Below are 72,089 nucleotides of genomic sequence, written 5' to 3' on the forward strand. Positions count from 1 at the left end.
CCACCGAGCCTCTGGGGCTCGCCCGGCCGCTCCTCGCGCTCCCAGCCGCCTGTGACGCCTGTTGGGGCCAAGCTGCTGCGGTTCCCTCCGCAGACAGACGCGCCGCGCCAGCCTCACGAGCCCTGCACCAACTTCTGCCCGACAAGCCCAACTTCTGCGCCGGGTTCGGACTTGCGGAGCCGGAACGGCGCACCGCGCGCAGCCCGGGCGGCGGCCAGGGCGGATCAGCCTCGCCGAGATGTCCTCGCGACTGTGGCTCTGGTGCTTCCGCGCCTGGGCGGTTGCCGGCTGGCCGCCAGGAAGCGCCCTACAGCTCCGGCTGGGCATGTAAGTGGCGCCCGCGCGCTCCGGAACGCTTGGAGAGAGCAGACAACAGTGTGCCCCGCCCCACCTCGGACCTGGTGCGGACACCTCGGCCCGAGCCCGGGAAGGGATGGGGGGCAGGAGGTGGGGACAGACACCTGCGGGGGCTGCGGGCTGTCCCGGGCGGAGCGCGGCGGAACGCAGTCCCCAACGAGTCCTTGGGGAGCGCCAGCCCGGGAGCGGAGACCGCGACCGGGGCGCGTGTGCTCTCCACCCGGTACTTCCTCAGCGCCTGACAGATTTTTGTCCCCCGCCCCCAGGTTTGGGTGTGTGCGCGCGTGGTATGTGTGTGTTTTCGTTAATTTTCTGTTTTAAGAGTAATTGGCTAATGACTACCAGTTTGTGACAGGGTTGTGAATGAAATCCTGTCGAACACCGAGTTTGACATTTTTTTCTTTGTAGAGACCAATGAGTTCGTGCACATGTATTCTTTCTTTTTTTGGGGGAAGTATCGCCGAGTCGGACGGAGTGGTTTATTCCACAGGTTTGACCAGAGGCAAATCCTGGCTCGTCTGCCGAAGTGAGGAGCTGGGGAGATGAGTATGTGAAGGATTGAGTGCTCGGCCACTTAGCTGCTAGTCCCCTTATTAGAGAACTGAAGAGTTAGTAGGAAGGTGACTCAAACGCATCGTCTCAGGATGGGCATGGTTTCGTTACGGATTAGAAATCATGAAAGCTAGGAGATAATTCTTGTCACCGTGTCAACCATTAGCGAGGAGCTCACGGGAAGTCTAAGTCTTTACAGATTGCCTAGTCCTCTTGACTGGCTGGAGAAGTTTCACCTGAATTCTGTAGCCTCAGCGGAATCATCATCGAACCACCTGAGAGAGAAACCAGATCGAATTCTGCTTTTCGATTTCTGCTCCTGGGCGGTTATGAATAGACAGCAGAATATTTTGAACATGTAAACATTTTTGCCATTTTGCTTCTACTCTGCTTCACCTTTGCCTTTCTGAAATGTGAATACTTTATTATAGAAAAATGGCTTAGATAAGTACACAAAGCCATCCATAGATCTCTGGGGCTTTACTTTTTCCTGTAAGAAAAATTCGATTTCAGGGTTCAAATTACATTTCCATATTTCATTTCTTTCATGTGAGATTCAATCTTGACACATGGCCAGGGTGTCAGTGGCATCTCAGAACTTCTTGCCTACATAGTTTGTAGATATGTATTTGGCAAAAATGCCACGTTTCTGGGTATGTGATTTCTCTTGAATTGATGTGTCTTGTTTATTTTGAAGAGAAGGTTGATTTAGACTTTTCTTCTTCAGTTTATCTCAGAAAACACATCCGACTTTGGATAGCTTGTGCATGCATAAGCCTGCACTTCTTAGAAACTGTCTTTTAGAAAGCTTGCAGAGTAGCCATGCTCTTACCTTTACAAGTGCCTTTATTTAAGTGGATCCTAGGTTGGCTAATTAGCCACGAAATCACCCATGCACACTGAGACAGAACAGTCCCTTTGGAGAGGAACTGAGAAATAACAGAAATACCTACATCACTTTTGACCTTGTTTGGCCGTTTTACCTCAGGTTTCAATATTGACTCTTTTGTTGAAAAGGCTGGAGGGATGACACTGCATTTTTTTTTTCTTTTAAGGATACTGCTACTGCAGCTCATTTATTTATCAAGTGAGATGAGATCAGATATTAAAAAATATATAAATTCTTAAGTGTTTAATACAGATGCTTTTTCCAGGATGTTATTGAGGATGTTTTCCAGGATGTTCTTTCTGAAATCTTGATGGGAAAAATCCAAATTTTGTAGTTCTCCTTGGTATTAGACATAATGGTGGTTTCTTCAGCAGGAATCGTGTTGGGATTTAGTGCTAGGTTTCTTCAGATGCCTTTGCAATTGTTGTAGGCATGTGAAATGTAGCCACATATAGATAGCACTTGGCTTCCGCATGCCTGCCTATCTATTAAATTAAAGAGAATTCTTCCTGAGATTTGTATTGACCTCTGATGTCCATTATCAGTGAGAGCAGGCTTCTAATGAGGTGAAGACCGCTAATGAGAATGCATCATCTTACTGACTGGCACTTATAGGTCATTAACACAGGTAAAAGTTTGATGTAGCTAAACTTGTACTTGAGAAAATTTTGGAGCTGGGGTGACAAGTGAAAATAAGAAACAACTGTGCAGCTAACCAACAGTCATTGTGTTTATGGTGTATTCCTCTGAAGGTAAGCTCATTTTCAAAGAAATTTTTTTTAAGGAAGCAAAAGATGAAATATGAATATTCCAACTCTAATGATAATTGATCTGTCTGATGACCTTGTCTTATCACATTTAGGAAATCTTGAATAACTAATATTAGGCAGATTCATAAAATCAGTATTTGGAAGAGTGCCTAAGTACCTATTATGTACAGAGGCATTAGAAATCACAGGCAGCAATTAATCCGTGTGAATTCTTACATGCCAGGCAAATTTCTAGCTAGTTTACATGTATTATTTCATTTAATCCTGGAAATGCCCTATGAGGTAGGCACATTATCATACCATTTTATGACAAAGAAAGAGACACAGTAAGGTTAAGTTACATTCCAGAAATTCAGAAGATCTGGGCCTAGGCAGTTGGATTCCAGAGCTGAAGTTCTTAACACATGTAGTCCATTTAAGAACGCTCAGGCCCAGCCTCTGTTTTTAAGAAGTTCTTTTTAATCACTTCAATGCGTTTTCAGTGGGAGTAGAGCTGGTACCTTCTACCTAGTGGTTGAGATACCTGTGCCACCTTTTTTGATTGTTGCCATAGTTATATGGTTCTGTTGGCATTCTGTGGTGGGTATGGAGAGAGGTTGGCATGCTAATTGTGCTGCTATGGGTAGGATAGTTCCTCACAAGGAAGATCTGATTTATCTCCTCCTTATTGAGACTCTTCATAGGAAATTATCCTCCTCTCTCATGGCTGTAAGTACTTGAGTATTAAAATGAGGGGGTAGGTTTAAACTGGATATTATACAGTGGGAGTAGTTATCTGAGGCAAGTGCATTAAAAATTAGAGAGTTGTAACTGGTAACGGCATTTTGATAAAGGGATATTGAAGAGTTTACTTATGTTAATGGTATTCTGCAAATGTTTTCTGAAGGATTAAATAGGAGGAAATAAACTCTACTCTGGATCTTTGAGACATCAAAGGAAAATGATTGGCTGTAATGCACTCTATTAAAATTTATCTTTTGTAATGTACTCTTGTAAACACTTGCATAATTATTTTATGCATCCTAATGAAAAGTAGTAAACATGGGAGTGTTGCAGATATCATAGCAGGCATAAATGAATAAAGGAAGATGAAGTAGCTTAAGCTCCTGGGACATGTGATACTTGGATTTCTCTGATATCTGGTGGGAATTTTTAAACAACATGGCCACTTTGTGACTCAGCAGTAGTCTAAACTGTGTAGGACATTTCACTTCCATCCCCTAAGATAGTACAGGCAGTTTTGACATACAGATCCCAAGTATGGCTGATATGAAACTGTCTACCCCTCTCCCATGACACACATACATAGAACTATGTTTCACCTCTTAGTTACAGGCTTAATACAGGCTTCTGTAGTTAATGTGGAAACTTAGGGTCAGTCAGAGAGAGAGTGACAGTGACTTACATTTTATGAAGAACCAATGGATTTGGAAATAGAGCCAGTCAATAATCTATGATAATAATTTGGAATAGTGAAGGAGAGATGACACAGTTGTCTGTTGTCCCCCACACATGCTGGAATTTGTTTATTTTTATTATTATTATTTAAACTTTTGATATTATACAGCCTGAAATTGAGCTGTCTTAGTTCGTTCGGGCTGGTGTAACAAAATACCATAAACTAGGTGGGTTTTAAACAACAAACATTTATTTCTTATGGTTCTGGTGATTGAGAAATCCAAGATTTCTCAGAATCTTGGATTTTCGTAGATCTGATGTCTTGTAGAGCCTGTTTACTGGTTCACAGATATAGGTTTGTCCTCACGTGGTGCAAGGGGTAAAGGAGCTCCCTTGGGCATACATTAATTTCAGTCATGAGGGCTCTACCCTCGTGATTTAATCACTTCTCAAAGGCCACATTTCCTAATACCATCACATTGGGAGTTAGGGTTTCAGCACAGGAATTTCAGGAGGAAACACACATTCAGACCATATCATGAGTGAACTAGAGATATGTGGGGCTAATAATAATCCCTTATTTATTTACTTACTTACTTAGTTGTTTTTGAAACAGAGTCTCACTCTGTCAGCCAGGTTGGAGTACAGTGGTGTGATCTGGGCTCACAGCAACCTCTGCCTCCTGGGTTCAAGCGATTCTCATGCCTCAGCCTCTTGAGTAGCTGAGACTACAGGCACATGCCAACCACATTCAGCTATTTTTTGTATTTTTAGTAGAGACAGGGTTTACATGTTGGTCAGGCTGGTCTTGAATTCCTGACCTCAAGTGATCCGCCCACCTCAGCCTCCCAAAGTGCTGGGATTACAGGCATGAGCCACCACACCAGGCCAATAATCCCCTTAAACTTAGAAATAATTTAAACATAGTCTGGGTTTACTCATTAATTTAAATTAATTGGAAAAGAGTTTTTTTCTTTTGAGGTCAGACACATTAAATGAGCAGAAAATGAATTTGAGAAGAGAAGGCTGTGTGCATTCTCTATGGGTAAAACATTTTTTAGCAGTTTGTATATTAATATCTTCAATCCTAACAACAATCATATGAGGTAGATAACACCATCATCTTTTTCAGATGAGGTCACTGAGGCACAGAGAGGTGTATTAGTCCATTTTCACACTACTGTAGAGAACTACCTGAGACTGGGTAATGTATAAAGGAAAGAGGTTTAATTGACTCAAAGTTCTGCATGGCTGGGGTGACCTCAGGAAACTTACAATCATGGCAGAAGGTGAAGGGGAAGAAAGGCATGTCTTACATGGTGTCGGGAGAGAGAGAGAGAGAGAACAAGGCGGGAACTGCCAAACACTTAAATTATCAGATCTCATGAGAACTCACTCACTATCATGAGAACAGCATGGAGGAAACTGCTCCCATGATCTAATCACGTCCCACCAGGTCCATCCCTCAACACATGGGGATGACAATTTGAGTTGAGATTTGGGTGGGGACATAAAGCCAAACTGTATAATTCTGCCCCTGTTCCCTCACAAATCTCATGTCCTTCTTACATATCAAAACATAATCTTGCTTTCCCAACAGTCCCTCAAAATCTAAACTCACTCCAACATTAATTCAGAAGTCCAAGTTTAAAGTCTCACCTGACACAAGGCAGTTCCTTCCACATATGAGCCTGTAAAGTCAAAGGCAAGTTAGTTACTTCCAAGATACAGTGGGGGTGTAGGCATTGGGTAAATGTTCCCATTTCAAATGGGAGAAGTTGGCCAAAACAAAGGATTACAGGCCTCATGCATATCCAAAACCCAAAAAAGCAGTTGTTAAATTTTAAAGCTCCGAAATCATCTCCTTTAACTCCATGTCTCATATCCAGAGCATGCTGATACAAGAGATGGGCTCCCAAGGCCTTGGGCAGCTCTGCCTCTGTGGCTCTGCAGGGTACAGCCCCTGTGGCTGCTTTCATGGGCTGGTGTGAGTGCCTGCAGTCTTTCCAGGTGCATGGTGCATGCTGTTGGTGATGCACCATTCTAGGGTCTGGAGGACAGTGGCCCTCTTCTCAAAGCTCCACTAGGCAGTGCCCCAGTAGGGACTCTGTGTGGGGGCACCAACCCCACATTTTCCCTCTTGACTCCCCTAATGGAGGTTCTCCATGAGGGCTGTGCCCCTGTAGCAGACTTCTGCCTGGACATCCAAGTGTTTCCATACATCCTCTGAAATCCAGGCAGAGGTTCCCAAACATCAACTCTTCTGTGCACCCTCAGGCCCAACACCATGTGGAAGCTTCCAAGGCTTGGGGCTTGCATTCTCTAAAACCATGGCACAAGCGGTACCTTGGTCCCTTTTACCCATGGCTGGAGCAGGAGTGGCTGGGACTCAGAGCTCTGTGTCTCAAGGATGCACAGAGCAGCAGGGCCCTGGTCCTGGCCCAGGAAACCATTCTTCCCTCCTTGACCTCTGGGCCTGTGATAGGAGGGGCTGCCATAAACATCTCTGCAATGCCCTGGAGACATTTTCTGCTTCACTTTACTTATGCAAATTTCTGCAGCCACAGCTTGAATTTCTCCCTAGAAAATGGGTTTCTCTGTTCTACTCGTGGTTGGTCTGCAAATTTTCCAAACTTATATGCTGTGGTTCCCTTTTAAACATAAGTTCTGATTTCAGATCATCTCTTTGTGAATGCATATGACTGTAAGCTTTTAGAAAAAGCCAGGTTATATCTTGAACACTTTGCTGCTTAGAAATTTCTTCTGCCAGATACCTTAAATCATCTCTCTCGAGTTCAAAGTTCCACAGATATCTAGGGCAAGGGCAAAATGCCCCAGAGATTTGAGCATTTTTGCTAAAGCATAGCAAGCTAAAGCATAGCAAGAGTGACCTGTGCTCCAGTTCCCAATAAGTTCCTCATCTCCATCTGAGACCACCTCAGCCTGGACTTCATTGTCCATATCACTATCAGCATTTTGGATAAGACCATTCAACAAGTCTCTAGGAAGTTTCAAACTTTCCCAGATTTTCCTGTCTTCTTCTGAGCCCTCCAAACTATTCTAAGCTCTGCCTGTTACTCAGTTCCAAAGTTGCTTCCGCATTTTCAGGCTATCTTTATAGCAGTACCCCACTATGCTGGTACCAGTTTTCTGTATTCGTCTGTTTTCACATTGCTGTAAAGAATGACCTGAGACTGGGTGATTTATAAAGGAGAGAGGTTTAATTGACTCACAGTTCTGTATGGCTGGGGAGACCTCAGGAAACTTACAATCATGGCAGAAAGTGAAGGGGAACCAAGGCATATCTTACATGGTGGCAGGAGAGAGAGAGCAAGTAGAAAACTGTCAAACACTTTAAAACCATCAGATCTCATGAGAACTCTCACTGTCATGAGAACAGCATGGAGGAACAACCCTCATGATCTAGTCACCTCCCACCAAGTCCCTCTCTCGACACATGTGGATTACAATTTGAGATGAGATTTGGGTGGAGACACACAGCCAAACCATATCAAGAGGTTAGGCAACTATCATGAAGTTTCATAGCTGAGAAGTGGTAGAATGGGGTATAGACCCATCCTGTCTAGCTCCAGAGCTCTGTTCATAATCACCATACTCCGTGCTGTTCCCTTTACCTTTGGCTTTTCCTTCATATGCTCTCAAACTATGAGACTCTGATCTTTTTACTCAGTCTGGATCTGTTTACCTAAATTCAGCAGTAGCTGCTCTTGCTCCTATTCTCCCCAAGTAGATTCAAACCTTTGCCCTTTAGTTTTAGTAGTCAATTCCAGTTCAAACTTTATTGATGATATTGACATTTTATTATATGGATTTTCTCAGTGTCCCTGTCCTCAGTTTTAATATTATTTACATATGTTTACTTTTCTTCTTTCTTCTGTGTTTCATAGGAATACATTTACCACTCTTGTTTCAAGGTAATCCCTCCCTGTATGTTCCAGATCCCATTTAAAAAATATTTTCTCTGTCATTTCTTTTTTTATCATTCATTCCCATCTCTTTCCATTCTACTGTTTTTTCTCTTTTTCCAATAATATTCAAGTCTTGCATTCTACATCTGTCTCTATTGTATGTCTATAAGATGTTTTGTCTATATACAGGTCTGTGTTGACTTTGCTTCTTCTCTCCTTCACCTTCCATTGCTGAAAAACAGCTCATTAATGCTGCTTCCTTTGTTTTTTTCTAATCATCAGTCATTTAACCCATTGCACTGTGGCCTCCTCTGCTGAATGTCCTTTTCAGAGGCTACCCTCTTTTCAGAATTTGCCTAACCCTTATTTTTCTGTAGCATGTGACATTACTAATTCCTATTTTCTACTTTTTTTACATCTCGTACTTTTCCTTTGTACATGTAGTATCATCTGTAGTTCTCCTCCTCCATTGGTGCCTGCATTCTCCCCTTCTATCTTTATTTCTCTTTCCATTCTTTATACATTAACTGGTTTATCTCTTCCCACTGGCTTCCATCATATGTGCTATTTTTATGAGACCCAGATCTGTACATCCAGCCCCAGTCTCTTTGGAGCTATAGACTTGCATTTTCAACTATAGATTTATCATCTCCATGGATTTCAGACTCAAAATGTTCTTAGATCATCTCTTGTCATTATTGTCTCCTTCTATATCTTCTTCTCAGGTACTTTGTCTGTCTTCTCCTTTGTCTTATTTGAATTTTTTTTAAATCTCTGTTACTTGTCTCCCAGTTTACATTGTTGTTTTATTATGAGCTTTAGGTAAGATGGTTGTGAAAAGGCTTTTGTTTATGGCAATTCGATAAATATAAGTTAATATTTATATTCCTATCAGTTGCCAAATTCTGTCAACACCTACAACAAAATATCTGTTGAATTAGTTCCTATTCCTGATGCCAACATTTAAGCCTGTTACGCTATTTTTATTCCTAGACTACTACAGTTACCTCTTTGTTGATCTTCTCTTTCATATCCTCTCAATCCTCTTTTATTTTATTATATATACTACTTAGTTTTTATCAAGATTGGTTTTTAAAGCAAAGATCTAGTGACATCATTTCCTTTCTTAAGAACTCTGATTATCCATGAAATCAGCTCAGGGATTCATAATATTGTTCTTAAATAGCACTTATTACGTGCCAGGAATAATTTAAGTACTTTGCATATTTTAACTCATTTAATTCTTACAGCAACCCTATCAGAAGGTAATGTTTGTATCAACATTTATGATGAAGAAATTGAAGTCCAGGGAAGTTAAGGTTTTCTGGAGAAACTACATATAACAGTATGAAGCTCAGGGGAGAGGTCATGTAATTAATAAGTAATAAAGCTAGGGTATAAACCCAGGCTGTCTGACTCTAGAATCTGAGTACTTAATTACCACACTGTATTCAAGGCCTTATCTTTTTGGCATTATTTCATTTTATAAACATTTATTGAGTACATAGTTATTTTTATTTATTATTTATTTATTTTTTGCTTTTTGTTTTTTTAAATTTGCCTATAGTCCCCTTCTGCTACTCAAGATCTGTGATGCATCTAAGATTTTACTCTACCTTCAAGATAATGAGTTAGTCTGCCACAGTTCATAGTTGCTGCTAGAAGACATGAGATTCCTGGGCAAAGACAAATGACTTTATTAGTTCCTTAGTCTGTAGCAGGCAGCATGAGCTTCATGTTTGCATCAGTTATCTTGCCCTTGCCTCCTTGCTAAGTTCCATGAAGGCAATGAGGAGTGGCTCCAATGGATACTGTGCATACCATGAGTTTGTGTCACAGATAGGGAACCTGGAGCTTAGACAACCTTCAGTCTTCTAAGGGGACTGCTAGCAAACCTGCCAACCCTTGCCCTTAGAGGGAGAATGAACTTTATTATCTTGCTCAGGAAGCAACTCTGCCCTCAGTTCTGGCAGAAGACACTCTCTTCATCTTCCAAGATTGTTTTTTATAGAAACATCCTTCCAGAAAAAAGCTGTCAAGGCTTTTTCACAAGCAGAAATGCAAGAGACCTTGAAGAATAGTCTCCCAACATCCCTAACATGTTGCTTTCCCATTTTAGTAGCATAGGTTTTGCTATGGCTTAAATCTAGTATTTTTTCTCTTTTGTTGAATCCAGTGCTTGATTTTCCCATTCTTTTAAAATAGATAGGAACATGTTAAAACTAGATGAACACAAAGGTTTAATGAGCTTACTTAAGGGGCTGTGTTCAAATTCCAAGCACTTGTCTTTTCTCCACTGATGCTGAAATCAAATTACTAACCCAGTTGCTGAATATGTAGTTGATTTCTTTTCTTTTTATTTCCATTTAGCAAAGATTTATTCATTGTCAAGTACTTTGCTAGGCATTGGGGATACAGAAGGAAGTAAGGTGATTCCTTTCTTTAAGCAACTCATAGATCAGGAGGGAGATCAGCACACAGACTAGAGCCTACCAATACAAAATTGGCAGAGATGGTACATGTAACCCAACTATAAGAAGAAAGAATACAGGACCTCAGGGTAGGTTTTCAAGAGTTAATTTTTATTGACTCTGAGTAGAGGTTGGATGAGTGGTAAAGATGGTGATGGTGGTGGTCGTTTCCAGTTGGTGAAAAGAATATGTGCAAGAAGGCAGCAAGATCTCCCCATTAGGAAAACCATAAATCATGTTCTTAACAGTATGACTGGGGAGAATAATCTGTATGAGGCTACAGTAAAAGATAAGTTTAGGGCTGTTGAGTCCAGAGAGAAGCGGTGTGAGTCTAATAACCAAAAGAAATAGTGGTGGTAATAAAACAAGGGAACAGATCTGAAAGATAAATAGCAATAGGAGTTGATGAATGCATGGAGGTAAGAGAGAAAGACAGAGTTGATGGGGCCTCTGGGTAATGGAGAATATCAGAAACACAAGAGAAAGGAGCCTTATGGGAGAAGAAGATGATGAATTCAGCAGTGACTGACTATGTGGGCATTTCTGTGTCTGTGGGATCTCAGCTGGAGACGTTCTAGAGAAATCCACTAAAGGGGCCTGAGGCTCAGGAAGGTGATCTGGGCTGGAGCTATATTTGGCTGTTGAAGTGGTAGGAAACAAGTGTATATAAAAAAGTGAGGAGAAAAGATTATTGAGGAAGGAAACCTGGATATTTTAATATACAAACAGAGGACAGATGAAAAAGGGCCTAAGGAGGAAGTTAAGAAACTGCCTGAGAGGAAGGAAAGAAAGAGTGGTATATGCTATGGAAGGCCTCAGGGAAGTTAAATAAAGTAGAAACTTGTATAGTTAAAAGTGTCACTACTAAAAAATGATTGACTTAGAGCTACATAAATAGAACATCATTGGAAGAACATCATTCTAGTTGAGAACTTCACTGTCATAGCCATCACTTTTGGTCATGATGACAAGAAGTGGAAACTCCTATGGAGTGCTCTTATATTGACAGGCTGTGTTTTTGCCTGGCTAAACATTTACTCTGTATCTGCCATCATTCTGAGCTCATTATTACCATGGCCAGAAATGACTGTAGAAAGAAAGTCCTGCTACTCCAGCAGAATTAATTACAGATGGGGCACAATTCAGGATCAATTCACAATCATCAAGGCATTTTTCTAGGTTCTTCTGTAGAGGTGGGTAAGATAGAGTCTCCACCCCCAGGGAGCTTATAAGCAAGTATTATGTTCTTTGTTGATAGGATAGTCAAGTACCTTAAAGGAGTTAAAACTCAAGTAGTACTTTAAGAAAGGAGAAAATAAATTCGTGAGAGGAAATCATGGGAAGCTTTCTGGAAGTGGTGGTGTTTGTAGGCAAGGTAGGATTGGGGTCAGAAGTGCATTCATTGTAGGAAGAGAGCAGAGCGTGCAAGGCCTTGGAGGTTGTTGGAAGGGCAGTGTCTCCTGGGGCCAATATACACTGTGGCATCTTTTGTCACCATCATTGGCTCCATGCATTTGCAGCTCTTTCCTCTCCAAATACCTAGCGTCCCCAAATGCCCTTCACATTTTTCTGCCATGGTGCCTTTCCTCTCAGCAAACTCCCCGCCTTCTCTTCTCTTCCAGGCCAATCTCTAAGGCCCAGCACAAAAGTCACCTATTTCACAAATACTTCCAGGTCCCTCAGATAGGATTAATTACATGTTTGTCTGTTTCAGCAATCTTAACTGATATTTTTGTCTGACATAGGTATCTGGAGATCTATAGTTTCTTTTAAAAAATCTATTTGTGATAACCGTGTGATAACGGCGAGGACGTGTTTGGAATTAGTAAAGGCACTTCCAGCCGATTCTGTTAAATCAACTCCTTGTAGTATATAAATTATGTGGCTTGTCAACTGATGATCTGGAAAATGTTTTCTGTCATTCTTCAGTGGACAGTTTTCAGTGGTGTTTAATGTTCCTCCTCACTGATATGGTTAATTAAGAATTGACAGTAATTCTGAGCTTTAGTGAGTTTTACTCTTGAGAGAAGAAGCAATCCCAGGAGACTTGAGGTTTTGTTTCTCTGCATTATTATGAAAACTATTTTCATGAGTGAATGTAGTGGATGCCAAGCAAGAGAAAGTAACTGAATTTTGAATAGTTTTTCCTTTCTGAAGGGCAAAATACTAATATTAAGTTGCCAAACCTGCAGATTTTTGTTATGCTGTGAAGGCTTTTGTTATAAACAAAAGTATATGTGGGGATCTAATGTACGGCATAGTCTGTAGTTAGCAATACTGTATTGTGTACTTGAAATTTGCTAAGAGAGATCTTAAATGTTCTCACCATGGGGGAAGAGAGGTAACTAGGTGAGATGATAGATGTGCCAACTAACTTGATTGTGGTAATCATTTGACAATACAGTGTACATGTAGATCAGATCATCATGTTATACACCTTAAATTTGTGCAGTTTTATTTGTCAATCATACCTCAATAAAGCTGGAGAAAAGAACATGATAATAAAATAAGTCAAATTATATTGCTTATTTATTATGAAGTTTAAATAAAATTTGCTGTTCCAGCTTACAAAGTCCAAAAGATAAGAAAAAAATTCTCAGCATGAATAAACTGGGAATGTATCTTCACATCAAAAATTCATTTTTCAATGCATTTAATGGTTTACTCATGCTGAGAACTACTTCTTATCTTTTGAACTTTTGAACCCTGTATGTATGGAGATGAGCAAAAATGTATATGAGTTTCTTTTAAATGTACTGGAATACCACATGTAAAACAAAACAAGTAGAAAACTCAAGACCCAGCAATACACATTGATCAATTATGTGATAACATAATAATATTTGTACTGGGCTTTAGGCATGTTATATGCAATACTGAAATGAATTTTGCTATAAGAAATATCATAGGCATCAGCCATTGAAAGGTATGCCTAACATCTTTTGTAAAGCAAATCTTGCTTGAATTTAACTAACAGTCACAAGTCTTGGCCAGTAAGCAACACAGTCAGTGTCCCCCCCACCCTTCATAAATCTATTTGCAGTAGAAATCTCATTAACATTTTAATTGTTTTGTATCTAAAGTTGCTCTCAGTGCCACATTTAAAGGGCTCAGGCTCATTAAAATTTAAGGACCAGAGAGCTCATAGTCTACTCTAATGACCTAGTGATGGTTGTAAAGGCTCTAAATATTTTTTGGTTCTTTGAATAACTGAGGAATTTGTTGTAGTGGCTAAGTATGCCTGAAGATAGGTTGTTGCATTGCCCAATTTCAATCCCATCAGAAAGCTCTCTCCCTCTTTTCCCTCATCTAAATCCTAGGGTCTCTTAAAGTCCCTTTCAACATTTTCTGTCAACTTTTATTTCATTGCCCACATTATTTCTTTAGCTAGATTCTAATTTAATTGAGGGAAAAGAATTAAAATTTGTCACTGAGAATCTACCTTCAGTTTGTGTTTCTCCACTCCCCACACTGCCCCCCGTCCCATTAAAAAACCATCTACCCCAAACTTAAATTAATTATAAGCATTAGAAGTTCTTATTCTGGCTGTGCTACACATTAGCTAATGAGACTACAACACACCTTCTGGACTCAGTGTTCTCATTTGTCTGTTAAAACTTTGGTATATGTTTCATGACATTGTTTTTGTTCTAAAATACATGTCTTCAAGGATTAATTAGCCTTACTTACAGTCTGTTTCCAATACTACTGTTATATACAGTTATTAACATTTATCATTCAAATGTAGAGGATTGTCAACCCAACATAACAGTCTTTTGTTTTGCTCCAGTTTTGGTTAAGCCCGTCCTGGTAAGAGGTGATTAAATAATATTCTTTCTTTGAAGACTATTTCTGGTTGATTATAATGACACCCTATCATTATACCCAAATATTATCAAGAAAATATTTAATTTTCTATGAGAAAACAGAGAAAGAAGTAAAAACTAACATCAAATTGATCTGAAGGTTTATACCATCAAAGTGTATTGAAAACCAGAAAGACCCAAGATTATTGCACTAGAAATTGTTATGGGGAGAGGGTAAATGATCTACTTTTAATCCTGGGATGTGACAGTGATAATAGGATGCAGATTATACAAAAACAGTAATAACTGGGAGTATGCATTCACTTACCCTTTTTAAAATCATGTGTTTTCTATACACTTATAAACATGCAGCATGAGGTAAAATATGTTTCTATGGTTGTCAGTTTCTGGAAATGCCTCTTATGGGTTTTGCCCATAATGTATGTTCCGTTTAAAGGCTCTACTTTGCCTTAAAAAATGCGGCTTTGGCTGGGCACGGTGACTCATGCCTGTAATCCCAGCACTTTGGGAGGCCGAGGGGGTGCAGATCACCTGAGGTTGGGAGTTTGAGACCAGCCTGACCAACATGGAGAAACCCCATCTCTACTAAAAATACAAAAAATTAGCTGGGCATGGTGACGCATGCCTGTAATCCCAGCTACTTGGGAAGCTGAGGTAGGAGAATCGCTTGAATCTGGGAGGCAGAGGTTTCAGTGAGCGAGATTGCGCCAGTGTACTCCAGCCTGGGCAACAAGAGCAAAACTCTGTCTGGAAAGAAAAAAAAAAAAGTGGCTTTGGCCTCATGGCCAGAAGGTTTTGGATGGGGATAGAAAATAATCAGAGCAGATTTGAAGGTACCTTACACCAAGACAGTCATTTTACAGGCTACATCTGCCCTAGAGGCCCCTGAAATCCTTTTTGTTTTAGGGGACACATGCTTCAGTTTCACCATCTTTAATTTTTTTAATTGTATAAAAAAAGACATAAAATTTACCATTGTAACCGCTGAAAAATGTACAGTTCATTAGTGTTAACTATTTGTATTGGTGTGTAGCAGATCTTGAGAACTTTTTCATCTTGCAAAACTGAAACTCTATAGCCCTTGAGCAACTCCCTATTTTTCCCTCTCCCAGCCCCTTGCAACCACCATTCTAGTTTCTAACTATCTGAGTTTAACTATTTTAGATACCACATCTTAGTGGAATCATATAGATTTGTCTTTATTATTACTGGCTTATTTCACTTAGCATAATGTCCACAAGGTTCATCATTGTTGTTTCATGTGGTAAGATTTCCTTATTTTTTGAATTTTTTTCAACGTTTAGGTTCAGGGGTACATGTGCAGGTTTGTTATAAAGGTATACTGTGTGTCATGGGGGTTTGGTATACAGATAATTTTGTCCCCTGGGTCCTTCTTTTTTAAGGCTGGATAATATTTCATTGAATGTAAATACTACATTTTCTGTATCTATTCATTCACTGATGGACATTTGGGTTGCTTACTACTCTTGGCTATTGGTGTGCAAATATCTCTTCCAGATCCTATACTTTAAATTTTTTTTTAATTCCTCTGGATATATACCCAGAAGTTGGATTATGGGATCATATGGTAGTTCTATTTTTAATTTAAAGGAACTTCCATACTGTTTACCATAGTAGCTATACCATTTTATATTCTCACAACAATGCACAAAGGTTCCAATTACTCCACATCCTTGCAAACACTTGTTATTTCTAAATTTTTTTAATTGATGAATAAAAATTGTATATATCTATGGTGTATAACATGATATTTTGAAATATGTACACATTGTGGAAAAGCTAAATCAAGCCAATTAACATTTGCATTATCTTAAATACTTATCAGTTTTTTGTTCACCAGATTTTTGTCTTTCGGTTTTCATAAAAGTTATTTCTATTTCCAATGATGTTTTATCTACGTGACATCAGCATACAAGCTACACTTTTTCTTTCTTAGATTATTTTATTCTACTTAAATTTATATAGTAGACTGATTTACCTGACAGTGTGTGTTCAAATAAAAAATAGTTTCATAATCCCTTATCCATAATTTTGAAATCCAAAAGCTCCAAACACTGGCAGGTACTTTTTATTGTTATTTGTCGCACAAACTAATTTGGTTGCAAAATCTACAGTGATCTGGTATGAGTTTAATTGTAGACCTTATTTATATTTAATATGAAAATTGTTAGGATTCCCTGAAAAAATATTAATGAGTTTGATTAGCATGTGACTCTCCAGACACTTCTGGACATATATGTACCATATTGCCTCTCTAAGATCTGAAAAATTCTGAATGCCAAACAATTTGGCCCCAGGGATTTAGATAATTCTAATCTGTGTTTGTCAATATAATATTTGAATAATATACTGCTCTTTAAACAGTAATTTAGATTTTTAAGAGTTTGCTACTTTGAACAGAATTCTTTTATAAAATGAGAAATCACTTTTTTTTGAGACAGGGTCTTGCTCTGTCACCCAGACTGGAGTGCAGTGGCACAATCACGGCTCACTGAAGCCTTGATGTCCTGGGCTCAAGCAATCCTCCCACCTCAGCCTTCCGAATAGCTGGGACCACAGGCGCACACTACCATGCCCGGCTAATTTTTGTATTTATTTTGTAGAGACAGAGTTTTGCCATGCTGCCCAGGCTGGTCTTGAACTCCTGCGCTCAAGCGATCTGCCTGCCTTGGCCTCCCTAAGTGCTGGGATTGCAGGTGTGAGCCACTGCGCCTGGCAGATAAACTAGTTTTAAGCAAAGAAGCACCTACCTGTTTTTGTTTGTTTAAATTCTGGATGTTGATTGGTATAAAGCAAGGGAGGTTCAGCTTTATGTGTTCTTAAAAAAAAAAGAGATTTATCATAATATTGATGAATGTCTTTGAAATTTCAATATTTTATAACATACCTTGTCAAAAGCAATAATTAAAAGAAAAATAAATTGTCTTTTATCATTAAAAGATGTTAACATCTTACAATAAAAGTCAGGATGGCTTTTATTACAAAGTTTAAAAGCAACAGGTGATGGCAAGGATGTGGAAAAAAGAGAACACATACAACAATTTACATTGTTGGTGAGAATGTAAATTAGTACAACCTTTATGTAAAACAATATAGAGATGTCTTAAAAGAACTAAAAATAAAACTACCATTCAATCTAGCAGTCTGGCTACTGGGTATATACACAAAGAGAAATCATTATAAAATACCACCTGCCCTTTTATGATTATCACAGCACTATTCATGATAGCAAAGTAATAGAACCAACAGAAGTGTCCATCAATGGATACTTGAGTAAAATGTGATTGAAATATATATATATATTTATTATATACACACATATATATGTATGTGTACACTGTGGAATACTACTCAGCCATAAAAAAGAATCAAAATCATGTCTGTTGCAGGAGCATGGATGGAATAACTCAGAAACAGAAATTGAAACACCACATGTTTTCACTTACAAGTGGGAGCTAAACAAAAGGTAAACATTGACATAGAACTGGAGGCCATTATCCTAAGTGAATAACTCAGAAACAGAAATTGAAATACCACATGTTTTCACTTGTAAGTGGGAGCTAAACAAAAGGTAAACATTGACATAGAGAGTAGAATAATAGACACTGGAGACTACAAAAGGTGAGAAGGTGGGTGGTGGGTGAGAGTTGAAAAATTATCTGTTGGGTACAATGTTCACTCTTCCAGTGATGGATACACTGACAGCCCCGTCTCCACCACTATTTAAATATATGCATGTAAGAAATCTGTACTTGTCTCCCCCTAAGTCAATAAAAAGAAAAATAAAGTTCATATTTTAATGATAAGAAAATAAAAATTAGATGATTCATTAAGTGTAATGCATAAAAACAAGTTCTGTTGTCATTCTATTAAGCCCTGTATAAAAGCCCTGTATAAGCTTCTGTATAAAATAAACAGAGCCAGTTGACATCTATTGGATCTCAATGCCAGGCAGCATTACAAGGACTGTCTATATTATTGCATTTATTTTATCTGAACAACAAAGACTGTGCAATTGTACTATGCCTCTGATATTGAAATGTTATTATTTAGGGATAGAGATAAAGCAAAAAATACCATGTGCTTTAATTTAGATATTTATTTAATCCAATTGCATTTTATTTGCAGTGGGAATAAGCCTTTATTAGTCCCACTCTTCGTTACTTCTTATGATGTCTACCTCCAGAGAGTGTGCTAATCTTTTGAAGTGTAAAATGGTCTGATTATGGTTAGTCAGCTGGAGAGTGAAGTCTCTTTTTTTTTTTTTGAAACAGAGTCTCCCTCTGTCACCCAGGCTGGAGTGCAATGGCACGATCTTGGCTCACTGCAACCTCCACCTCTCAGGTTCAAGCAATTCTACTACCTCAGCCTCCTGAGTAGCTGGGATTATAGGCATGCACCACCATGCCTGGCTAATTTTTTGTATTTTTAGTAGAGATGGGGTTTCACCATGTTAGCCAGGATGGTCTCGAACTCCTGACCTCATGATCTGCCCGCCTCAGCCTCCCAAAGTGCTGGGATTACAGGCGTGAGCCACCGTGCCTGGCCGAGAGTGAAGTCTTTCACTCTCTTCTGCTTCACAAACTTTCCTATTTTATTTTTTCGATAAATTTTATTCTATTTTTCTTTTGAAGTCCCTATTTTGACCCTAATAAGCTGTTATACTTTTACTTTAGATTGCATTTGTGATAGCTCTATATATATTTAGATTGATAAATTATTAGGTTCCAAGAAAAGTCAACTGAAATGCCTAGCTCACTCTGCTTTAGTTTTTGTATTTCATATTAAATATGCTTATAATATTCTCTTTTGTATGTGAAATCTGCATGATCACACATTGCATTATTAATAGCCTCGCCGAGGCTTTGCTTCTTGCTGTTACTACTTCAATTATCTCAATGTTTAAGCTCTTCATCTAATGACATAGGTGGAACATTTATGTTTCTCTCATGACTTTCTAGTGTAGAGAAAGAGGACTATTCTGAAGGAAATAGAGCCCTTCTTACGGTGGGGTGGAGTCCTTTGATAGGGAGTTTTGGTCCCTGTGGAGACAGATACTTCAAGAGTCCTAAGGGACTGGGAATAAAAGTTAATTCTAAAGAACCCCAGAAACTCAGGTAAGGCATCTTTGCATCTCACAGACTGGCCAATAATTGAACTGGAAGAAGAGGTAAATATTCTCACAAAGGAGAAGGATTACACATGGGGAGGATTGTAACTGAGTCTCCCTGCCTCTATTCAGTCTGGCAACAAGAGATAGTAGGGCTTTTGACCTACAGACAAATTAAATGCCACCTGTCAAAAAAGTGAGCTTTATGGCTCAGTCTTTGCAATTGTGTGAGATGGAAAACACATTTGTGAGGAAGCAGCTAGGAATGGAAAGCCTGAATTAAAATGAATTATTGCTTGAAGGAAAGATAAATGCCTGTTCTGATTGAACCTGAGGCTAGCAGTGAATCCATTGCACCAACGTATCATCACTGTCTGTTTCACTGAGTACATCATTTGCCTACGAAATAAACTTGTTTTGTTTTGAAAAACATCTTTAAAATTTCTGTGTGTGAGCAACAACAACAACAAAATTTGGACATAGCCTAAATATTCAAGAATGAGGAAACATCTAGGTAAATTATGGTATAGCCTTACAATGGAACATTTATGCAGCTTTTTAAAACGATGCTTACGAAGAATTTTAATGCCCTATAAAATGCTTATATTATAATAAGTCAAAAAAGAGGCAGGATACAAATGCCTATAACAGCATGATTTTATATATAAATGTATAAATATAAAGACAATAAGCACAAAAGGAAGGAAATGTATCAAAATATCTTAATAGTGTTTATCTCCTGGTGGTGAGTTATGTATAATTTTTATTCTCTCATCTACAGTTATGTTTTTGCTAACTTTTCTGTAATGAACATCTATTACTTTTTTCTTAGAAAAAATACTTTGAAAAAAGTTGTTAACCTGTAATGTGTTATTGACAAATGCCACTTGAAGACAACTTTGTAAGACCTCTTTTGAGCCACCAGTGCAACTAAGCTTTATTTCCCCTAAGAACCATTGTGGTTCATTTGTATTTCAGTAAAATGTTTCATTGTATACTTCTATCCGGGCCACTATTATTTAGTATTCCAGTGATGGTGAAATAAAAGATAAAACATTTCGTATGTTTAAAGATTTTTGATCAGATAAGAAGACCTCTTTCTACCACGTGGTTTCCAATCTTGTAACCTTGCTCCAAATGAACAGACATAAGCATATTCAAAACAAGTAGATCATAAGCATGGCTTCTTCAGATTTATAGTTAGTGGTTCAGAGCTGTAGTCTTATGTCATGTTTCTCCTTGTATATGTAGCATCCACTCAAAATTATTTTCTCAGATAATTTACTGGGTATTAGTTGAACTGTAAATTGCTAAAAACTTTAACACATTTATCATCTGGTTTTTCTACTCCTAAGGGTAAGATTATCCTGACTTGGCTTTCTAGGTGACTCTTCTGTAACCAGTTGCTTACATATAAAAATACTTTGCTTACCTAGAACTCAGTTATCTGACAACCTTTATACAGTTGGCTCTTTGTATCTGTGGACTCTACATCCCATGAATACAACCAACCGCAGATGAGAAATAATCAGAAAGGAAACCCAATAAAAAATAACAATAAAATTTAAAAACTACAGAATAACAACTGTTTACATAGCATTTACATTGTTTTATGTATTATAAGTAATCTAAAGATGATTTAGAGTACACAGGAGGATGTACCTATGTTGTATGCAAATATTGCACCATTTTGTATAGGGGACTGAAACATTTGCAGATTTCGGTATCCATGGGGGTCATGGAACCAGTTCCCTGGGATGCCAAGGGATGACTATGTCTGAGAAATAACTGAGAAGCAATAAGTAAACCATAATAACAACATAAGTAACAACAGCTACCACTTACTGGGTACTTGCTATGTTTTTTTAATTCTGAGTACTGTCCTCATTATCTCATTTAATCATTATAACCCTCTGCAATGGTTATTGCTCTCCTTATTTATAGAGGAGAAAACTGAGGCTTATAAAAATTGAATCACTTGTCCAAGGTCACAGTGCTCATTATTGTGAAGCTGGGAGCTGAACCATATTCCAAAGTCCAAATATACTCATAACTATTACCATAAATAAAAATTGAAAACAGATGTCACAGTGTCTGTATTCTACAAATGCTTAACATTACACTTCAAGATCCCAAGAAAGGATCACTCTATTTTACAAAATGAATTCAGCAAATTTACAAATACAATATTTGAAAAAGAGAAAAGAGGGCTTCTAGAAGTAGGAATTGATAATGAAAAAGAAGGTATGGCTGTAAACTGATAGAGGGGCTTAGAGAATATATTCCCAAGAAATCTGAAAGCATAATATTCTGGATTGGTTCACTAAAAACATCTTTTACACTGTATAGTTTCTAACTTTATCAATATAATAAATATGGAGCTTCATCATGGTAGATTTATCTTGTCAATAAAATATTAAAATGAATATAGTCTTAATTTTAAAAACATTTTTATAACAATTTATACATTTTATTATAGAATGATTAGAGAATATAGGTCAGATAAAATAACAAAATAAAAAAACTCATAATTTTACAGCCAGAGATATTAACTGTTAACATTTTAGAAGAACTACATAATATAAATACAAATGTAAACATAAATGTATACGTTTATGTTTTAACAAAATAGGGCCATGGTTTACTTTTAAAAAATTACCTTCAGTTACAATCTGTGTGCACATTTAAAAAGATCATTTGATTATCAAGGTAGAGAAGTATATAACATACTTAAGACTGATTTTCTTCCAGTAAGTATAACAACATGCATACACATTTATCTGCTGCTTTAAGGAAAAATACATATTAATCCAGAAAATTATTTTATGTAAATCAGCTCATTGATGCTACATCAATGAGGCACTACTGTACTTTGGCTATCTTTATGCCATATAACTCTCATTATTCTTCTCTATACATTTGAAAGAAAACTTGATTTTTTAAAGGAGAAAGAATCGATAATGAGCGGGAAAATTTAAGGGTGTTTTGAAAGGAAAAGTGTACCTATACTCTATATTCCCTGGCTGGAGCTGATGTGATTTAAAGCCATCTGTTTCTTTCACTTGAAATGCAGTTAGCTTTGTATTCGTCAGCCTACTTAATTCAGGAGAAAGGGAGGGCCAACTTCCAAAAGCTGTGTTTTTATTTGCTATGTCATTTTACAAAGATTTATTGAGCACCTTTTTGTGTGGGTCTTGTATTAGATAGTTATTTAATGCAAAGACGTGTAAGATGTGCCCTCTGTACTCAAAAAAAGTCCAGTGAATTGATCTAAAAAATATAAATAGTTAATTACAATTCAGCATGGTGGGTACAAAGAGTGAAGTGAGATTTAGGGGCTATAGGAGCACATGGGAAGTAAGAAAAGCTATCTGGCTGTAGAGATTCCAAAGTGGACATGTAGAGAGAAAGTGGGTGGCTAAGGAAAGGGGGGTGATGCAGTATGTTTCAGATAGAGGAGCTGCATGTACAAAGGTTCAGGGGTTAGACAATGAGCATGCTGTGTTTAGTGTCATGGAGATTAGGGTAGGAAGGGGAAAAAGGGTTGACAAGCAAGTATTCAGGGCCTATCAAGGAGGCATCCTGTGTCATGCTGAGGAATTGGGATTTTATCCTTAAGCAAAGATGAGTCATTCATTGGAAATACTGTCAGAGAAGCCATGAATAGAGTAGCTATGGTTCAGAGAAATCAGTCTAGTGCTATGTGAAGAGGCCCTAAGTTGTAATGAGACAAGATCAGGATCTGAACTAAAGTATTAAAGAGGAAGAAGTTGATCTGATGAACTTGCTGATTGTTGGATGTGGGAGGTAAGAGAGTGGGTGAGGAAACATGACATCATTATCTCTGGATTAGGTTACTGGGTGCATGGTAATGTCTTCTGCAAATGAAGAAGTTTCCAAAGAAAAGAAGATTGAGAGGATATTTCAAAGATGATGAATTTATTCTGTATGTGTTCAGTTGGATATGTAGAACTTGAGCTTAACGAAAGCAGTGACTAGAGCAATAGATTTGGGAGGTGTCTGAATATACAAGTATGAAAACCAGAGAAGGGAGTAAGATCACCCAGGTAATATCTGTGGATTCAGAGGGACCCTTGAGGACCACCATCATTTTAAGACTCAGTATAGAATAGTAGTGAAGCAATGGGCTCTGCTCTCTGGATTCAAATCCTAGTTATACCTCTTATTAGGGCATGCTATTAATTCTCTCTGTCCTTCAGTTTCCTCATCTGTAACGTGGAGATGACACATATTTTAGTCATAGGCTAGTTGTGAACCAAATGAGTTAATATCTTAAAGTATATATTATAGGACTGGCCTGTAGTAAAAGTTAAACAGATTTAGCTTAGCTTTACTGTATTATTTAAACGATTATGGTAAATTTGGCCAAATAAATAAATAAACAGTGAAGAATACAGAATAAGTGTTGTCAAAGGGTTAGAGGAGGACAACTATGAGGAGCGTCAAAAAAGCCAAGTCAGAATTTGGAAAGTGAGCTGTATTGAATGTTGAAGGAAGGGAAAGACAAGCAAGAGATAAAATGTATCTTTTCTTTTTTTGTTAAGAGAGTTTGCTGGTCACCTTGGTAGGATGGGTCCAGGGTCCGGATACAGTGGTCTGATAATTGGTGGTTATAAAGTATGAGTGAATCCGAAGTATTTTATGTAAGTGAGGAAAGAACCAGCACAGGGAAGGGAACCAGGCAATGAATTGAAAGAACCCTTCATGTATGCATCAAATATCCTCAGTATATCCTGTCTGACAGTGGACCATGAACTGAATAAACTCTCCAGGAACTATACTCTGAGACTGTATACAGAGAAAGGTGGCCATTACTCTTCCATCCTTTTGTTCTGGCTGACCTTGAAAAGAAGGTAGGAGAGGAACCCTGCTTCTTTGTGCCTGAGATCCTCTGAGAAGTGTATTGGTCTGTGTTAAAGTCGGTAGGATCCGTGGGTGAGAGACAAAACATGATGTTGACATGAAGTATCTGAAGTCATCTCAGTCCACTTCTACAGCAGGTCAGACCACAGTTCAGGGACCCTTCTGAGTAAGGGAAACCCCCTACAGGTAGGCTCTTACCCTGCAGTCATGCTGACCGAGCTATTCTCTGTGCTGCTTCTGGCAACAACTTTCATTTGGATGCTTTCTCTTTCAAAGGCAGAATAGTATATTGGAAGGATTATGAAGCTAGATCACGGAAAATTTGTTTCAGTTTCCTTCATTCATTTTTCAAAAATATGCTTTGAGCACCTACTATGTACAAGACAATATGCCACTGGCTGAAGTTGGAATTATAGTGGGGTCAGGACAGGTAGGGCAGTTGTCAGAAAGAGCTTGCATGACAGTGAGAGAGATTAGCAATTTTAAAAAAAAGCAACCATTCTCTGAAAGGGAGAATACAGGTCTACAACTTTGTCCAGTGAGGTCAGAGCATCTTCCTGGGGGCAAAAGTGGTGGCAAAGCTGAGAACTGGAAGGTAGGTTGAGATTGGCCATGTGCAGGGGACAGGGGAGAAGAGTTCTCTAAGGAGAGGAAACAGCATGGGTGAAGGCTTTGGGGTTATGAAAGAACCTGGTACTTTCTAGGACCTAAAAGAAATTTGAATGGGCTGGAATATCCGGGTGCTGTCCTTTTGGCTGGCTAAATGATACTGGGCATCAATGAATTTGATATTCTGTCTCATTCTCCTTAAGGCCAGAAGTGGGCAGAAGGATTCCCTTGTTGTAGGCTGTTGTTCTTAGAATGCAGAGTTAGAAGAAAGATATGAAAGAAATCACTCTGAGGACCAGAAGTAGGGTGGATTGGGGCTCAGGGAAGGCAAGAGAGAAACTAGAATCAAGGAGATATGTTGAAATGCTACCAGTTGATGAGATCGCAGTGCTGGAAATGGGAACAGAGAAAGGAGTTGGCTGGAAGAAGAAACAATTTTGGTAAAGAACAGGAGGTGCTGGCATGCACAATTACTGGTAATTCCTGGAAGGTAGTTCATTTGAGAGGGATCACCATGAACTGATGAAGATTAACAATTTTTAAAGAGAAATTTTAGAGAGCATAGAGCAGCAGACAGGAGCTGGAAAGCCAATGAAGAGAGTTAAAAATGGAACTGTACTAGAAAGAAGAATTTCATGAATTTGTGTCAAGGAATTTTAGAAGACAGCATTTCAAAAAAATAGATTTAACTCTAAGTTTCTCTTTGATAAATGCTTTAAAAAATCTAGTTAATGAGGCAAATTATAAACTTAACAGTTAAAAACTCAGAAGTCTCAGTCTGTGACTGGTCAAAGCATCCCTGTTAAGTTGTGGATGCTGCTTTTTCAGCAGTTTTAGAGCTGATGTAGTCTGTTTCATTTTTGTTGCTAGTTTATGAATATTACAGTTTTTTAGAGTTTCTAATATTCTTTTTGGAGTCATACAGAAGGGAACAGAGAAAGGAGTTGGCTGGAAGAAAGAACAAGTATAGTAAAGAACAGGAGGGGCTGGCATGCACAATTACTGGTAATTCCTGGAAGGTAGTTCATTTGAGAACGTTCTTAATAGAGTTCTTCCTGAGGAAAATCAGGGGAGACTTGATTCTTATGTGAAGGTTTTTTTTTTTTTGCAACTATGTGAAGTGAAAGTATGGACATTTAACTCTATTGATGTGTGTTTGAATTCTGAAAGAGATGAAAGGGTGCTGTGAAAATGCACTGCACTGTGTTAGGAAGTGGGATTGCCCCAAAGAGCATGGCCAATGCCTGGGACAATTGCATTCTTGACTCACCCTCGTGAAGACCTAAGGCCCGGCTGGGCAATCACAGGCACTGGGTGGAGGCTTCCCCGGTGGCACCCCTCTGTGCTCTGCACTCTTCTTAGAATTTAACATTTCCTTAGCAACTGGACAGGGTGCATAGGTTAGCATTAATACTGTGAAAGAGAAGAAACTTGGGGCCTTTAAAAGAATGCCATCTTGGGTTACTATGCTTTCGTTTTGGTTTTATCTTTCTCAGTGGTCAAAAACTATTGTTTCCAGCCAGAATATCCTTCTTATGTCCTTCAAAACACTAATTTTTGGTTGCTATGGGAACTGGCTTATCAAATTTTAAAAATTTGTGTATTTCAGATCCCTGGAAAACGTGTGTGTGTGCGTGTGTGTGTGTGTGTGTGTGTGTATGTAAAGAAGGAATCAGATATTATTAAAATGAAACATATACCTTTGTTAGGTGAATTGTGGAGTGTGTGAGGTAACACTTCATTCCAAACCCATGAGCTCTACCTTAAAAAGGTATCCAGACTTTGACACTACTTGGCAGCTTTATTGTAGTCACCTTGTTCCAAGCCATCTTTATTTCCTACCTGGGGTTATTGGTACGGTTCCTTAACTGGCCCCCCTGGTTTCTCTTGTACCGTTTCCCTACCCTGGCTCTGAAGCGATTCCGTTAAAGTGTAAGTCAGATTATGTCAGCCTCTTTTCAAAACCCCCTATCGGCTGCCACTTCACTCAGAGTAAAAACCAGTGCCTTCACCATGGCCTGCAGGCCCTATTTGGTCAAGTCCCCATCCTATCCCCAACTGATCTCTCTGAACTCCTCTCTGACCACTCTCTGGCAGGTTCAGCCTACTGAAGTCACACTCAGCTCCTCGCAAGGAATTCTCCTGCTTCAGGACTCTGGAGTTTCCTTTTCCTTCCTCCCTAATTAGAATGCTTTTCCTCTAGACAGATATATGGCCCACTCTCTTACCTTGTTCAGGTCTATACTCAATTGTCACTTTATCAGTAAAGCTTTTAATTCTCCAAGATCTTGGCCCTCCCTTTCCTCTTCTCTAGTCAGTTTTTCTACAACACTTAACAGTGATCTCACTAGTGTATATTTTGCTGATTTATTTATTTATTGTCCATTTCTTGCATTTGGATGTAAGCTTCATGAAGGCAGGACGTTTTGTCCATTTTGTTCACTGATGCATCTGCAGCATTTAGTACCTAGCATGTTGTAGTTGCTAATAAATACATATGGAATAAATGAATGAATTTAATATTGCTATATTGCTTTGCATATTCTCCCTGAAATGATCTATTTCTTTTGGAAATGGCTGTTCTGCACCTATTTAAGTGTCAATGACATATTAATCATGGAATAGCAGGCATCACCCCAGGTGCTAGACTGTGAAGATGAATAAGAAGCATGCCCTGTCTTGCAGAGAGCTTACATTTGAGGAAGGAATCAGGCAGTTAAGTGCATAGAGGTAAGTGCTATTGGAGAGGAAAACTCAGGTAGCTTTGGGGGAAAGGGACACACATTTAACCAGCTTCTGTGATATACCAGGCACCTCACAATTACTACTCCATTTTTGTGATATGAAAACTCAGCTTCAGTGAGGTAACATGAATTGTCCAAGGTCATATGACCTGCAGGTTAGGAAGTTAAGACTGGCTGGGTCTAGTTCTAAAGCCCACATATGGCAGATACCACTTTGCCTCCTTATGGGGTAAGGGTGGTGTGTTTAACTGTGTACAAACATCTATTTACTTCTTTTCTGGTAGTCCTAGATGCAAGTGACTATGTATATTTTAAGGAGACTTAAGCTTAAAGGCCTTTGACCTTAATGAGGGATAAGATTGTATAAATTCATATAATTATTGCTAATTATTAAATGTTCTGAAAGTGTGGCAAGGCCATTGTGAATGGGGATATTAGAGACTCATTCTTCAAGGGCCCTTTTCTTTGTGAAGGTTTCTGTGACCCCCTAGGAAAAATTTAAATGCTTTCTTTTCTGTGCACCCATAGTACTTGCTTGCATATCCATTAATTATCAGATTTGTTGATAAATGCATAACAATTTAGATATTACCTTTATCAGATGGGGAAACGCCTTGAAGGTGAAGAATTTTTGTCTTGATTATCTCTCTGTGCTCAGTGCCTCTGAAAATGTTTGTTGAGGAAACAAATTCATAGAAAGAATCCACAATTTAAACTACAAATCTATAGAAAGCACCTGCATGAATGAAACTGTGGTCTCCCTTAATTGACAGCTACATCTTTAAAGTTGGGGAACAAAGGAAAACTGTGACATTTGCGAACCATTCGTTCAGAGCTGGACTGTAAAGAGATATAGGAAAAATTGATTTCTAAAGTAGAAATGCTGATGGCATTTAGAGAAAGTCAAAGAAATATAACTTATGGTTAGAATCCATATATTGCTTTATGATTTACCAAGTGCATTCATAAACATTTAATTATCACAAAACTCAGTGAGGTAGAGAAATACAATCCCATTGTACTGATCAGGAACCATCAGAGAAGTAAGGATAACTTTGAACTTGATCAAGTCACATGGTTATTTATGGAGTCCACATACAAACTTAAGATCTTCTGATTCCAAATCCTGGATATTTTCCACTATGCCATGTTCTTTCCGGAATACTGGACTTTTGTATCATTAAGAGTATATAGGTCTCTGACTTATGTTTTCCATTCATGATATCTACAAAAATGAATTGTATATTTTTTGTTTTATATCGGTTTTCTCTATTGTAAAATACTTTGGTTTATTATTTAATTGGGCCCTAAAATACATGCTTAACTACATTTTATATTTTATTCATCTTTCATCTATAAAATGGGATAATATTCCACCTGCCGAGTATCTTGATGTGCTTCATAAAATGCAAAATCCAGATGGGAACAACAATTTTATAAATCTTGAACATTGTTTTTTGTTTGTCTTTTGAGTTCTATCTTTCATATCACGACCTTTCAAAAGTTTGTGGTTAAACCCAGAGTAATACACTCCCAATGCTATTTACTCAAGAAGTTATTAGTATGAGATTTATATATGACAGAAGGTAGATGTAATCTTTGTAGGTGAATGCTAGTAATATAAAGTAGCAGATATTAATATGAAAAACAAGAGCTTCTTTAAAAAATATCAAGTGAACTTTTGACTTAAAAAGTTAGTATGGCAGGCCTACAGGGACAGTACAAAATATATAGGAAGTCATGTTTCGCATTTGCGTACTGAAAGCATCGAAGTCCGATTTCCCTCCAGCATTACCAATTTCATTGATTATAGCTCTTACTTGTCTGTGCACTTCAACCAAGTTTTTAGACAATTCAAAGTGGTTAGATGATCGATCCGTGTATATTTGCTGATTGATTGCATTCATCATATACCGCAATGGAAAAGTTGTCATAAAGGTCTCGATTAAATAATATACAAGCTGCTATGTATAAACATCTCATAGTTGAATTTCGGCTGAATACACTGGGCTGCAATTTTTCACTTCATATTGATTGAACAGCCAAGTGATTGCAGATAGGGGCTGAAAATAGTTCTCTAGAGAAATTCCATCCTTATAGTGTATGTGCAAGTATGTTTTTCTGTGAAGCAAGGTGAGAGTGCTGGGAAGGTTCATAAAGTAACTATTGATCTAGAATCTGGAATTCACTCAGGATAATTTTTGAAGAGCATAGGAGCCTCTGTAAAGATTAAAAAATGACATAAACTAAAACATTGTTATAGATCATGGTAAATAGTAACCCTGGCTTAATCAGACAACCTTGATTAGGAAGAGCAGAATTAGATATTGAGTTTTTTTTTTCTTGTGTTTAAAAGAGAAGAGCAGCATTCATGCCCCTTTTTGAGTCAGCACTCTTTTTTTGGGGAAGCTCTTCTCATCTAAAGGAATAATCCAAAATATGGGGAAAACTAATTGCATGAATATGTAAGACAAGGTACATCCATTTGATAGAATTTTTGTAGGCACTGAAAGTTGTCCAAGTTGTCCTTGTGAAGTCTTAGCAATATGGAAACTATGTTGATATGATAATAGGAAAAATTATTTTATGCAGATAAAATTGTAGAAAACTTACTATTATTTCTATTATAAATATGTATATTAAAATAAATTTATAGATAAATAGTAAGCATTTGATTACTTTTATTATAAACATTTTATATGGGAAAACCAAGGTTCAGCACTGTTAAGAAATTTGTTAAGGTCATACAGCTAATCAGTGATAGAGGCTGGACTTGATCTCATGGTTGTCTGCCTCCTAAGACTATGCCTTTTATATTATATTAAACTTGTAATATTGCTTCTGAATTTTAAATATAAATATATTTTATAAGAAAAACTAAGGAGAAATCTAGAATTTTACCATAAAATGTGTTTTTGGGACTTAATTTGTTCACCTTTAATTTTCTTTTGGCCTTTTATTTTTTCCTACTCTTCTTCATTGATTCTTCCCTTTCCTTTTCTATTCTTTTCTTCTTCCCCACATTTTCAATTTTCAACCAGGAATAATCATACTTCTAGTTAGATTGTGTTTTGGTGAATAATCAAATCACTGCCTCCCACAACCTCACCTGCTGTTCCTGCCTGGTCTTCTTCCTCCATCCTTGACCATTCCTTTTTGGATGCCTCTCACCTCTCTTAGGTTATTCCTTTTTGATTGAGACTACTGAAAAAAAACAAAACAAAACAAACAAGATAATCTTCAGACTTTCTTTTGGGGATGTCTTTCACTAAATCTCATATATTTTAAATCTGAGCAACTGGAAATTTCTACTCCTACTCTTTTGCTTTCATTTTGAGGTAATGACTGTGTGGAGCAAATGTTGACTCTTTCTGGAGGATTAATACTAATTTGGCTCTTTAAAAATTTTAAGCAGAAAGACCATTTCCCCTGTCCTCCCAGGAATAGTGGGTAGAGGTAGAAGATGCTGATGTTTTTCTCCTGTTTTTAATTAACATGTTTGTTTTTAGGGTGTCTTTTCTTCTCTGACATTTTTCCCTCTGGACTTAGCAAGTTTTTGAATCACTGTTTCTCCTGCCAGAGAGAACATCCTTTGAGAGAGGTCCCAGAGATGTTAAGAGACCCTGGAGATCTCAAGAGATGTTAATTAGTAGAAGTAAATAAATAGCTTGTTTATTTTTATGCGCATTTTAATGCTGTCCTTTACTTTTTTAAATTAAGAAGTAGAAAATGTGCTTGTGCTTAAATGTAGTGTAAAGTTTCCCATATTCCTTTGGGTGCTGGTGTATTTTCCCCAGTTGCAGAAAATATGTTCAGAAGAATTTTACCTCTTGAGATTATTCCTTCTCCATTTTATTGCTTTTTATTGTTACTGTAGCCCCTTGCACAAAAATGGCATATGAATAGTAATATTTTATAATCTGCTACAGTAACCATATTTGCTTATTTGCAACAATTACATAGGACTGGAATTAAAGATACAGAGACTTGAGAATTGCCCATCATTTGCAAAAAACTCTTTTCATCCAAAAGTGAAAAATTTACAGTGACAGAGCAAGAAGGAACCTTTAGAATGTCTTCCCCATTCTTATCTTAAGGCAGCCTCACACTTAAGACAGCTCGAGAAAATGACATGCTGCCCTGTTTGGGAAGCCATTAAAATTATTTTCAGAAGTTTGGCCAGTATCATCTTTTCAAAATATAGTTAAGTCCTGCTAGAGGAGCTGTTTTATTAATATTTTACTTAAGCCCTTAGAGTAGAATTCAAGCTTATTATTTCATATCCTAATCAAGAGAAGTAATATACAACAGCAGTGAAGAGTATGAACCCTGCAAATAGACTCCCTGGGTTCACGTTGTGACTTTGCCACTTAATGCTGTGTGACCTTGATAAGATATTTAACTTCACTTCACCATACTATTCTCATCTTTAAAATTGGATAACACTGGTTGTGAAAATTTAGTGATATGTTGCATGTAAGATACTTAGAATCGTAACTGGCACACAGTAAGCCTAAATGATTGTTTTTAGATTAGACTTATGGTTAAAGAGAAAGACAATCTACAGATTGGAAAGGTTAGAACAATAAGTGAGAGGGAATTGAATCTCAAAATGTCAGAAGCTAGTAAGAAAGCCCCAGTTGGAGGTTTCCAATCCTAGACTAACTACTAATTTCACGTAACTGAGATAACGTGCATATTTTGTGATAGAACCATTTTTGGTTATCTTCATGGGAGCTTGATATTTTCAAAAGCTGTTCAACAACACCTAATAATATTATTGTGGACATGATGGAACAATATTACCTTGATCATAATATTATTAGCTAGATTTACAGATTTGGACTCATATAATTATAGTGCTAGTTAATAGATCATGAACAGTATTCTGTTAGAAAATTCAAGGCATTTACAATGAGAATACCTATAATGAAAAGATAAACTGTAAATATAAATAGAAAAGTGGCATTGTGGAGAAGCAGAACCCAAGTATGTCATCCAAAGGTTTAACGTATATATTACCATTGAATTTCAAATTTGGTTCTGAGGATTTTTGCAACCAAGATGACAAAGAAGATATGATCAGTTACATTACTATTATTATCTAAGAGAAGAAAGTAAATCAGTTCCTCAGGAGGAATTTTTCCTAGTACGGATTTGTAATGGAGATTAATCACATAGGTTCATAAATGATCAGCACCGATTTAATAGCAATTTCTTTAATAAATATTTTAAAGCAAATGCTCTTTTATAATGAAATTTTGGGAAAGAAGTATAAAGGTTATGAAGTGTCAGTTCAGCAAAGAGAAATGGTAGGCTAATGTCATCTGTGTATGTGAACTTCATGTGCTCTGAGTTGATCCAAAGTATAGTTGAGAGAACCTAAACTATTGGAAGCACACTCTATTCTTCAGTAATGTTCTTTCATGTTGCTTCTCTCAGCCAGAGTTTGAGGGGAGCTGGGTAATAGGGTCTAGTTAGAAAGGTGTAGAGGCAGGAATAGGACTATTTTAAGGTTGTAAGTTTTAGCAGGAACAGTAGGCTTTAGAAATCAGCTAGGAAACTAGTAAAGTTGACCTCCTCCATAAAGTGTTTCTATGTCATGTTTCTTGAGGCTCTGAGTTTGTTAGGGGTGCTTGGCTGGATGGGTAGTTTGGCGTTAAGGTATTTGAGGGGCAAAATTAAGCAGCTCAGTTTTACTTACTTTTATATGTTGAGTTTCTGCAAAAGTCTTTATGTGACAAACAGTAAAAAAAGTTATTTTGCTTAAAAATACTGGAAAATGTTTCTGATAACCCTGATTCTTCCAGTGTAAAAAATGCAAGTTTTATATACATGTCAATAATTAAATGTTCATATTTTTATCATGCATCTTAGGTTGTATCTGGTTCCTGTATTAGGGTTAAAGACAATTTGAGGTGGATAAAAAGCCATCTTTAATCTGTCCTGAAATGGCCAAATATATATAAATTGAGATAAGGCCTTTCTGTCAAGCCCTCTTCTGTAATTAAAGTAGAGCTTTAGTAAATCTTTGGATCAAAGAAGACTGGTCATAGATTTGAGAATTTTTTTTTTTTTACCTTTCTTCAAACTTTTATGTCTATAATCCTACAAATTCATTTAGGTAGGGTCACCATTAACTTGTTATGTAAATCAGGACACTTTTGAGCATGGAAGTGGTTCATAACAGGACAATAAGCACTAATGGAGAGCAGTTTCCTGGGCGTACTTCCTGCAGGGTCTCCCAAAGTCTGCATGTAAACAGGTATAGGAGTCTCAGTGTCAAGGGTTAGGGAGATGGGATAATAGTTGATTAAAATTAATAAAATAAAACACATTCATATTGACCAATTAGAATATAAATTATAAATAAGGAAATGTAAATCACTTATAAACCTACTTTTTAGTGATTACAATTGTTAATATTTGGTTGAGCGAATATCCACCTAGAATTTTTATGAGTAATAGAAAACACATATTTTCTTTTTCCTTCTTTAAAAAAAAACTTGTGATATTTAACTACTTTTTTATATTTATTGCTTTTATGTAACTTTTAATCATTGTCATTTTTCAATGTCAGATATTATTTGAAAATATGCTCTTTAAGGGTTGCAAAGTATTTTATCTTAGAGTTGTACTATAATTTATTGATGCATTCCTATCATTGGTATTTTGAGTTGTTTCTGTTTTTTCACTATTATAAAATACAATGAACATTTTTACATCTCCGTTTTTGAGTGGAAGTTTTATAATTTCTTGAGGATGAATTACTGGAAGTGGAATTACAGAGTCAAATTTTTATGGTTTGTGTATGTATCTACATCTGTATTCAAATTGTCCTTCTGCGAACATATACCAATACAAAATACCACCAGCAATGTGTTAGGTTGTTTCAAGTGGTTAATATTTTTCTTATTAACATCTATAATAGCTGTACCTAAAATGGAAAAAAGAAATCCTATGTGTATATGTACAGTTTCCTCTAGACCTGTCTCACAAATTGCTATATGGCAAGTAAGTAGAAAATAATTACTTCACTGAGATATCCTTGCCTTATCACCTTTGGAGAAATCATGATATCTTTTATTTTTATCTGTTAGTGGTTTTTTTTCTGTTGTTTTTTGAGATAGAGTGTCACCCTGTCACCCAGGCTGGAGTGCAGTAGTACGATCTTGGCTCACTACAACCTCCTCCTCCTGGGTTCAAGCAATTCTCCCTGCCTCAGTCTCCTGAGTAGCTGGTAACAAGCACCTGCTACCACGCCTAGCTAATATTTGTATTTTTTAGTACAGACGGGGTTTCGCCATGTTGACCAGGCTGGTCTTGAACTCCTGACCTCAGGTCATCCGCCTGCCTCGGCCTCCCAAAGTGCTGGGATTACAGTTGTGAGCCACTGCTCCTGGCCTTAATATTTTTTATGAAATGATGAACAGTATGTCTGGGGTTGGTTATGAAAATATAAAAGTATACTCAAGTTTTTTACATATTTGAGTGATTTGAAAAGCTAAAGGAAATTAGGCATCTAAATAAGTGTTCAGTTGGTACCTTTGAAAGTGCCAATTCGGCAGAGTATGTGAGATGGTGTATTAGGTGGAGTATGTGAGGCGGGGCTTTCCACTTGGATGGACATTCAAATGAGGTGAGTGGGCAGTTTGATGTTTGAGAGCAACGTTAAGCTAGGGAGTCATTCCTTTGCTTACTTGCAGAAGATAAAGCAGGTATTTTTCAGGAGCTTAAGTCTATCAAACTGGTGGTGTTCTTTATTGAGAAGGTGAATTGATGATAGGAGCTCATCCTCAGAGGGCGGTTAAGATCAAGATGCAGCAAGTGAATAAAACATGTATACTACTTCATTTTAATGGAGCTCAGGAGCTATAAGCAGGTCTTAAGCTCTGCCCATTAGGACTTTTATTTGTTTTTCTGCTTTGTTAATTTATAGCAGTTATCAACAAAGTTTCTTCTCACTCTATTCTAAATAATCTATTGAGAAAAATGCCAGTCCTAAATAAATTTTTCTTGTTCCCCAAATGACGGGAAGAGAGCTGAATAGTCCACTGGTCTAAAAGGAACGTTTTGTAGCCATGCCATATTCAAGTCACAAGTTACATAAGGCAAGGAGGCATCTAGGCCTGGTTATAGATCTTCTATAATATTTCTCATGGACTTCTCTGAGATCCTCCTCTGACCTTCTGTCTGTCTTATGTGCATGTTTCATGAGGCCTATACAGTATCTAGGGTTGTCTGGGCAGAATCTATAGACTAAGACAAGTGAACTCTCTATTACGGCTTGTTTGGTTTATAATGTGAGACCACAGCACTAATTGGACACTTCATGTGTGCTGTTAATACATGTAAGTCCTCTAAGCTAATAAGCTTTTTTGGATTTCCCTGTTGAAGGGGATTTCACCTATCTTAAAGGGAGTAGACCACACTACCATGTTGTGTGGGAGGTTAGATTAGCAACCTCAAGTTACCAAACTTAAAGTTGAATATTTCAGTCCTGCCTAAACTTTTAAGACAGAAACCATCAGCTTACAAAATTTAATTTTGCATCCAGGATAAAATAAATAGGATGGCATTGGCAGAGACAAATTTTTCTGATGGATAAATCACATGAAAGGCAATATTGTCTAAGAGAAAAAATAGCACCAAAAGAGTTTCTTGGGACTTACCTTAAAGGCTTCCCCCTTCTAATTATACAGAGAAAAATCACTCTGCTCCACATTCTCCAAGATTAGAAAGGAGGGGAAAATGTACTTAAACTGCAGTGTGAGAAAGTAAGGTTGGATATCAGAAATCATATTTTGGTAGTATTGTTAAACATTGTGAAGAGTTACCTGCAAAAGGCCCCATATCCTTAAAAGAGGGGAGGAGGAGTTGCAAGCACACCTGGCCTCTGAATGCATTACAGGCAAAGTCCTTAGAAAGCTGTTGGCAAAGGTTATGGGGAAAGCAGTAGACAAGCAGTGGCTACAAAGAATTTACTGGACCATGTTAGAAAGCAAGAGGAACAGCAAGTAATTGCTCCTAGGCCTAAACAAAAACAACAACAACAAAATCATCTCAAGGACAATGGAAGAGTGGAAGTGCTAATACACATCAAAATGTGAAAGAATCATGGGAGGAACTGCCTACACAAGCAGAACTCATTGTGAATTAAAAAAAAAGAGAGAGGAATTAAAATGTAAGTTTGCTATGTTTGTAGGAAACAGTTAAGTGATTGTGAAAATGTTTAGGTTTGGTGGCTGGAAAATAGGTATAAAATGTAAATATTGTGTTTAAAACATTTTGAATTATTATCTAGAAGAGTATTAACGAGTGATAGACTCTTAATTGACTGAGATATTTATGTGCTTTCAGCTAGAAGGATAAAATCAGTGGTCTCCTAGAATCAATTCTTATGGTATGATTCTCTGAAATTATGGAGATTTGTTGGTGCTGAGTATGTGTTATAAAGTTCAGAGTGCAAATGGGTATAATTAAATAAATGTTCACTAAGCAACTGCTGTGAAAAAGGCATGAAGTACAAAGTTAAACAATATGTGGCGCATTTGTAAAAAGGTGCTTGCAATATCCACAGAGAGATTTTGATGGTAACAGATCTGGTAAGGGCTGCTTGAGAGGTACACAGGCATTTTTATAAGAGAAAAGAACAGGCAGAAATGAGTTTGGACTATGGGAGAACATATAAAGCTTTCCTGTAGAGAAGGCAGTTGGTTTGGGCCTTAAAGGAGATATGAGGTTTTTGACCAATGAAGATGGGAGGAGGAAAGGGAACCCAGGGCACGGAAAAGCGTACGTGGTAGTACATATAAGCTGGAATACATAATGTGTGTTTGGTGCTTTCTCAAAGTCAACAAAGGCTTCTGAAGAGGAAAGAACACCATTAGAACTTTAGGAGATAAACTTTTGGGAGGAGATAACACAAAAAGACCAGTTAGGAGCTACTGAATTAGCTTAGAGAAGAGGTAATAACTGCTTGTTCTAGGTAAGCCAGTAAGAAAATGAAGTAAGCTGCTAAGAAAACTAAGAAAAGAAGGGAATTATGAGAGATAACTAGTGATGAAAGACCTGGGTGGGTGTAGAGGGAGAATCAGAGGTAACACAAAGACAATAGAATGATTGGTTGAATATTGAGGCCATTGACAAAAACTGGAGAGAAGGAAAAGGATATTGTGAAGCAACTCCTTGGAATCAAAGCTTGCTTCTCTTATGACTGTTTTTCTTTCTGCCTTCACATCCTTCCTTTCATCTCCTCAGTTCAGTCCCTGCTTTGTGCCTGGTTCTGTGCAAGGTAAAGTAATGAAGGTAAATAAAAACACGCAAAAGATATCCTCCGGCCCTTAAAATGCTTACCATCCAGTTTGGGTAATAGAATCTATCCATATGTATGAAATCCTTAGCACATATTTAGACCATAACTATTGTGAGGACTGAAAGGGGAAAAATAAGGGGTTGGGCTGTCTGTCCTGCAGAAGTGAATCTTAGATACAAATATGCAAAACATACTCTAGTTGTATATCAGGTAATAAATGGGGTCAAGCCTATTAATGCTGGTTCCGGTTTGATATTAACAGATTTGTCTTTTGGGTTTTCTTGAAGATCTTAGCATGTCTCCATGTGTTGTCACCCTTGTATTCAGAGATCAGAGGAATATTAAATAAGTTTATGACAAGCTATTCCTCCTTTCTTGTTATTTATTGAGATTCCTTACCCCTAGGAATTACTTTGCAGATGCTTCTTTCTTTTTGAAAGCTTTCTTGTATTTCATAATTATTTGTTGAACAAGTAAATATGGTGACTTTTTAAATTAACTTAACCCCAACTTGGGGTCCGATTTCTCATTGTAATGTCTTGGCATAGGATTCAAGCATCTGATTTCACATCTAGGAGTTGTGAACTAGAATACTTAAACGCAGCTCCACCCACCCCCTTTCTTTAAAGACCCAGTGACTTAAGTAGAAGCTGTAAGTCTTTATTTTACCCCTGCACTGTAGCTTTCAGAAATCTTAAAAGAATCCAAAATGGGCTAGTTATTTTGCACTTCCCTCTTAATAGCACCTAGGGATAATTACTGGTATCTTTTGTTGCCATCTGTTTTCTAGTTTCTAGATCTATTTTTATTTCATGTTTCTATTCTGTTAAAAATTCTATTTATAAAAAGTACATATAGTTGGCAATATGAGATTTTTTGGATCTTCTTGTAGTTTATGAGACCAATTACCAGATCATTTGTGAAGACATAGTGATTTGTGAAATTTGAACCTGAAAACCAATAGCAAAGGGAAGAAAAGCAGTTGGAGTATTTGCCAGATGAGGGATGTCCCAGTGCTCTTTACAAAGCCAGTGGTGAGGGCCACTTGAAAGGAAAAGCCTCACTATATCTAGTCTTTCAGTATTTACTCAGGGCAAAGACAGACTTCAGAACAGATATTGTCTTTAGGAGTATCGTAGTGATCACTGAGGGACACTTGAAGACTTTTATTTATTTTTTTCCTATTTCTACTCTTTTGGGGCTCTGTTCTCTAATTAAAATTGGTGTTTTGGAAAAAGGGAATGTGACTTCTGAATACAGTAATAAATTATATCCTTGCCTCAGATGGAATTAAAATGACTGCAGACGTGAAATTTCCCTGCTTCTGAAAACTTAATTTGATATTTTCTCTTACACACCAAGCAGTGATTTGCAGAGGCACAGACTGTAAGATTAATTGAGGCAGCCATCTCTTCTGGCGCATCTAATCTTACATCTAATTATCTGATCATCTGAATCACAAATACAGTAGTTAAAGGGTGTCTGTTTAAAGGGCACACTTAAAATGTAAATATTAAAAAGGAGCTCTCTGATTTTCCAGAGACAGACATGCAGACTTGTAATGGCCATTATGTTATTCATGGCATTAGGTCAGCAGGCCACATAGAACTGTGGTTACATTGCTCTATCACTAAAATGTGAAGATAATTCTGAAGTCTGTATTAGGCTTGCTTTGACAATTAACCTCCATTAGTATTCCAGACCACATAAGAGCAAAACTCTTAAAAGGCTCTCTTTTCAAGAATGCACTGTCAAATTGACTTCATCATTTAAATAGGACTGTAGTCACAGTAAATGATGAGTTGATATTTATACAAAGCGTAACCTTAATTACAATATTATGAGCAATTAAACCCAGTGTTCACGGAATTATTGTACATTTATGTGTAACAGAATAAAAACATTGCATAGGACTGTTAAGCTTTTTGTATGAATCTAATTAACTTTGACAGGCTTTGAGCTTTTCTCCTTCTTTTAGAAGTGCTGTAGATAAATGTACTTGCATCTGGAAAACTTCAAACAGTTTTGATCAGCATTTCAGATCTGATTTAAAATGAATGCATTGAAACGCTGTCTTAAATACAGAGTTGATAGATGTGTGGTGCACAGTTTCTTGTAGCAGGAAGGCAGATGTGGTAGGGAGAACAGCTGTAGACTACAGCAGCCAGTGGATATTGTTTTTCGTCACAATCTAATGTCAGGCAGCTACTGCTGTGAACAGGTCTTTATATATTTGGCTCTGGTTAATGCTGCGGATGTGAAAAGCTGAACTCACACTGATTCCTTGGAAGGCAATTAGGAGCGAGATATGTCTTCTTATGCTTCCATTTCTGTAGCCCTTAGGGAACAGAGCACCATGAGCAAACCAAGGTTCCCATGGAGTCCCAGTGACTTTTTAAGTTTCATAAGTGAGGAATAGAGTCCTCCTTCAAACAGTGAATTATGACATTGAGGATTTTGGAGTTACTCTTCTTGATTCCCTAAAATCCAACTATTGATTAGGCTTGAGAGGAAGCTAGGAATTTCATCATCTAATTTGCATGGCTCGATGGTAACGACAACCACCACCACTATCACAATAATGGTTATATTTTATTCAGCACCAACAATTTTGGTGATTGGCATACATTATTTTATTTAATCTTTACCCCAACTCTATGAAGTAGACACCATCTTCAATTTATTGATGAAGAAACTGAGACTTGGAGCATTTATTGTCATTTTTGAAGTCACATAACTAGAAAGTGTTAGTGCTATTAAAACACAAGATAGAAATTGAGTATTAATGAGATAAAAATTCATTTTAAAAATATAATAAAACAATATATATAATATGGGCCTATTTATGTAACAAACACAAGAGTATGGTAATACATATATAAATATATTTGCACTGATATAAATGCAGATAAAGAGAAGCAGAGTTGAGTACACTAGATGGCTGACATGGTTATTTTGAGATGGTTGAGCAGAAGGAAGGACAAAGTAGAAAGATTTTTCAAGTTTTGTTCAATAACTTCTTACATTGTTTAAATCTTTAATTCATGTGTTGTTTCAGTAATTACAATTTTAAAGATCACAAAAGTACTTTTGCTGCTAAAGTAAACATCTGAAAATAAATCTTCATCATAGAAAGTGGTAGTAGCTTTGATTTCAACTAGGACTCTCTGACTATAACATCTGTGCTTTTTCCATGAAGTTATGTGTCCTTTAAAAGTTTGTATTAATGTTTAAAAATCTGATGTAAAAAGGTAGTGAATTTCCTAGCCTTCTCGTTGTCCTTAGAAAACCTTGCTTATACTGGCTGGGTGCAGTGGCTCACGCCTGTAATCCCAGCATTTTGGGAGGCCGAGGTGGGTGGATCATTTGAGGTCAGGAGTTCGAGACAAGCCTGACCAACATGGAGAAACCCCGTCTCTACTAAAAATACAAAATTAGCTGGGCATGGTGGCCCATGCCTGTAATCCCAGCTACTTGGGAGGCTGAAGCAGGAGAATCGCTTGAACCCCGGAGGCAGAGGTTGCAGTGAGCCGAGATCGAGCCATTGCACTCCAGCCTAGGCAACGAGAGCAAAACTCCATCTCAAAAAAAAAAAAAAAAAAAAGAAAAGAAAAAAAAGAAAACCTTGCTTATGCTTAGATCACTTGGGGATACATCAGAATTCCATTCTTAATTTAAAATAACCAATATATTTCGAATACCTATGATGTACCAGTTGCACTGTGAAGCCCTGAGGAGGTTGCAGAGATGGAAAGGACACTGGCTCTCCTCCTAAGGTGTTATCAGCATCGTGAACAGACAGACTGGTGCCCACATAGCTGACACACAACGTGGCGACAGTGGGAGAAACAACATGCCATGTAGCTTTACAGAGGATACAAGTATTTCTAAGGTTAGGGTTCACATAACAATTTATTCAGTACCTATGTGGATGTTTAGGAGCCGGACATAATGGAAGATACTAAGATGTGGCTTCTGTCCTCAAAGACCTTGTATTGGTACAGAAAAGGGAGCATTATAACACAGGAAAATTAGAGAGCAAGAAAAGCCAGGAATAGCATATAATTGACTGCTAAGTGATATAGATTAGGCCCTAAATGAAATGGGAATTCAGAAAAAATTGTGATCACTGTGGGTAAGAATTGTAGAAGATTTCATAAAGAAATAAATTATAGTACCACTATTTTTTTTTGGCTTTAAAGAAGGGTGGCCAGGAATCCTTTTTTTGTACTTTGAAATTGGCCTTTGAGTAGAGTCTCTCATTATCTCTGACAGTTGTTAGAAAAAGGAACAGAATAACAATTAAATCCATCCACAGCTGATGCATTTATTTGATATATATGTATATATATGCTTGTGAATATATGTATTTGTGTGTGTGTGCGCGTATGTGTATTGGAAGACTAGGCATGATAGATTATTTTTCTCTCTCTCTCGTTCCCTTCTTCCCTTCCTCTCTTTTTTCCTTCCTTTTATTAATTTTTTCTGCTAGTATTACTCAGACATATGACATAGAATCAGGCATGCTTGAAATATGCAAGATTTTCTGTCTAAAAAAAATAGAATAGAAGCATAGAGGAGCTAGCTGTTTAGGGAGTTTCCCTTTAAGAGGCATTATACCTGAGTTCTGGACCCTTCTAAATACGTTAAACCATAATCATATATCTAAAGTACCAAACACAGTGCTAGCACATAGTAGATGCTTTGTAAGCATTACTTCTCTTCTCTGCCTTCTTCACAAAATTTTAGTATCCAATCTAAGAGAGAAAAAGCCACATAGGAGGGGGGTGTGCAAAAATAAAAAAGACTGAGGGTTGCATATATGGAAGAAATTTGATTTTCAACAGCCAATTCTTGAAAATGTCTCAAGATTACAGTGACTGGGCCGGCTATTATGGAGCAACTCTGAACTTGGAGAGAAGACAATATTAGTATACTAAGAAATACATAAGCATCTAGGGCAAATCACATATGCTGTTAAGTATGTGGGATTTTAAAAAATATGTATTTCTATGATATCAGCTTCCTTCCACTTTTTGTTTTTAATAACTTTAACCAGATAAAAATCTTCACAGCCATTCAGACTCAGACTAACTTAACTGAAGACTAAACTTGAGATTCAGCCCCACCGAATTATGCATTTTTTTAAAATGATAATTTTCCCAATTATGTAAGTATGCAAACTCACCATGGAAAATTTGTAAAATAAATGAAGGAGGTATAAAACAAACAAGCAAAGATTTGAAATCCTGCATGCAGAAGAAAACTTGATAGCATTTGGTTCCAAGTTCTCTCGGTGTTTTTTTAATGCTTATTTATTTTGTAGGTATTACATATTTGCTTATGACCATATTTTGTCAATTTAAAAGTTGCATATTTTGCAGTGTGACCCAGTTTGCAATCATTGTTCCCTTTTACAATATTGGAGGTGGCCCTGGGGAAAAGGCCTGTCTTTGAACTTGATTGAACACGCTGTCTGGGGCCTCTCTCTTTCTTCATTGTCATCCCCAGAGTGTGGAAGCCTGGAGATTAGCTGGGGAGGGCTTCTGCCCTGTGCCTGGGGGAGAAGATTGTGGGGGCATTTGCTCCTCTGAAAAGAGAACAAGATAGCTGGCTGATACAGAGGATCTTGGATGGCTGACTGGATGGGGTCAGAAATAGGAAACAAATTGAGTTAATCGGCATGTGTCCTGAGATTCACGCTCCAGCACAGCAGCAGGTTAGGATCTGATATGATGTGAAGGTGGTGGACCACTAGGCCAGGAACAGAGGCAGGGAGAGAGAAAAAATACCAAGAGCATCTGTAGATAGAGCATTAAACCTTCAACAGTGTTTCTTTCTTCCTGAAACTTGGTGGGTATTAAAAGGACTGAATGCATTTATTTATGCTTGTCCTTGGTGCCCCCAAGCATCTAGGTATGAAGGGTTAGGGTGGCAGCATGTTTGGAAAGGAAGACAAGATGTTTATCCTAGAACTTCTTTGGTCTGCTTATGTTTATTTGGGGTAGTTTTGGAGAGTCTGGTGGAAATTGTAGGGGGTAGGATTAAAGTCTTCCTTCCCCAGTGACCCCTGTTACTTTTACTGATTATTTCTTTGGAGCCTATGAACCACTCTTAGTTCAGTAGAACTCTTGGAGCCCTGTTTCAGTGATGGTTCTTATCATGTGAACTAACTAGGGATGCCATGCAGTGTCCCTAAGCCATGGTGGCCCAGGAAAGCCATGTCCTTTTATGTTGGATAAGTAACCACAATACTCCTTTATTCAGTGTATGTTTATTAAGTACCAAGCATGTATTAGATACTGTGCAGAATACTGTGGATTAAAGACTAATAGAAATGGCCTTTGTCCCCAGGAAACACAATGTATGGAAAGGTAGATTTATAAAGAGATTATTAATATTAAGTCTTGGAGGTGGAAGTAGGATCATGCTGTTTGTCCAGTCATGGGAATTAAATAGTGGGTAGGTTCTAATGAATGATTGTCCAATGATTACATATTATGTTTACCTACTTAATATCATCTTTAATCAAAAGCAGAATTTTGTATATAACTTCTATTATGCAAAGTTTCTCATGCTAGTATTTCTCATAATATTATTTGTGTGTTGAAATCTGAGCAACATGACTTTTCTTTCTTGCTGTTTTTACAATGAGCTTTCATTGGAATAGTCCTTTTGACATTATTGTTTTTCCTTAATTCAATATTTTATCTCATTTATAATCTAGTAAACCGGGAACTTGACTTAAAAAGTTTCTGATTTTACAAATATTAGCCAGATGCGGTGGCATGCACCTGTAATCCCAGCTAGTTGGGAGGCTGAGGCATGAGAATCGCTTGAACCTGGGAGGCGGAGGTTGCAGTGAGCCAAGATCGCGCCACTACACTCCAGCCTGGGCAACAGAATGAGACTCCGTCTCAAAAAAAAAAAAAAAGTTTCTGATTGTATTATTTATCTAATGTTCTTTAGAGGCAGGTTTCAGGAATGTAGCAACAGTCTCTGAGACTCTGAGTTGGGTAGACTCATTGAGTAAAGGTTGTTCAACTTTGGTAGAAGGTGGGTATGGGTATTGGTAGATTTGTCAAGCTCCTCAGATTATCAGATACTTATCAGTTTGAGAATCATTAGGAACATTGAGCTATGATTATAGACTTTCTCTGTGTCAGTTACAATAAATATGTAATTCACAAATTGCAAATTTAACAACAGTGAGTCTGCCACTGTAGACAAAATTGGGTCTGGCTTTTGTTGATCTTTTTAGAGTGAAATAAAATTCTTATATTTATAGAAATCAGCTAATTCTCTTGATTTTTCTCTCTCCTCTGTTTCTGCTTGCCTTCTTCCCCTTCTCTCTGTTCTGCTTAATGTCGCTTCTCTTTCACCTCTACCCTCTCCCTCTCCCCAACCCCTTTACATGTTGTGATCACACAGGTAAGATGATGTGGTGGTCAGGGGCAGATTTATGATCACAGTGGGAGGATGTGTGTGCTTCTGACCTGGCTTATCTTCAGTAGATCTCTAGGGTGTAGTTCTCAAACTGTAGCATGTATTAGAATCACTTGGAGGGCCAGTTAAACCCAGATTGCTGGATTACATCTCTAGTTTCCGATTCAGTACATGAAGGTGGGGCCCCAAATTTGCATTTCTAACAAGTTCTCAGGTGTTGCTGATGCTGCTAGTCCAGGAACCACACTTTGAGAACCACTGATCTAGGAGATTCCCTTACTATGTAAAAACTATTATTACTTTTTGAAAAAGTAAATTTGGAAAAAAAATATTGGAGGATGAATTCTCATTTGAAATAGAGGAAAATTTTAAAATATGCTCTGTTTATAAGTGTTTTCTTGGAGGGATACAATAGCTTTCCTAATAACTTATTTGAATAGTTTCTCAATGGATAAAACATCTATTATATAGCCTTTATCTGAAATTTACCTTATCTTTGTCCTACACTTTTTGACCTTGGAAAGGTGATGTCACATGGTAACTGAAGACAATTATCAGTCTTCTCTATTTCCTTCCACTCCATATCCCCAGTCTAAGAGTATATTACTTTAATACCTCAGTACTGACATTAATTTAATTTTGATAAATGAAAAGATGCTGAATGTTGAGGCCAATTATCTTTGATGAAAGAAGGCTGAACTGTTTTCATCTGTACAAGGAAGATTTTACAGAAGACATCCAAGTTCCTGGAAAGAAGTTTATCTGACCCAGACATTAAAACATTAAAGGCAGGGTGACTTTAGCATGCCTTTTTAAAATAAGACTTTATGTCAGAGATTTATTTGGGTACACTTTGGTGCCAATTATGTCCAATTAGTAAATTAATGGATCATGTGACACCTAGTCTATAGTTGTACAATTTTTTCTTGGACATTAAGGGTAAATTCCAGCGCAGTGTTTTTTTTTTTAACTTTTGAATTTTTTTGGATTTACTTCTTAATTGAAGTTGTTTTATTTCTTAATAAAAGTACAACATGTTTCGAAATATGTATGCATTGTGGAATGTTGGTAAACTGGGCTAATCGAGGTATATGTTACCTTAAAGACTTTTCATTTTTTGGGTATGGTGAGAACACTTAAAATCTACCATAATATTTTTCAAGAATATAATACACTGTTTTTTACTATAGTTACCATGTTGTACAATAGATCTCTTGAACTTATTCCTCCTATCTAAATAAAATTTTGTATCCTTTGACCAACATCTTCCGATCCCCACCCCCAATCCTTTAACCCCTGGTAACCATCATTCTCCTCTGTACTATGAGTTCAATTGTTTACATTCCACATGTAAATGAAATCATGCAGCATTTGTCTTTCTGTGCCTGGCTTATTTCACTTATTTCCAGGTTTATCTATGTTGTCACAGGTGACAGGATTTTCTTCTTTTTTAAGGCTAAGTAATATTTAGTAATATTTCATTGTGTATATATACTAGATTTTCTTTATCCATTTATCCACTGATGGACATATAGGTTGATTCCATATCTTGGCTATTATGAATAATGCTGCAATAAACATGGATGTATAAATATTTTTTGAAATCCTACTTTTAGTCTTTTTTTTTTAAGTTTTTTTTTCTTTTATTATTATACTTTAAGTTTTAGGGTACATGTGCACATTATGCAGGTTGGTTACATATGTATACATGTGCCATGCTGGTGCGCTGCACCCACTAACTTGTCATCTAGCATTAGGTATATCTCCCAATGCTATCCCTCCCTCCTCCCCCCACCCCACAACAGTCCCCAGAATGTGATGTTCCCCTTCCTGTGTCCATGTGATCTCATTGTTCAATTCCTACCTATGAGTGAGAATATGCGGTGTTTGGTTTTTTGTTCTTGCGATAGTTTACTGAGAATGATGATTTCCAATTTCATCCATGTCCCTACAAAGGACATGAACTCATCATTTTTTATGGCTGCATAGTATTCCATGGTGTATCTGTGCCACATTTTCTTAATCCAGTCTATCATTGTTGGACATTTGGGTTGGTTCCAAGTCTTTGCTATGAAATCCTACTTTTAATACTTTTGGATATACATCCAGAAGTGAAATTGCTGGCTTATATGTTGATTTTATATTTAACTTTTTGAGGAACCTCTAGACTTTTTCCATATAGGCTATACTAAATTACATTGCTAGCAACAGTGTGCAAGAGTACCTTTTCTCCACATCCTCTCCAACACTTTAAAAACCTTTCATCTTCTTGATAGTAGCCATTCTAATAGGAATGAGGTGCTATCTCATTGTGGCTTTAATTTGCATTTCTCTCATGATTAGTGATATTGACAATTTTTTCATGTACCTGTTAGCCATTTATATGTCTTCTTTTGAGAAGTGTTTATTCAGATCACTTGCCCATTTTTAAACTGATTTGTTTTCTACTGTTGAGTTGTTGGAGTTCCTCATGTTTTGGATATTAACCCCTTATCACGTGCGGTTTGCAAATATTTTCTCCCATCCTGTAGGTTTTCTTTTCGGTCTGTTGATTGTTTCTTTAGTTGTCCAGAAACTTTTTAGTTTGATGTAATTTCATTTATCTATGCTTGGCTTTTGTTGCCTGGGCTTTTGGGTTCATCCAAGAAATCATTGCCTAGATCAATGTCACGGAGCTTTTCCCTTATGTTTTCTTATAGTAGTTTTATGGTTTCAGATTTTACATTTGAGTATTAAAGTTTTTGAGTTAATTTTTGTTTCTTGTCTGATATAAGAGTCTAATTTGAGTCTTAAAGTTTTTGAGTTAATTTTTGTTTCTGGTCTAAGAGTCTAATTTTATTCTTCTACATGTGGATATCCAGCTTTTCCAACACCATTTATCAAAGAGACAGTCTTTTCCTCATTATGTGTTCTTGGCATCTTTGTCAAAAATAAATTGACTGTAAATGCTTGGATTTATCTCTGGGTTCTCTGTTTTGTTCATTGGTCTACGTATCTGTTTTTAGTCTAGTAGCATCATGTTTTAATTATTATAGCTTTGAAGTATGTCTTGAAGTCAGGTAGTGTGATGCTTCTGGCTTTGTTCTTTTTGCTCAAGATTGCTTTGGCTATTCAGGGTCTTTTCTGGTTCCATAGAAATTTTGCAATTTTTTTTCTGTTTCTGTGAAAAATGTTATTGGAATTTTGATAGGGATTGCATCAAATGTGCAGATTGCTTTGGATAGTATGGTTGTTTTGACAATATTAACTCTTCCTATCCATGAGCACATTATATCTTTCTACTTATTTGTGTCTTCCTCATTTTTTTCATCAATGTTTTATGGTTTTCAGTGTACAGGACTTTCATCTCTGGGGTAAAGTAAATCCTAGTTTTACGGAGCCCAAGTCTTATAAAATCTGATAGGGGGAGACCTCTTAAATAGTAAAATATATCTTATATTTTCAAATTTTACAAAACTTATGTTAATATGAAAATAATATTTCCTTGTATTCTAGGCCCCTAATATAATTGCTTATACATTGTAGATGTCTCAGAAAGAATTGTGAATTAATTAATAAGTTCTTCATCAAAGTATCTTCAAAGCAGTGTGATTTCCATTATTTTTCTTTTCCTTTCTTTTGTTTCTTACAAAACTGCCACCTGGGCTGGAGTACAGTGGCACAATTTTGGCTCACTGCAGCCTCAATCTCCTGGGCTCGAGCAATGGCTGGGACTACAGGTGGACTCTACCAGGCCCAGCTAATTTTTAATTTCTTGTAGAGATAGAGTTTCCCTATGTTGCCCAGGCTGCCCTCAAACTCCTGGCCTCAAGTGATCTTCTCACTTTGGCCTCCCAATATGCTGAGATTATAGATGTGAGCCACCATGCCTGGCTGATTTCCATTGTTTCTGAGCTACTTGGTGTCATTATCTATGACTTGATATTGAACATACATTAGCACTATAAAAACACAGAAACCAAATCAACCAGTGTCTTCCGTTGTAAAACAATAACATATTCATAAGAGACTTCCTATGATAAGCTAAAGAGATGAACAGTAAAGACAAAATGATATGAATGGCTTAGGCCAAATAGATGTTAGCCAGACAGATCTGACAAATGGCACAAAAGGCTGCTTAGGTTAGAATTCTGTAGAAACCGTTATTCTATCTTCTAATTTTTAGAGGATAGAGGGCTGGAAGGTTTTGAATGGTGGATAATTTCTGGTAGTGAAGTCCTCAAATCAGAAAGATATTATGGAGCTTTGGGAGGTCAGGTGATGGTGGACTAAGAAGCAGGAGAACCATCTGCTGCAGTCTGATCCTGGAGCATGGTCTGAGTGGTCAGAGTTATTTGTCTCCTTTGCTCTCGAGTATATGTGGGCAGGGGAAGACTCACAAGTGTTTCTGCTTTGAGATGGCAATAAAAAGCAAGTGAAGAATAAATAGTTGCTGCTACCTCTTGATTAAGATCAGTGCAGTGCCTTAGGTCTTCTCAGAGATCCTGAAAGAAAATATAACAAAAGAGATAATTAAGGAGGTGGGCAAAGCAATTTAAAGATATTCACAAACACTAAAAATGTTTTTCTTATGGTTTGATTTGGAATTGTGAGGTGATCATTTAAAAGAAAAGAGGGGTACAGTATTAGCCCATTGTATCCTTGATCAATATAGACCACCCATTCCTTTTAGTTTCTGCATCATAGCTAATAGATTGCCCAGGGAAAACAAAGTATCATTTATAATTGTTATTTGAATATTTTATGTAAAACCTAATCTGAAGACTTAGAGAAATCATTGTAGATTAAGATAAGAAATAAAGATTTGCATTTATGAGAAATTAATGATAGTTCTGAAATTGAAGAACCATTTAGTTCTGGGAGAAATAAATACAAATTATAACATCTAGCTGATGGAATTTTGTTTAGATTGCTTCTGGTGATAAACCATCTATAATAATATAAATCAAGCCCTGGTGTTTGCCATAAATTTGCAATGTTTAGCATAATTTTTGTTTGCATTTCATACTAAAGTGACACCAAGAAATATGAGATTAATAGTTATTAAGTGAAAATGACTTTCATGTCTGTAGTCATTTTTAGAAACAGTTATGTGTAATTCATTTAGGGAGCAGAAAAAATTAATTTGCAGTTGTGGTGGGATCTAGCACATTAGAACAAAGAGGGAAGTCACATATAGGAATAAACTTTTGAAACATAAGGGTGGATTCATTTTTAACCCTGAATTTTGATTTAATACCTCAAGGTACCCTTCAGATCATCACACTTTTGTTTGTTGACTGTAGAATACTAATAGCTTAAGGAACAGAGAAGTTGTTACCTGTTCTCAAATTATGTCATAATCCTGGAGAGTAGAAGCTTATCCATACCTGAAGGGACAGAGGGTCAGATAGCTGCCACTGCAGTATGGTGTCTTTTATTAATTTTAATTAGTGTTTTCATTAGGAAGTGTCGTATTAGATTCTGATTTCTAAAAAGGACACATTATTTACTTTCATTTGTTTCACTGCACTATAAATCCGCAGTGGTGTAGAAGTTAAATTCTATAGAATTTTTTTGTTGTTTTGTTTTTGTTTTTTTTTTTTAGAAACCTAGCCTCAGACCTTATGAGCTTAAAAAATATAGTTAATATTTCCTAAGCATTTATTAAGTGCTAGCTGTGTTCTAAATGCTTTATATATGTTCAGTTATTTGTGTTATGTTCATTACTAGAGCCCTTTTCAGGCAAAGTCATACATTCATTTATTCAGGTGTTATTTACTGAATACCCTCTCTGTGCTAGATGTGGGAAGCATTAATGTTTTAGAGGAGGTTGGAGGAAAAAGATGATATTTAAGAGTTTATAAAAAGGACATCAGGACTTTTGGTCAATATGATATTGTAAGTTCATATTTTGAGGCTTTACTGCTCAAAATACCTATTAAAGATGGATAAAGTATTTTTAAAACATAATAAAACCACATTATTGTGTGAAAATTTAAAATTAGACCTTTAGTTGAACCGAAAATATTCAGAAATGCCAAGCAGTGGTGAGTTGGGATGTGTGTGGGCTTGCTAAGTGCTGGGTCTGGAAGCAGAGGAGGCTTTGATTTAAATGGTGAGGCTTGACATGTTGGAGAAGCATAATAGTGCCTTAAAACCAAACTCATGGCTGGTTACAGTAGCTCATGCCTGTAATCCCAGCACTTTGGGAGGCTGACACAGGTGGATTGATTAAGCCCAGAAGTCTGAGATCGGCCTGGGCAACATGGCAAAACCCTACCTCTACAAAAAATACAAAAATTAGCCGGGTGTGGTGGTGTGCACCTGTAGTCCCAGCTACATGGGAAGCTGAGGTGGGAGGATCTCCTGAGCCTGGCTTGTTGAGGCTGGAGTGAACCATGATCATACCACTGCACTCCAGCCTGGGAGCACTGACAGCATGAGACCCTGTCTCAAAAACAAACATGCAAACAAACAAAAAAACCCAAACTCACAACATGAAACTAGAAACTGTCCCTTCCTACCCATCTCACCTTCCCTTCAACTGGTGCTTGGGACACTGAATTCCAGGAAGCTGACACCTGGTTCTGGATTGGGCACTCCACACGCCAAGTGGAGGGAACTATACGTCAACTAGTGATACTGGCTTAGAAGAAGTCTCATTGTGCTGGGATATAACATGGAACTGTTTATTTTTTTTCTTCCATCCTTACAACATATCACTAATAGATTCCAAAGTTTTTCAGTCACATTAACTTACTAACTTATTTTAGCATAGTTTAAAACTTATATTTTCAAAATCTGGCTTTTTTTTTTCTGCCATCACACACTAGAACTAGAGCCCTGGTAGCTGGAAGGAATCAGTAAGACTGAGGGCACAGGCTGGTTGTGGTCTGGTTCCAAGATGCCCCCTTTTTCTCTTATTTCCTCTAACAGCCCTAGCTGCTTCTGGGTTGAGATGGGTGGGGAAGAAGGTGAAGCACACTAATTTTGTTAGTGATGGAAATGGTGCCTGATGTTGCTTGGATTCGGTCTGGTTTTGTCTGAAGTTGTTGCCCTTTATCTTAGGTGCTGTGCCAGGTTTCTTGGGGTAAGTATTTGCCTCAACTCAGTCTGTCTCTGAGGATCATCACAGAGAGGGGAAGTCCACTCTCCATTTGACTCCTGCCAGTGGTCCACATACCTAACACTTCTTTGGTTGGATCTGTGATTGCTTGATCTAGCAGCCCTGTGGCTCAAGGTCAACATATTTATTCCCTCTCCTCCTTTCCCAAGTCTTTTATTTTAAAGGGAGAAAGAATTAAGGAGAAATGGATGTTGATAGTAGTAAGGCTGGTTTTCCAGTATTTAAAAACATCATGTGGGGAGATGTCTTACAGCATTTTTTGGTGACTCTCTTTGGAGTGTTTAGTGCCTTTACTTTTTATTTCTAGTCTCTAGCCACAATTCAAAGTCAATTGGCCAGGCACAGTGGCTTTGGCAGGGCGTGGTGGCTCACGCCTGTAATATCAGCACTTTGGGAGGCTGAGGTGGGTGGATCACCTGAGGTCAGGAGTTCAAGACCAGCCTGGCCAATGTGGTGAAACCCTGTCTCTACTGAAAATACAAAAATTAGCTGGGCATGATGGCACATGCCTGTAATCCCAGCTACTCAGGAGGCTGAGCCATGATAACTGCTTGAATCCAGGAGGCAGAGGTTGCAGTGAGCCGAGACTGTGTCACTGCACTCTAGCCTGGGCAACAGAGTGAGACTCTGCATCAACAACAACAACAACAACAACAACAACAACAACAACAACGACAACACAGCAAAAAAACCGGCCAGGCATGGTGGCTGACGACTGTAATCCCAGCACTTTGAGAGACTGAGGCAGGCAAATCACCTGAGATCAGCAGTTCAAGACCAGGCTGGCCAACATGGTAAACCTTGTTTCTACTAAAAATAAAAATTAGCCAGGTGTGGTGGCGCACACCTGTAATTCCCAGCTACTTGCTACTTGGGAGGCTGAGGTGGGAGAATCACTTGAACCCAGGGGATAAAGGTTGCAGTGAGCCGAGATTGTGCCACTACACTCCATCCTGGGTGACAGAGCTAGACTGTGTCTCAAAACAAAAACCAAAAAACAAAAAAACCCCAAAAAACAAAAACAAAAAACAAACAAACAAAAAAGCACACACACAAACAAACAAGAAAAACAAAGTCAACAAGAAAATATCTCCTGAAAATCCCGTTACACTAGATAGATAAGGAGAGAAAGAGTGAGGAACTTTCCAGTCAAGATAGGGCCTGCCAACCAAAATTCAAAACAAATAAAACTAATTCCAAGGAAGGCAGTTATCAAAATCATAGATCAGACTATCAATTCCAGCAGAAATAAAAATATTTAAAATTATTAAAAAATCAAACAAATGTTAAATCCTGAAAGAAATAAATGAAAGGACACACACACACGCACACACACACACATATAAATAAAATATGAGATGTGTGCATTGTAAGAAAGATGAACAGGGAATTGGGCAAGATAGATTGATGATTTAATTAATTATTGACTGTTAAAAAGTCTCTTAGTGTGTCATTTGGTAGATGAAACATGCTATATATTTTTGTTCTTGTTCGAAGGAATAAACCTAATGAATACTCTGTTTTAACACAACTGTCTGACATATACTGGGTATACTGCAATTCAAATCTGACACAAACTACCCTGGCATTAGCACAGATCTAATAGATTAAAGGCACAGTCCTCCACCAGACTGTTCCCACTTCAGGTGACGACTGCAAGTCTCAGGGGGAGCCCAGGCTACCCATGCTTCTGACTAACTGTAAATAAATTTGGTGCTTTTCATGACCTTCTCAAGCTTGAAAATTCTAATAATTTGCCATTATCAATATTTTATTATTACTTGTTATTACTCACAGAATTAAGAAATGCATTATATTTGGGATTATAGTTTTATTGTAAAGGATACACATACGGATGAACAGCCAAATGAAAAGATGTGCAGGGCAAGGTCTGAGTGGAAGACAGAGCTTCTGTCTCCTCTCCTTGTGGAGTCAGGACATGTCATCCTCCCAGCACATCAGTGTGTTTACTAACCAGCAAGCTCCGCCGAGCCTCAGTGTCCAGAGTTTTTACTGGGGTTTCATTACATAGGCAAGATTGGTTGAATCACTGGCCACATGATTGAACACAATCTCTAGGCCCTTTACCCTCCCTGGAGGTCAGGTAGTAAAGTTCTAACCTGCTAATCATATGGTTGGTCTTTCGGGTGAATGGCTCCCATCATCAGGCTATCCAGGGACCACAGGGATATGTCATTAGCGTAACAAACAATTAGTTACCACATTAGCATATCACTCAGGATATTTCAAGGGTTTTAGGAGCCCCATGCCAGGAACATGGGACAAAGACCAAGTTTTTCATTATATCACAATGAATAACTTTCTATTCCATCAAAAAAATAGCATGTATTTAGGTATAAAATATAAAAAAGTAAAATATTAGAAATATAATTTAGAACTAGGCCAAATAACTTCTGGAAAATGGAATATAGAAAATATTTTCCATCAAGTAGACATAAGAAAGAAGAAAAAATACAAACTGCTAGTAAACAGAAACTACAAAATGAGATGATGAAATAGGTACAGGTATACTTGTAATGAAAATGTGTGCAACTCTGTTTACCTATTAAAAGATGGAAGTTAACAAATTAGATTTTTAAAAAATGCAACTATTGACTCAAAAAACTAGCAAGATTTAAGATAACAGAACCAAATATAACTAAGAAATTCTAACCAAATGAAAGAGGATATAAAAATGTTAATATCAGAAAAATAGATTTTATGATAAAACAGTACAAAGTATGTTATAATGCGTTAGCAGAAACACTACATATTGATAAAAGAGCAATTCACCAAGTATATACAATAATCATCAACTTGTAAATCCTTAACAAAATTGCCTCAAAATATGTAAAGAATTAAGTTGCCAGAATTGTAATGAGTAAAGTCCAAAAATAATTAGTGGGAAATTTCAAAATATATATTCCAAAATTTTTCCAATGTATGTATACCGATATATATGTTCCAGCATTTATCAGGATCCAAAACAAGGCAGAGAAAAACATTTGGTAAGTATAAAGACTTATCAACAAAATGTACAAGCTTGAATATGTGTATGTATGTGTACACACAAGTTCACATATCCATGTTCCTATTAAAGAGTACATATTAAGTACTCATGTATACAAAAGTTTTAAACACACAACTACATGATTTTTCTGTATATTGAGTGATAGATTTTTTTATTTTAATTGATTTTGAAGAATCAATATTATCCAGATAATAGTCTTTGACATCTGTGTTACCTAATTAGAAATCAATAATACCCAGTTTTTATTTTAACTTTTATTTTAAGTTCAGGGGTATATATGCTTGTTTGTTATACAGGTAAACTTGTGTCATAGGGTTTTGTTGTACACATTATTTCAATCACACATATTTAGCCTAGTACCTATTAGTTATTTTTCCTGTTCCTCTCCATCCTTCCCAGCCTCCACCCTCCGATTCCCAGGGATCCCCAGTGTGTGTTTTTCCCTGCTATGTGTCCATGTGTTCTCATCATTTAGCTCCCATTCGTAAGTGAGAACATATGGTATTTGGTTTTCTGTTCCTGCATTAGTTTGCTAAGGATAACGGCCTCCAGCTTCAGCCATGTTCCTGCAAAGGACATGATCTCATTCTTTTTTATGGCTGCATAGTATTCCATGATGTATATGTACCATATTTTCTTTATTCAATCTATCATTGATGGGCATTTAGGTCGATGCCATGTCTTTGCTATTGTGAATAGTGTTGCAATGAACATACACATGCATGTGTCTTTATAATAGAATGATTTGTATCCTTTGGGTATATACCCAGTAATGGAATTGCTGGGTCAAATTGTATTTCTGTTTTTACGTCTTTGAGGAATCCACACTGTATTCCACAATGGATGAACTAATTAAACTCCCAGCAACAGAATATAAGCATTCCTTTTTCTCTGCAACTTTGCCAGCCTCTGTTTTTTACTTTTTACTGGTAGCCATTTTAACTGGTATGAGATAATAACCTGGTTCTTCTCTGTGTTGGAGGGAAAACTTTCCCTGTATCAACTTAGGTCTGAATAGTTGCGGGCCTTTGAATTAATTGACAACAAACAAATTAATAGGAGAAAAGTTTAACTCATGCATGCAATGGTGGCCTATAGGGAATAGGTCATGGAACAGCTAGGGGTGAGGGTTTATATCCCCTCATAATAAGAGAGGCATTTAGGACTTCAAAGGATAGGAGATTCCAATGAGGGATGTTAACACGAATTCTTTCTGAAATGTCCTGGTGCCCAAGGTTTGTTCCCTCCCTGACTGGAGTCTTTTGGGAGTCAGGAAGGGGAGTAAGGGGATGGTGGTATTGTGGCAGCTGAGTCTTGTAAAGCTTTGCTGCCGTTGGTATCAAAGAGAGAGAGGGCGAGTATAATATATCCATTTCCAGATCCTGGCTATAGGAGACGTGTCCAGAAATGAGTACTCTAAAAGTCTCTGTGGCTTCCTATGCACTAAGAATAAGATAAAAACTCCTTGGCCTGGAAGGCCCTTCCTATCACACCAAGCATCTCATCATTCCAGCCACTTTGTCCTTCCTTCAGATCTGCAGGAGGCCAAGCTTTTTTCCCTTTTTAGAACCTCTGCTCATTCTATTCCTTCTGTCTGAGTAGCATCCCTGGCTCTTCCATAGTTGCCTTCTTTTCATCCTTCAGGTCACAGTGTCACCTCTTCACTGGAGACTTTCCTAATTAATGAATATACGTAAGCTTCTCTTATCTCTATTCTAGCACCTTAATTGCTTCCATCTTAGCATGCCACCTTTTATATCTATTTAGGTGTTTTTTTATTTTCTCTCTCTTCTATTTAGATTGTCAAATCAAAGAGAATATGGATTTTCTTTTTTTCTCCTTTTTTCTTAATTATACTTTAAATTCTGGGGTACATGTGCAGAACATGCAGTTTTGTTGCATAGATATACATGTGCCATGGTGGTTTGCTGCACCCATCAACCCATCACCTACATTAGGTATTTCTCCTAATGCTATTCCTCCCCCAGCCCCTCACTCCCCGACAGGCCGCAGTGTGTGACGCTTCCCTCCCTGTGTCCATGTGTTCTCATTGTTCACCTCCCACTTATGAGTGAGAACATGCAGTGTTTGATTTTCTGTTCTTGTGTTAGTTCTTTCATTTGTACCACCCGCAGCTGAAACTGTCAGTGCTGCACCCAGGTGCCCTCTCCTTTGCTGCTGCACACCTGACAGGCTTCCAGCTCCCAGCATTGCATTTCTTTGCTTGAGGACTTACTTTGGTTTCCGGAAGCTGACTCTCTCTGCTGTGCTTTGGGCCTGAAATACTAGGGAGGAAGTAGCTTTTAACCAATCACTGACAGAAATTAATGTGTAAATGCCCAGGTTCCCTCACCCTCCAACATCTCCAATGTTGGCTGGCTTGATAATGCATCTTTTATTTGCTAATTCTCCTTCTTTGTCTAATTTCATCACTCTTTGACCAGTGTTTTCTGTACCTCCTAAGTAAACAATGTATACTCAAATCACATGTGGGGAAAGCTTCTGGCACAATGCTTTACACACATAGGCATACAGTAAGTATTTGTTGGATGGATAGATGGATGGGTAGGGGTGGATGGATGGATGGATGGATGGTTGGATAGATGGAGATTGCAAAGTGGAGTTCAAGGTTGGATATGGTGTAAGAATTCAAATGATTGACAAAACAAAAAACAAACAACAACAACAACAAAAAACCCAAAGATGCTGTTAGCTCTTTCTAATTAATGCTGTTGCCTCACAAAAAAATATAGCACATTGAAGGTGTAGGTATATCAGTTTACAGATAATCTAATATGGAAATTTTAAAAGCTATGGTTTTCTTTAGGACCATTGTACAATGCTTGATGATTTTATGGATGCCTGTCTTATGAGCAGTTTTTACATTCCTTGTTTTATTACAGTACTGTATTTACCTAAAGTATTAAAATGTGCTATGCAAACTCATAAAGTTCAACTTGAACTTCGCTTAATTTAGGTGAGGTTAATGGTCCAAACAATCACCTTTCAGAAATATATCTAGAAGTGAGAATTAGGTTGTGAAATCAGATGGTGAGATTTAGAGGCACAGAAAACAGTGTTAACAAAAAGGGAATGCAGTCACAGAGTGTGATGTAAAAGATATGTAGTGCGAAAAGTACTAAGACGTTTATCGGTATTATTATTGTGTCACTGGACAAGTTCACAGAGCTATTTTGGGGATGACTAGAGCTTCTGAATCAGAGCTCATTTCTGTTTTCAGAAGATTATGAATATGGAGACTATGCCAGACTGTGAGCTTCTTGAAGGCAAGAACATCAAAGTCTGCATCATCTTTTATATTCCTAGCAGGGTCCGTGCATGGCACGTAAGTGATCTTGAATGCAGGAAAAGCATGAGTGGTTGGCCCAACTGGCTATTACAATTAGTGTTGTTTTCACATGTAAAACAATTCATATGAACTAGTAAATCATTCATCACTAAGTAAAGCATTCCTCAAATCACAAAAGGTTATTAAAAAAATTGAATTCTGGCATTCCAGGCTATTAGTGTTAGCCTTACTCACTGAAAAAGTGGGTAAGATAGTGGGTCTAAATTCCTGTAAATCTGTACAAGCTTTCTGTAAGGAAAAATACTTGTGTTTAAACAAGAATTACTCGAGAAACCCAATTAAACATGAAGATTGAAAATATTGTTCAGAATTAATTTCCAGAAAAAATTTAACTTCTCTTGATGAACTGGCTTGCTTTTTCTTCATGAGTATTGAGAATCCTGCAATTTTTTTTTCTTTTAAAATTTTGGCTACCAAAGCACTCAGAACTTAATTTACAACTCAATTTTTCTAACTTTTTGGGAATTTATGATATTTATATCTATCTTCTAAATTTCTTCTGGTCTTTAAAATTTATTCTGATTTTTCTTTTTCCTGGTCCTGGTGTTGTTTTTGTATTGCTTGTATTTTTCTTTCTTACTTTATGTATTTTTCATAACATGTCAAGCTTTTTGTGGAAAATGGAGAAATCAATGCTCCATATGTAAACGTATATATTTTGATTAGATTGCTATTCTTCTTTTATTCAAGGCCAAGTGTTTGTGAAGAACAGCAAGTGACTGTGGTTGGACTTGCACACCCATGTGTTTGGGCATTCACACACATTGTCAAGCTCTGCAAACAAGGCTGTACTGGCTCAAGTTGGTATGTGAGCTATGAAAGAAGGTAAGAGTGCTTCTGTACTCTTTGACTATTGAAAATCAACACCAAACACCTCAAATGCACCTACATATTCATCCAATAAATTTTATGCTCATTAAGTAAATGCGCATAAGATGTGGCCACCAAGAACATTTAGAGTTATATATTTTTCTTCAGAGACAAGATATATTATTACTTTAGACCTCATTTATGTCTGAGGTATTTTGGGTTAGATGCCACTAATTTTACCTCATGGCATGGTGTACCATTGAAAGCTAAAGATCAGAAAACTGACAGAAACAAGGAATATTGTGTTGGTTTGCTAAATTTAGCACGACTTGGATCCAGGGGATCTACAGTTGTGAACCAATGTCTGACCTGCCCTTGGTACTCTTGTAACACTTTGAAACCTAGAGCTTCTTTAACTTTTTTATGGCCTTTGAATTAGGATTAACTCGGCAGGCTAGAAGAGGAGAGAAAAAGCAAGTGTCCACAATGCTTTCTAGGCGTCAAGGCTTCATGCAGACTTTTTTTTCCCTTCAAAGTTTTGAAATAGTTTTACAAAATGTCTAAGAACCTCTTAACACAAATAGTTGATGATGGGTTAAGGATCAAAATTCAGGATACTTAATGTTAAAAAAAGGTGTGGTTTCAGGTTGACAAAGAATTTATAATTACTACTATTATTGCTAACACAAAGTTGGGGACATTTATAAATAACTGGGTTTGCCATTGTATAAAAATATTGGATCACTAATAATATAGGACTAAATAAAATATAAGACTAAATAATTTATAATTGTGGATGTTTACATATGCATTGTGTGTGTGTGGGGGGTGTATGTTGAACCTTTAGATGAATAGTTTTTGTTTTTCGTCTAAACTCAGGAATTTTGTGGGGTATTTTTAGAGACAGGGCCTTGCTCTGTTACACAGGCTGGAGTATGGTGCCACTATCATAGCTCACTGCAGTCTCAAACACCTGGGCTCAAGTGATCCTTCCACCTCAGATTCCTGAGTAGCCGGGACTAAAGGTGTGTGCCACTGTGCCCAGTTAATTTTTTAATTTTTATTTTTGTAGAGGCAGGGGTCTTGCTATATTGTCCAGGCTCATTTCGAACTCCTGGCTTCAGATGATCCTCCCAGCCTTTGCTGGGGTTATAGGTATGAGCAACTACACTAGGCCAACTCAGAACTTTTAATGGTGTTTAAATCAGAAAATTCCCCTGGCTCTTCACAGCTGTGTGGCCTTAGGCTAAGTTCCTACATTTCTCTGTGTCTTAGTTGTAGTGTTAAAAAAAATGCCATACATGGCTATTATGAAGATTAATTGATTAAATCTTCATAGATAAGATTTAACACGTGGCACAATGCTTGGTACACAGTAGGTACTCAATATGTGTTAGATAGTATAATGCTGTAGCAGAAAAATTTATTTTCAAAGAAATTAGAATGGAAATCCTATTTATAGGGTATATGATGTGTTCATTAGAGTACTTGTTTTGAAAATGGCTTTTTATTTAGACTTTTTGTACTCCCCCCCATGAGTTTTAATCTTTGTTGGTAATGGACCGAATCAAATAAAATTCATTACCTTATAGATACTTGGGAAAACAAATATAAATTAGTAAAACAGGTTTTATAGTTTTATTCTTAAGAGATTAGTAGTTTTGCACATTCTGTGTATGATACTGAGTTTGGAGTAGAGGCAGTGTTTGAAGATGTTCAGCCTCTTTGCCATGCTCACATCTGTTTTGTTTGCATGTAAGTATACAAACTTATACTTAAGTCCTGATTGAAGAGACGCGTGAACAAAATATTAGGTTACAATTCTAGATGGTGAATAATTGTCATAAAAATGGTACAGCCAGTGAGTCCAATTTTTGAGAAAAGAGAAAGAGCAATCTACATTGGCTTGGTAGGAAAAGAGAAGTTAGAGGAAGTGGAACTTGAAATTGACCTTGAATAATGAAAGCAATTTGGACTAGAAATATAGGGGTGGCATATGAAAGGGAGAGAATATGTTAGTACTTTTGGAATAAAAAAAATTTAAAAATGACATCAACTTGACAGAAAGGAAATCAGCCTGTTTGGAGATATTTGGTATTATGATCTGTTGATAGGTCAGCAAAAATAACTCAGTGTTTTCAAACTTTGGTTAAGTATTCCCCCCTAAAGAGCCTTTTTAAACAATTTTTTTCCCTGTAGCTTCCTTCTGCACCATGAAATTTTAACATTACACATATTCTTTATATCCATTTATGTACTGTGTTCCTTTGTAAGGTCACACACCATTGTATCAACTAAGATTCTTTTCATCCCCCACTCATAACAATAACTAATTGTCACCTTCTTGTGGGTGATATCAATACGGTTGAGAGTGCATGCCATAGTGGAGCCAACCTATGAGGAGCTTTCAATATCAAATTGAAAAGCATATACCTCATTATCTTTCAAGATTTCATTATTCTTATCATAATTTTGGGTTTTATTCTTGATAGCTTGAGCAATCCTTAGGATATTTTATACTATGGGATATGGGGGTCCCTCTTGGTTTTCATTAACCTATAACTATAATGAATCTGAATTGCATATGGAGTGAGGTATGTATGTGTGTGTGTATAATATGTACAAATTATACACTATATGCACATTGGTACATTTATCTATATATACACATACACCTATCTCTCTGTCTATAAACACAAATATATATGGCAGGATTTGAATTGGAGAGAGAAATTTCTAATGGATTTGAGATAGCTCTGCCTTAAGAGGGAGCACTATATCTCCCTAATTTAGATCCCTGTATTTGTTAGGCCCGGTACTACACCATCTATGGACAGGTGTACAACATGGAGCAGCAGCCTGTCTACTGGTGCTGCCCTGTTTGGAACCAGTGGGATGATGAACTGGGATGCCTACACTGTAAATTATAATTCTTCTTGTCTAACTCTGTTACTAGAAGGAATGATTTCACTTTGTTTTTGACTTCAATCATACTTGTCAAGTTTTTCCGCATCTTTAGAATCCCTGCAGATTCAGAGCATCTCTTTGAACTGAAAATTCACACATGATGTGCAAAAATGCACAAAAAACTTTTCTGTTAAGTGTTTCTAATGATAGGTCACAACTCAGGACCCATGAAAGTGCTGCTTTATATTCTCTCTTTATTTAAAAGACAGTTGATTTAAAACCAGACAGTTTACACCTTGACTTCCATCTCCTTTTTCTGTTTGCCCCTTTCCCGTATCATCAAATTTGTAATCCACAGTTGATTCAAAAGTCTGGAGGGAAATCATCGTACTAAATCTAAATGGGATTTCTCAACTTACGCTTGTCATGATTAATTGCAGAACTCTGGAGGCAGTTTACTTTTTAAGATGAGGTATGCAATCCTTTAACAAACTTCTGGTGAGAGTATTTCAGAACCTTTGGACTATGTTTGACAGCACTCAGGTAGCAGAACTAGTGGCATTATATAGTTTATTCACACCAGGAGAAATGGTTCAGTTTAGCAAACTCCTTTACCTATATTATGTATTTATGGTTATTGCAAAGTCACTTAAAATGCTTCAGTGTGTTGCAATCAATGCAGCACCACAGCACAACAATTCATCTCTCTTGCTATTCTGTACCTTGGGGAGTTTGTTGGCGTCCTGTTTCCTTCCCCAGTGTACTTTCTGCCCTTGAAACATCTTAGTGAAGTTATCACAGGCTTCCCATGTTAAGCAGGTTTAGTGGTGAGGGGTGCACCAAGGGTCACTGTGTATTTGCATGCAGTGCTAGGCCACGGCCACTGCTTTAAGCTTATTGAAAACATCTGTTCACGGTGTTATTAGCTTAAACTGGTTAAACCTCAGTGAAAACATCTTCCCATGATGTCATCTTAACTATGTTATAAACTCCTGGAAATTAATGACTATGAGATGAATTCTTTATATTGTTGTATGACACCTATTAGTCCTTATTAGCATTTTTTGTTTGATTTTTAGATTGTTTTGACTACACATTATTATACATAGAATTTTTTTAGACCAATATTTCTGAAATTTGAATGTGAATACAGATCATCTGGAATCTTGTTAAAATATGGACTCCATATTAGGTCTGGGGTGGGCCTGAGTTCTGCATATTTACAAGCTTGGAGGTGATACAGTTGCTTCCGCACAGAGTTCTGCAAGGTTTTAGACAGTAAGGCCTTAACTCATAATGAAAACATTGTTTAACCTTGCTGTGGAAGTGTTGGTGGAAATTTCTAGATTGGTGCCTATAGTGATGATTTTTTTTCTTTCTCTCAACTCTATTCTCCCCACTCCTCATTCAACCTTCTTTTAGCTATCGCTGCAGTGGGAACTTGTTTCAATGGAAGAAAATGCTCAGATGGTGAAGGCCAGTAGTGCCAGTGTTCAGAGGGATTTCATGGACCCCACTGTCAATAACAGTGAGTCACCAACAAGACAATTTTATTATGATTTGGTGCTGTTTGCTTTGCTTTTAGGGGCCAGCCAAATTTGTCAATTCAGACTAATGGTTAGGTCCTTGGCGGGGTTGGTGAGCATTTAAAATTAGCCACTGAGGAAAACCTCTAGCTTATAGTATAATCAGGCATCACAAAATATGCTTTTTAGTTTAGTTTTAATGATTCACCATTAGAGTTCAAAGGGGAGCAGTAAGTACAAAACACTTCATTTTGTAAAGGAAATGGAAGCTTAATAATAAGTAAACCTCATTCTGACCTCAGATGTTAGATCCTTCATGGAGCCATAGTTTGAAATTGCTGGTACGGTTTCTCTGAGATCTCTGTGGTATGTGAATGCACAAAATATAATTAACATGAAGTTGTTGTTAATAAATTCAATGAATTTATTAGCAATAAATTTATTAGTAAATTTATAAGTAAACTAACTTGTTAGTAGATTTACTACTTTCATGCCATTTATTTAAAAAACAAAAACAAAATACCTGAAACTTGCATGATTATGAAAGTTTCAATACTTCATAACCTAGTTTTCAAGGTTGGAACTTTATCAACTGTCAATTGTGGACAGGTACATTTAAGGTGTTTCTTGTGCAGGAAATTTCCCGGATGGCCAATAATTTATCCTTTACTGCATCTGTCATAAGACTGGGTGATTTCAAAAGGCTTTGTTTTGACTTACTCATCAGATTCTAGTCTCCAGAGAATGAGAATACATCTGTATTTATCTTTTCAGAGCAGGAAAAACAAAATAAAACCTATCTTATAGAAGTTAAAGAAATAGATACGAAAAGCTAACCAAAATATTGCTTTCATTATCTTCTGCTGACATGTTTGCTTTCTCGTATCCATTACTTGAATCTTTGTAAGTGAAATTGGAAGGTTGCTGAGAGCTCATCACTCATGTCCATTTGTCTCCTCTGCCCTTGGCATAAGGTTAAGACTCAGGTTTTCCATGGTGACCGCAGAGCTATTCTTCTAAATTAATCCTGATAATCTCTTTGGGTTGCTTGCTAGTTTTTGCTTTTTTTTTTTTAAACAAAATTGTGAATTAAAATAAAGCTGATTTTTAACCTCAATTTATTCTTTGACTATGGAATACTGATTCTGAAAGAGGTCAGTGGATGCTTTGAGCTCTAAGGTATACTTTCCACTATTTTCATTATTTTTAAGCAGCTAACAAAAGTCATTCATTGATCCGTGTTAACAAATTGTTTGCCTTTAAATAAAATATTTCAACTACATGTGCAACACTGGTTCCCTTATCTTGATCAATAGCTGTAATGGGCAATTACACATATCACTGATTCATTAGGACTTTAAAAAATTAATTATTACTTTATAAATTCATTTGTTTTGGTAGAGCAAATCTTGCAAAATATCAAGTCCTGGAGGGGAAAGGTAATTAAAGAGGCATATGGTAATGATAATGGCCTAGAAATTATACCTGGATTTATTTATTCTTTATTTCCTACACTAGTAGTCAGATATTTTCATTATTCCATTTCTTAACACTTTATGTACCAAAGTAATTAAAATGTTTTTTGAAATTCAGGTAGCTAGTATTCTTATTTTTCAGTTTTGGGTTGGTGAAAATACTAGATTATTCAAGACATATTAGTGTTTCTTTTCCCCAAGTTTGTTTGTATACCCTAAAATTCCAGAAGTCATGAGAGAAGACCAATGATACAAAACACCTTTCAGGACTCTGCATTGCATTTTGCATATTGTTGTTGCCCAAGTGTGTTTACCTTTAGATTTTGGTAATATTTCTTCTTTTAGTGTAGATCTCCTATTGAATTTAAAAAGAAATCGATGATATACAAAAGAAATTGGTGATACATTCTGAGGGATATATTACAGCAATAGGAATTCAGACATTTCCTACATGGTATTGCATTTCACCTGTCAAAATGAGATATCAAAAAGTATGTAAATTTCAGAGGTTTTTATGAATGAATTTTGAATACTTCTTAGGAAATCATTCAAACATTTGGGAAACAAGTGAAGAACCGAGTTAAGAAATGACATTAGTTGAGTCTTGAAAGAAAATTAGAAATTAAAATCAGCAAAGACTTTAAAAAATTATTATAGTTGTTAGAATATGTAGTCTATCAAACAAGTTGATTATAGTCTGGTGGTACTGCCTATAACCTAGCTCTTATTTCAGTGGCTGGATTTGAGTTCTGATATATGAGTACATAATCCTCGGTCTGGTCTCGTTCTCTCTCTCTGTATATATATATATGTGTGTGTGTGTGTATGTGTATTTATGTGTGTATATATATATACACACACACACACGTAGTATATATAATCACAATGAGAATAATTTTAATTCTGTGTTTCAAATCATATAAATAATAATTGAGGCAATAATAATTTAAATCAAACAATTTTAAATTATGAAAAAGCCTATTATATGCAATAAAAGACAGTAAAAATGTACAGTCCTATCACTTTCAGATAACTGTGGTGGTCATCCTTTTATGCCCATTTATATTCATACACACATAAAATATTACATAAATTAGATCATATCCTATATACTGTTTTGTCATGAATGTTCATGTTTTTTTTCTTACCTTCCCTTTTCTTCCCTTCCTTTCCCCTCAAACTTCTCCTATGCCCAGTAACCAACCTGTTGAACACTCTTGTATCTTTCTCTGAGCCTATGTAATCATATACAAACAGATGCATATTTCATATCAATGTACCACAGATTTTTGACCACCTATTTATTAATGGATATGTATTTTGTTTTCAGTTTTTTCGCACAATAATCAATGTTGCAATAATGTGGTGGTTTACATTTTGTGAGACAAATTTCTAGCAGTGGGATTATTAGTGTGAATGCATATGTGTCTTTTTCATTTTAATATACTGCACTTAAGCATCAAAATATTCCTTTAAATTATTTGTAAGATGTTTTGTGGACCATGGTAATGGCTTTACTAGTTTATTTGGTTGGGATGGATTAAAATCTAGGTAAATCCCAATTATTTACTTATTTTTAATATGCTAATATAATGAGGAATCACTGCATCTTCATCCAAATCCAGGGATGTGTCACATTAAATTATCTAGGGTCAGGATTATTGTAAACATGGATTGCTCTTATTATTGGGTAAACTTGACTTTATTTGAGATACATAGAAAAAAGAAGTCTGGAAAATAAACCGGATGGCCTTTTAAAAATGGAGAAAAGACTCTAGTCCTAGAGAGAGAAGGGCCATGCTAATAACTGAGAGAAGTGCTTGAAGTTAATAATGATTCTAAAATTGCTGATCTGCTTAACTCATTTGAAAAATCTGCCTCTAATAAGGAAAAATGAAGAAAATGAATTTGGACAATTAGGAAGTAATGAAGAACTTTCTAAAATAGCTATTGATTAAAGGAATCAAAAGAAATACTTTGAAGATTTGAACACATGCAAATCAGGCTAGATGGCTGGTGGTGAAATTTTCTTTTTTCTTTTTATGGATCCAGGCAGAACAACGTGGAGCTTCATTAACTGATTAATATCACACACAAAGTCACACCTCTTCTCCTCACTTATTCAGTTTTCCTTTTCTCTCTTCAGAAGTCAAGTTAAATAATAATGTGCCTGGCTGGGCGTGGTGGCTCACGCCTGTAATCCCAGCACTTTGGGAGGCCGAGGTGGGTGGATCACGAAGTCAGGAGATTGAGACCACCCTGGCTTACATGGTGAAACCCTGTCTCTAGTAAAAATACAAAAAATTAGCTGGGCGTGGTGGTGGGCGCCTGTAGTCCCAGCTACTTGGGAGGCTGAGGCAGAAGAATGGCGTGAACCCGGGAGGCGGAGCTTGCAGTGAGCAGAGATTGTGCCACTGCACTCCAGCTTGGGCAACAGAGCGATTCCGTCTCAAAAAAAAAACAATGTGCCTAATGGTTGGATTCTAAGACTCTGAGGTCTTCTTTTTTTATTTTATTCTTTATTGTAATTTTTTATTCATCTATTCAATCTTCCTATTAGTCTTTCAATTAGTTATTAAATATTTATATACCAGGCTGTGTGCTAGGTACTTCAGAGACCAAAACAAATAAGGTATCCTTAATGTAGTGGGAAATAGAGAGCAGGAAACCAGTGATTATGATATAGCCCACAAATAGTATGATGGAGAGAGTTCATCTATGTCGTATTGGGAGGTGATAGAAGGTTTCTCAAAAGATTTGAAAATACAAACTACAAGTAATTGCTAAACATGAGCAGAACAAGAATATGAAATTGGTAAGAGAGAATGGTATATTGCCCAGAGACATAAAATAGCTCATCCAGTTCAAGGAATAATAACAATAATACTGGCTGGGTGCAGTAGCTCACACCTGTAATCCCAGCACTTTGGGAGGCAGAGGCGGGTGGATCATGAGGTCAGGAGTTCGAGACCAGCCTGACCAATGTGGTAAAACCCCGTCTTTACTAAAAATACAAAAATTAGCCAGACGCGGTGGCGGGCGCCTGTAATCCCAGCTACTAAGGAGGCTGAGGCAGGAGAATCGCTTGGAACTGGAAGGCAGGGGTTGCAGTGAGCCGAAATCGTGCCACTGCACTCCATCATGGGTAACAAGAGCGAAACTCCATCTCAAAAAAAAAAAAAAAACACTAATAATACTAGTAGTAGTTCTCTTGACTGCACTAGGAGATTCATGTGGGGCTTGACAAAAAAAAAAATAATAAAAATAGAACTTTTTAAAAGTCCAGGGCCAGCAATTCCTTAGCCTTTCTTGGTCCAGCCAGACCAGCTATTTCAGAACATTATGCAGAGGTGCCTGAGGGATTCTGCAAGGACTTTCCTTCCCTAAGTCCAGTTCTCTGAACAGGAAGTCCTGCAGTTGGAGTATCTTGAGCATTCAACAGTGTATTTGTTCATTCTCATGCTGCTGTGAAGAAATACCCGAAACTGGGTAATTTAAAAAGAAAAGAGGTTTAATTGACTCACAACTCCGCATGGCTGGGGAGGCTTCAGGAAATTTATAATCATGGCAGAAGGCACTTCTTCACAGAGCAGCAGGAGAGACAATGAGTGCTGAGTGAAGGGGAAGCCCCTTGTGGAACCATCAGATCTTCTGAGAACTCACTCACTATCACGAGAACAGCATGGCAGAAACCGCCCCCCATGATTCAGTTATCTCCACCTGATCCTGCCCTTGACACATGGGGATTATTACAATTCAAGGTGAGATTTGGGTGAGGACGTAGAGCTAAACCACACCAAACAGTACTGTTTGGTACTCTACTCTTATGCCTATGGCAGAGTCCCCAAATGTCTCTGTTACTTCAAAGCGTGATACTTATGTACATTAAAAATGGGATATTGCTGGAATGCTGTCTGATGACATGAAAAGTCCTCAGGAGTTCTGGGGTTGAGTTCGGGTCTCACCACTGACCACCTGCATTATCTTGGAGAAGTTATTTTATATCCCTAGCTTCAATGTCATCATTTATAAAATAATAGCTTTAATTTTTCTGAGCACTCACTATGTACCAGATACTATTTTAAATGATTGCTTGTAATAAATTATTGTTACAGCTAGTTTATATGATGAATACTCTTACTTGCCCTGCTTTTGTACCCACCCAAGGCATGCAAATTGTTCACAGTCAAACAGCTAGAAAGAAAGGGATCTGGATCCATATCAATATATTCTGGCTCCAGAGCCTGCAAAGCCATCCATGATGACTTTATAATAATTTCTGACATAATCTTCTATCTTCCAGATTGTTATTTATGAGGGTTGTATGAGATACCACATGTGACTTCTAAGCTAGAAAGCATTATCTAAGCATTGCTTCTTGTTCATTGCAAATTCTCTGAGAATCACAAATGAAGTACAGAAAGTAAGAGAAGAAGGACCCCACTGCTGCTTTGTTTCCCACTGTGTGGGAAATCTGAACAAACCTTGAGTTTTGGGTCACAAGTATGACTTTGAGCCAACCAGTAGGTTCTAGTCAAGGAATCTAGTAGGCTTTCTGCAGGATCCATCTGTTCTGTGCAGAAAGAATGTTTGGTCAAAGGATCTTATTAAAATGACATGTCTCCAAGAGCACTGTTAATTTGGGATGTGTTATGGGTTGAGTCCTGTTCCCCCAAAATTCATATGTTGAAGTCCTAACCCCCAGTACCTCAGAATGTGACCTCATTTGGAAACAGAGTTGTGGAAGATATAATTACTTAAGATGAGGTTGTACTGGAGTAGGGTGGGCCCTGAATCCAATATGACTGGTGTCCTTATAAGGAGGGAAAATTTGGATACAGAGGCATGCCCACAGTGAGAATGCCATGAGAAGATGAAGGCACAGATCAGGATGATGCAGCCGCAAACCAAGGAATGCCAAAGATTGCCATCAAACCACCAGAAGCTAGGTGATAGGAATGGAAAATTTTCCCTCATAGTGCTCAGAAAGGACCAACCATGCTGACACCTTGATTTTAGACTTCTAGCCTTCAGAACTGTGAGACAGTAAATTTCTGTTGCTTAACCCACTCGCTTTATGGTAATTTGTTATGGCAAACAAATATAGGATGTTGAGAAAACATATTCTCCTTATTCGCAGCTTTATTTCAGCAGTTGGCCTATTGAAACAATGAAAATGGGAAGAAAATGGCAGGGGGTTTATAAAGAGCAAATTATGCTAAGAAAACTTGATGGCTTACTTTAATTGAATTATAATATTTGTGTGAGAAGGAGATTTAATTTAGAAAAAATGCAAAAATCATTAATTGAACAAGCTTATGAATCTGCAATCCTAAATGAGCGTTACTAGGAGATACTATGAAGTGAAATGCAGCTTTTAACAGGTTGAACATTTCTTTCTTTCTTTTTTTTTTTTTGAGGTGGAGTCTCACTCTGTTGCCCAGGCTGGAGTACAGTGGTGCAATCTCGGCTCCCTGCAACCTCCACCTCCCAGGTTCAAGTGACTCTCCTGCCTCAGCCTCCTGAGTAGCTGGGAATATAGGCGCGCCACCACACCTGGCTAATTTTTGCATTTTTAGTAGAGACGGGGTTTCACCATGTTGGCCAGGCTGGTCTCAAACTCCTGACCTCATGATCCTTCCACTTCGGCCTCCCAAAGTGCTGGGATTACAGAAGTGAGCCACTGTGCCCGGCCCAGTTTGAACATTTCTAATTAGAAAATCTGAAATCTCAAATGCCCCAAAATCTGAAACTTTTTGAGTACTGACATGATGCCACAAGTTACACTGAACCCATTATTTTTTCACTTTATTAATGATATGTTGTATTTTTTACTGTTAAGTACTTACGTTTGAATAATTTAAGAAAAATTGCTTATGGGTAGCATATAAATTCAGTCAGGAATGATGATGGTGCCAAACAACCACAGATTGTCCCCAAGAGTGGTTGAGATAGTGACACTTTGCTTTGTGATAGTTCAATGTACACAAACTTTTTTAATCCAAAAAGTTATTGAAAATCTTATGTAAAATTACCTTCAGATTACATGTATAAGGTGTATATAAAACATAAATGAATTTTATGTTTAGACTTGATATTTCATTATGTATGTATAAATATTCATCCCCATCCCAAGATAATTATGTATGTGTAAATAGTCCAAAATCCTAGAAAATATATTTCATTATGTATATGTAAATGCTCTAAAATCCCCCCAAATTCTGAAACTGGAAACACTTCTGATCCTAAGCATTTTGGATAAGGGATACTCAACCTATATCATCTAGATATATTGATATATGTTTTTAGCGTGAGCTGACAGTGTTAAATCCAGTGTTATTTTGTTCATCACATAAGGATGCGTTGGATTAGAGCTCCTATCAGGGTTGTAGCAAGTCTATAATAAGGCAACTATATTCTGCTTTATGTAACTTGACAGGAAGTGTGGCAGATTGATGGGAATTGGAGCAAGCATAAAAAAGGGATGGATGGACCGTTTATGAGGAAGTGGAGTAGTAACTATCTGACATCTTCCTGTGT

Source organism: Pan paniscus, chromosome 2 (assembly GCF_029289425.2).
Source record: "Pan paniscus chromosome 2, NHGRI_mPanPan1-v2.0_pri, whole genome shotgun sequence".
Classification (NCBI taxonomy): domain Eukaryota; kingdom Metazoa; phylum Chordata; class Mammalia; order Primates; family Hominidae; genus Pan; species Pan paniscus.